At 36.8% G+C, this 72,089-nt stretch overlaps 1 protein-coding gene across 1 annotated transcript; it reads right to left on the bottom strand.

Moving 5' to 3' along the window:
• Window positions 1–36,480: 36,480 nt before the first annotated feature.
• On the bottom strand, window positions 36,481–42,614 carry LOC122147318 (G patch domain-containing protein 8-like). The gene is made up of 6 exons (XM_042769624.1): window positions 42,578–42,614; window positions 42,415–42,470; window positions 40,944–41,017; window positions 39,202–39,313; window positions 37,279–39,031; window positions 36,481–36,673 (listed from the first exon to the last, which is right to left on the bottom strand). Exons 1-6 carry the CDS (start codon window positions 42,612–42,614, stop codon window positions 36,627–36,629), a joined length of 2,079 nt encoding a protein of 692 aa, XP_042625558.1. The 3' UTR covers window positions 36,481–36,626.
• Window positions 42,615–72,089: the final 29,475 nt, after the last annotated feature.

The raw sequence follows: 72,089 nt of genomic DNA, 5'->3' as shown, positions 1-72,089 counted from the left end.
GATATATATTGATCAGTTCCAGCCATTTTATATATATATATATATATATATATGCATATATATATATATATATATATATATATATAATATATCTATTGTTATAATATATATATACTATCTATATATAATTTTTTTTTTTTTTTTTTTATAAATATTTCTTTTATATAATATATATATTATTTTTTTATTTATGTTATAATATATTCTGTTTTTTTTTTTACTAGTAGATCGATACGAGCAGCAAAATTAATTCATGGACACAATTCAAAAATAAACAATTTGCTGTTTATTTTTTTTATAAGGGTTTACTTATCAGTGCGTTTGCTAAGGTAGTTTTAGTTGCTACATACTTTGTGCCAGGAGTAAAAAAAAAAAAAAAAAAAAAAAAAAAAAAAAAAAAAACATCCAAAGCATCCAAAAAATGAAAAAATTGTTTAAAATTGATCACCCTCTGATCATTCCAGGTGTAGACTGGTTTTGGTTCTTCACTGGAGCAGAGTTTGGAGGAAATTTAGGCTTCACATCAACATATCTTAACCAATAGATCCACTGAAGTGAATGGGTTTTCCAATCAGAATGAGAGTCCAAAACAGATGATAAAAAACATCACAATAATCCACATGACTACAGTCCATCAAATTTAAATTTACTGAAGCCAAGCTGTGTGTTTGTAATAAACTGTTGCTTCTGTCTAAATATTCCTCTATCCATAATATTGCTTTCTCCAGTGAAAAAATTGTCTCATCGGAAACAGAAGAGGAATATGCACAGACCAGCAAAAACAGTCCAAAACAGTTCTAAAACAAATATTTTGGTGGATTTTGATTTGAGAAAAACAGAGGATGGGACTTTCTCACTGGTGGAACGTGTTGTTATGGATTATGAAAATTATGAAATTTTTGGCCAGAAAATGATAGTTTAAAGTTTTTTTTTTAAACATCTTAAAGATGGATTTGTTTCTTACAAACAGGCAGCTTTTCACTCACAAGACATTAACTAATGGACTGGATTATTTTTGATGTTTTTTATTTGCTGTTTGAACTCTCATTAAAGTCTTCCATGAAACGGAAGTTAAGATTGTCCATTTTTTCTCTATTGTGACATATATCCAAGTGAAACGGCCTAATTGAAATGAGGAAAAAATGCAGGGCGGGGCTTGATTTTGTCCTTCGGGAATTGAATGGATCGTTGGAAGTTGGGCGTTTTGGCTAACAAAATGAAGGCAGAAACGAGAGAGACCCCGATAGCCCCGCCCTCACGCAGAAGCGGGAAGGGCCGAGAAGTCTTTTTGAGGGGGGGGAGGGAAGGTTTACGTATTTGATTAAAGATTATGAGGGGACATGCATTTAAAAAAAAAATAATGAAAGTGCACAGAAAAAATCATTTATAATAAACACTACAATATTACATATGATTTCATGGCAACTTTAAGGACAGCTATTCAATGCAGAGGATCCAGTGGTGAGGAAGTGATGTAATGTTAAATTTCTCCATATCTGCTCTGATGACGAAACAAACTCATCTACATCTTGGATGGCCCTGATGGTGACCACATAGAAAGCAAACCACATACAAAAACACCACTCACATGTTCTTTCTTCAGGAAAAGAGTAAGAAATATATTTTCTATCACCTGCCATGTCAACTGATGAAGTTTAATTAGGAACATTCACTCTCTCATCGGTCATCACATTTGATCTCTTCATGACAATCATAACACTCTTCTCTGTCTAAGCAGCATGGAGAATAACAGGCACAAGCCAGCTTTGATCACCGTGAGCAGCCCGATTGGATTACTTTCGCTCATCCACCGGGTGAAGCAAGAGGTTAAATCAAAGGCGTTTACCTGCTGAGAGGCCATCGCCATCTCATCATGCTGTAAAAACATTTGCTGCATTCACACCTGCTTTAGAAATACCTGGCTAATAGCCCTAGCCAGGCGTAATCAGAGACTATTAGAGGCGCCACAAGTTCATACTGAGTCTAGAGGCATTTCACTTCAGTCATACGCTAGAAGTCATTAAATGTGGGTCAGACAGTGAGAAAAAGCCCATCGAAAAGGAAAGCTTCCTGTCTTGGAGACAAACACTCAGGTATCTGACCAAGAAAACACAGAAATATGACTTCCCAGAAAATACCGTTGGATGTTTATTCCCAGAACTGGCCCAGATGGGACCCAGTAAATAATGCATAAATGTGGCTGAACATCCTTTGAGAAAATTCCCAGAGATCCAGGAGCACCAGCTGTTGTCTGGCTGTGTCTTCTAACTGGATGTGATGGGTAAATGTCGAATGCTATGTGGGGGTTGAGGCGGAGGTCTGTGTGTGTCCCTCCGTGTTGAGGTTTTGTTGCCTGTGTGTGTTCTGTCACCCTGGGTGGCTGAATTATATATCTCTCCCGTGACACTCTAAGTGTGGGCCCATACATTAACAGAGCAACGACACACAAATCAGAGCAGGCTAGAGACGTTTGGCCCCAATTTAGGTGCTGTATACTGTCATATGGACTAAATCTCACTCTCTTACACTCTTAAAAATAAAGCTTCTTTATTGTTATTCATTGTTCCATTTTACAAAAGTGAAAAAAGGTTGTTTACTTAATAAAAATGGTTCTTTTTAAGAATTTTTCACTGAAAGGTTCTTTGGGAAACCAAAAACTTCTTCTGCTGCCAAACAAGCATTACTTTTAGGAGTGCATGAAAGTTATAGGCTGACACCCAGATAAGAAATATAAAAAAAATAAAAAAAATTAACTAATAATAATAATAAAATTCTGACTATGTACATTAGCATGCTAATTTCTCATCATGTTTGACATAAAGAAAAACCAAAAAAATAATAAATAATATAAATAAATAAACTGCTGACATACCTTTTTCACTGCAATTTAGTCAGGAACGGCACTTCAGGAACAGCACTGCAAATGAAAAAACAAGATGAATGTTTCATGTATATATAAAATCCCATTCCCAGCCGTGATAGGTAAATATTTAGCATCTTAGAATTTATGGTCATGAAAATTTCAATCTGTTTCAGGTACCATTATACTGCAACGTGACATGCTAAAATCATTAAAACTATATTTTATACTATATTATACTGTATAATTTTTTAGAATGTGCAGTTTTTAAACCTCAAAAAATGTATATATGTAGAAAATGTGCTTCTGGGACTAAATACGTTTTAAAAGAATTTGTCATTTGGGTTTAATTTTAAAAAAAAAAAAAAAAAAAAAAAAAAACCTAACAAAGTTTATTCATCCACGAATTTACTCATTTCCACAGGCGAGGCTGTGGTGTTTGTAGCTGTCGTGAAAAGCTCTCTTGATCCCGAGGAACGCTCATGACACGCTGCTGTCCGTGATTACCATACCACAGCAGTGCCATTGTAGATCTTTACTGCAATTTGCATTCCTTTCTGATAAAGGGATGATCACTGGACAGAGAGAAGCTGGCCTCAAAGGAAGTGACCTCAGGGCCTGATGGCATCTCCTGATTAGAGGGAAACTTGCTGCATAATGTTTTAATTCACATCTGTGTGCCCTCTCTTTACACTGCCAATTTCTCTCTTCCTGTTCTCTCGCTCTCTGCATCCTTCCCTCAAGTATCTCCTCAATCCTCCACTTATTCTCTCTCACTGTCCCTCTGTCTACATACTTCAAGCCCCCTTTTCTAATCGTTCCTCATCCCTCCCTTGCTCTATTTCTTTATCTCTCGCACTCTTTCTCTCTTGACTCACTTTGTAGTGCTCCTGGCACCCTTATCATGAATCGATCATGTCTTTGTGATGAAAGGGACTGCCTTCATTTCCACAGGAATGCGTCCCTCTCAGTGTCCATATGGGAAACACTTGCCAGACAGATTGGTTCAGTTTTTTGCTCTTCCCTAGAGCATCAGACATGTCCAGAATAGAGCATTATTGAGCATCATTACGATCAGAAAAGAGGGGAAAACGATTGAAACAAAGTAACATAAAATAACAGTACACACCCCTGCTGAAGAAACATCTTAAACCAGACTAAGCTGGTGTGCTGGTTTGATCTGGTTTTCCAGCCTGGACATTTTTTCAGAGGGGTTTTAATAAAAATAGAAATACATTTTATCCATGCTTTTCAAGAGATAAAAAAAGACATCAGAAAATATAACCAAACAATAATTTGGGGTACTTATAAATACAAGTGAAAATACTTTTCTGCTGACATGTAACTTCTGACATTTATCTTCTGACCATAATTCAGTCAGGTACAAGACTTGAATGAAGATAAAAATCAAGATGAAAGTTTAATGTTTACATAAACTCTCAGCAGTGCTTTCAAGCCACGGCAATATTTAAACATTTTTCATCTTAGTAATTATGAACATGAATTTTCAAGCTGCTTTCAGCTTGGGAGTAAGGCACTGGAATGATGACCAAATCATAACTTGAACAATAATGTCACCCTTCAAAAATAGTTTACATGATTTTACTCAAAAGGATCAACTGCAACTGAAGCCAAAAATCATCTATAAGGTGGCAAGGCACTGTCAAAAGATAAAGTTGTGGACAGGCACAAGTCAGGAGATGGATACAAAAACATTTCAAAGGCTTTATCAATGCCTAGAAGCACAGTAAAGTCTGTTATTAGAGTGGGAAGGTATTTGGTACCAGCCAACACAGGACCCTCCCTGGATCAGGGACGTCACTCCAAACTGGTTGAAAGAGCCAGCAATATCACAGCAATATCACAAATTCTCAACAAATGTGGCTTTTATGGGAGGGTTGCAAGAAAAAATCCACCCTCAAGAAAGGCCACATGTAGTCACGACTTTGCCAAAACTCAACTTGAAGTCTCTGAGGCAGATGAGATGAAATTTGAATTATTTGGCCTCAACACTAAACCATATATCTGTCAGAAAATCTAGTACAACTCACCATCAAATAACACCATTCCTAGTAAAGCATGGAGGTAGTGATATTTCCAGGTTATGGGGGGTGTTTCTCTGCAGCAGGGACTGGAGACCACTTGTCAGGATAGAAGGAAAAATGGATTGGGCAAAATGGCCATCATTATTCTAGAGGAAAATCTGCTGCCAGAAAGTTGTCAATAGGAAGAATTTTTACCTTCCAACATGAACAATGACCCAAAGCACAGAGCAAAACTGACACAGTGGTTGAAGGAGAAAAATGTCCTTGCATGGCCTAGTCAGAGCCCAGTAAAATATCAGGAAATGTTTATTCTGGAAGTGAACTAAGCCTTTTAAACACCATTGAAAATCTGTGTAATAATTTGAATACTGAAGTCCAACAATTAATGCAGTGCGAAACTAATCCACTGAAAATAAATAAACTTTAATAACTTGGTAAACTTTCAAATCAAAAATAAAAAGAAAAAAAAAGAAAAATCTTAAAATCCCATGATCTGAATATATCAGTTTGATGATTTGGGCAGAAGTCTACGGAGCCCCGCACATGACATGCAAGAAAAAATAAATAAATTGTGTGCACAATTTACTAATTCTTTCTCTCAATTTATCAGTCGTGTGCACGCTTTAGCAAATCAAGGGGGAACAAATTAGTAAATCGTGCACACAATTTATAAATCGAGGGAACGAAATAGTATATCGTGGCACACGATTTAGCCTACCAATTTTTTCTGCATGCCATGTGTGGGGCTCCGTTAGAAGTCTAATATACAGCTGGATAAAACAAAAACTATGGGCTTCTTAATCTCTCCCCGCTGACCATTTGCTTGTGAGCGCAACAAAAAAGGCCAGAGAGGATTGGTGCTAAAAATAAAATGGCCTCTGTTCAATATTTCAATTAAGTTGGAAATGTGTGAACAATACTGACAACTTCCTGTTCATGGCAGACTTTAAAGAATAGTTCACAATCACATGATGTACTTAATCTTATGCACACTCTTCTTCATATCAGTTGACCCGGACCACCAAAACCAATCATAAGGGTCCATAGGTTTGAAATTGAGATTTATGACATTTTTCTGAAAGCTGAATAAATAAGGCTGATGTATGGTTTGTTAGGATAGGACAATATTTGGATGACAAACTATTTGAAACTATTGCAACTATTTTAAAAATCTGGAATCTGAGGGTACAAATTTTTTTTTGTTGTTGAGAAAAAGTTGTCTTAAAAAGTCCTTGCCAATGCCTTTTATCTAGTTTAATGGATACTACGTTTTTGATATATATTACAGTAGGAAGATTAATTAAACAAATCATTCGACATGTAACATTATCTTTACTTTCTATCCTAATTATTTGTGGCATTTAAAAAATAAAAAATAAAGTAAAAATTGATAATTTTGACCCATACAAACTGTATGTTTTGGCTATTGCTACAAATATGCCTGTGCTACTTATGACCCAGGGTCATATAAACAGACGGTAAAGGGGGCCTGTCAAGCTCTAAAATGGAAAAAAAAAAGGCTTCACAAAAGGTTAATATGACACAAGCAAGCCTAATAAAGCCATTTGATAGATTTGTGTTTAGAACAGGCAGACATTTACAGTGAAAACTTCTCTGTTATAGTTCACAAATCAAATAAGGCTCCAATAGAGCATAGAGGCACACAAGAACCAAGGCTTTTGGTGTCACTGTGCTGGACACATCTTGACTTTTGTGATCAGTTTGTAGAGGGAGAAGAAAATCAGTTAAATATGACTAAGCTATTGCATGGCTTCAGAGGACTACAAAGTGCATTTGTATGTTGTTTATATGTAATTTTGTATATTATTGTATATTATATACCTTCGGCAATAGGGCAGTGACTACTTTACATACTGTACACTAAAAATCACCTTTGACCGATCTAGTTAAAGGTGCAGTAAGCGATTTCTGAGAAACACTATTGATATTTGAAATGACCATAACAAACGGCCACAAAGGATCACACCTGTGTGATATCTCTGCCCCCCAAAGTCACGTTCACTGCTGTGCAACACAGGAAGAGTTTCCTGTATCTGGTCAAACAGATCAAGGATTACTAGAAACTAGAATTTACTAGAAAGTTACAGGCAGGTGAGTTTGATCAAGACTGGAGCTAAAACTGCAGGAAAATGGACCTTGACAGCCAGAAAAATAAAGTAAAAACTGTAATATTCTGAAATATTACAATTTAAACTGAATTTTCAAATTAGTTTTTGTGTGTCACGTATATTTTAAAATGTCATATATTTCTGTCATGCAAAGCTGAATTTTCAGCATCATTGCTTCAGTCTTCATGTCACATGATCCTTCAGAAATCATTCTAATATGCTGATATTTGCTTTTCAAGAAACATTTTCTTAATATTATTAATGTTGAAAACGTTCGGCTGCTTAATATTTTTGTGGGAAACAACCATGTTTTTCTTGGATGAATAAAATGTTCTAAAAGAACATCTATTTAATATAGAAACCTTTTGATCAATTTAGTCACTTTTTGACCAATATAAACCTTGCTAAGCTAATAAATAATTTCTTTCAAAAAAAAAAAAAAAAGGATAGTGTATACACTAATATAAATTTAAGAAGTAGCCTAAGTATTTATGGGGCCACTGTGAAGCCACATAAAGTTTTTCACATACACTGAAATGGACAGAATATTCTCCAAGTTCAGAGGTGTGAAAGTTGTGGTTTTCTCCTATAATCGTCCAACAACTGAGCGAACAGAATTCTAATGTGTGGTACCCCGTGTCGTACCCGTTCTGTTGGAGAGTAATTACGAAATATGCCACTGATGGTAGGGGGATGTCCCACTGCTGCCAGTAACTCTGTCTGTCTGGTAGAAATGTTGGATTTGTTTTGCTCTGCTGAGTGGTTTTCAGCTTCTTACTTGAGCACCACAAGCTCCTGGACATTTTAATGGAAACCATATAATTGAGAACGTATAGCTCATTTTTGGGGGGTTTATGAATAATAATGCTGCTCTATTGAGCTAGCAATGGATTCAGAGGGCGACTTATCAACAAGGTATGGCTGGTATCGGGCATATTAAGATTTGCATTCACAAATCTCATAATATGAAGCATGTAAACTATGGAAATAATGCATGAAGTATCAAAAAAACAACAACAACAACAACATGACTTTGTAGTCATCGTCTATTTACAGGTGTCACATGTTCACAACAAACATGTTTACACACCCTTTAACCTTTCCAAGAGCACGCAAAACATTTCTCCTGCAGTCCTGTTTTGGGATCCATCCAGACCACTACAGCTGCCTTAGTTCAACACTAATTGTTTGGGTCTTAATCCCAGGGCAGTATTTTTTTTACTGAACACTTAGTTGTTAGTTATCCAAGAAAGCCACAGAGCAGCTTTCTAAAATGATGGTGAATGCCAGCGCTCCGGCATTGTGTTTCTTTTTCTCTTAATGTGATTTACAGTCGAGTTTATGCATTTAAAATTTGTTACCTCGACCCCTTGCGGTGCTTGTGCTGTGTAAAATTACATTATGAAAACTGCTAAGTCAATGTTTTCACTCTGGGCTTCGAATCAGCATTTCTGGAAATCAGAATGTGACCTGCTCCTCACTCGTTTTCTCCCCTCTCATTTTCACACACCAATAACCAGGATCATTTCGAGCATACCAGTGTGATGTGGACCTTTCCAGAACCGACACTTTGGGAACGCATTTACAAATGTGGTAACAGGGCAAAGCATTTATCTGACATACTCTGTATTTATACTTCACAGTGTGATGCTGAGCAGAAGAAGAAATTAACAGAAACTTTGTGATGAATTGAATAGGGCTCTACGAAAATTTTCCAGTTTCATAGGATATATGTATACAGGAAAAAATTATTTTGCAAGCTTTAAACATGAATTAGACAAAAAAAAAAGTGAGTGGCAGTAAATAACCACCTCAAGCCAAATTATTAATATATTACACACACACACACACACACAAAATTCTTCAAGCGTCTTGGATATTTTGCCACAGTTATTCTGGATTTAGTCGGTTCACATTGGTTTAGTTGGTACAAAGTTGGTACAGTGGTGTGTGTTTATAAATGATACAGAAATACTAGAAAAATATTTTGTAGTGATGAAGATAAAGTGGATGTATTTGTCATTCCTGTCTTTTTCTCTGTTTTTGAATGAGGCAGCAGAAATACACTTACACTGTGACGCTCAGTGTATTTTATCTGAGAAATAATGCTGTTAGTAAAAAAGGCCCTTTTGTTTGTCTCCTTATCAGAGGATATGAAACAGCAGTGAGTTGCATAATTTAGAAAAATAGCTTCCTTAACTGGGAATTGGAGTGCGTGTATGAGAGAGGGAGCGAGAGCCTGACAGTCCTGATAGCCAGTGAAGCATGCCACTTTCAATCTGAACAAACAAACAGAACTTCCACGCAACCAGGATGAGAATATAATTAAATATGTGTGCAAGTACAAATATTAAGACTGAGGGCAACCTGGTCCTGATGCCCCCCCCCCACCCCCCAACTCTTGCTGCACTGTTGGAACCTCTTTTTACCTCCAATTTGCCACCTGGAACTGATTTTAAGAAGCATTTGTATCTTTATGAGGAAATTTTTAGCATTCTGACAACATAAAAACACACCATGTCTATTTAATTGAAACGGTTCAGTGGAATCAATTACCGCTGATACACATTCCAAATTGGAACAATTACGGCTGATAATTATGAAATCAAATCTAAAAAAACCATGGTGATGCACAAGATGTTGTAACACAAAAACTCTGCTATAATACCCTCTAAATAAATGGCCCTGACACCATGTAACATTATACAGTGCGCTATGGGGGGAATTTTTTACACCACGTTTTACATATTTTGGGCATTTTTGTCAATTTCAGCATGCCCATTTCTGCCCCAAGCCCATGACTAATTTCTGCCCATCTTGCTGTCAAGCAACAGGACAGCACAGATAAAGGATTGACCAAACCCAAATAAATCAAAGATTTGACATAATGAACTTCCCACATCATAAATAGTTGAGTTAAAACCCATACCGACGACAGCTAAAGCAATCTTGCATCTCAACAAACCCCATGCTGAGAGAATAACCACCGCCACTGTGCTAGAAAACTGAACACATGAGTCACTCGTGCTAAAGTGAAGTGGGTCTGGATGGCTCTGCGGGGCGACCGCAGTGCTGCGAAAACATGCGAGAGACTTTGGCTCAAATGCTTCTTTTGGCTCAGGCATTCTTCTTTAATCCACTGCCCGTTATGTCTCAGAGCAGCACTTAAGGCTCCCGCCGTGCTCTATTCCAACTACTCTATTTGTTCTCAACTGGCGGGTTGTGACCCAAAAATGTGTCCCAGATCCATTCTGACAGGGTTGTGGACGGCCGCGAATAATAAAATGCTACTAACCATTTAATCATGCATAGTTATGCAAACAAAACAAAACAAAAAAAGCCTTATGAGCTTTTACAAGAGATGAGAGAACATTTCTCTTGTTACAGTAGTTTTTTGACATTAAAGGTATGTGTCTAATGATATTTTTTAACACAAAATCATCGTCACTTGATAATATAGTTAATACTAATACATTAACCAAAAGCTATATGCATATTATGTAACCATATTTGATATGTTTGCCATATATACATATATACATTTTTGTAATGTGTACCTTACCAGAAAAGGATGGGCTGACTCATGGTTCCTCTCAAGGCTTTTCAACAGGGTTTTTTCTTCTGACAATCCTCTTTGGCTGGATCAATGTGGGCATTAAGGCATTATCTTCTAAGCTGCTTTGAAAACAATATACATTGTGAAACACTTTACACAATGAAACTTGACTTACTCAAGTTTAAACATTTCAGGGAAACAAATCTTACCTAGGTTTATCTCCGCATATAATTATGAAAAAGGAAAATGTATTTTAAAGTAATAAAAAAATACTATTTTACAATTGCTGTTTAAAAAAACAGATTTACATTTAATTTTAAACAATAATTGAGTCATTAAAAAATAATCAAAAAAACGAATTATAGAATAAAATTATCATAGAAATTTCAAAGATTTTCTATTGTAAACAAAAAGACTTAAAAGTTTCAGTATTAGTAGTGCAGTAGCACTGCTTATAATAATAATAATAATAATATTAATAATAATAATAATTCAAATCATTGATTGTAAGGTGTTAGAAATCAAACACCAATTCCAAAGGTTGGAATGAATTCATTTGTTTCTCAGTTCCTTGTAAGTCTGATTCATTCCCGTGAATCAGTTCTTCTGGACAGTTAATTTCTATGAATCATTAAAAAAAGACTTCAACATTAAAAATAAAGGCATATGTGTGGCTGCATACTGCTGATTATTGAGGTTTGATGACACGTTTCGTTCTGTGATTTTGTCGAATGGCAACAACAAATACTGATTAGCCTATGTCTTGGACAAGATTGCATTAAGGTTTGCACCTAAAACACATAATACAGACACTGATGCACAAACGTGGATTTGCTTTAGGTGTCTTTCTAAAAGCATATAAAAACAGTAGTCTTGTAGACTCCATGATTTAACTTAAAGAGTGAAACTGGCTTGTTCTATTATCCACAATAAGGTTTTGAGCGCTGCTCCTGACTACATGAGGAGAAACCAGATGCTGATAATTAATGAATACTGAGAAAGTTTAAAAGGAGGTAAGTCTTCCTTCAGTTTTTTTTTTTTTTTTTTTTTTAAATTAAGAGTAATGAATTGATTCCAGAACCAGGAATTGGATTTGGTTTCTAAAATTTCAGAAATGAGCAGTCCTAATCAAGAAAAAAAAATGTTTTGAAGAGGGTAGAAAAATGCTAAAATGTTCAGTTTTGGAGAAACACACTTACACGGACACAGGATGACTTCCATGTTTCTCTGGAGGATGCGATTGTTAGCACGACATCATTCTTCTGGCGCAGTGTAATTACACAAGTTCTATTAAAAGACCAGTGCGGTCTCCTCTGAGGCAGAGGCACATGGAGGAGATGCAGTCATTACTGTGGCTCAGGCCCCGCTCGCACATAATACTTTGTAATGACAGAGCCTGGGCAGTTATTTAAAGTTTTCATTTAAATCTTGCCCTTTTGACCCTGCAGGAACACACATGCTCCAGTCAGCCAGCGGAACTGACAGCCCGAGGGAAGTAGCCGAAGCAGACCCCGTCCCATCATGCTTTTCTGCCAACCTAATCAACAACAATGACTGGTCCGCTGATCCAGATTCAGTCAAAATGGCTCATTTACACCAATTGACTTGTGGACAGATCTATCAGCAGATTGCCCTTAGGAAAGAGTTGTCACTTGTTTCTCTTTAGACAGCATGAGATTACATGGAGAAATTTAGGAGTGACATCTGAGACTAGTAAAATAGTAAACTAAAAACCATCAAAACAATTTAAGAGCAATATATAATACACACTTTTATGTAACCTGCTGCACCCACCACATCAACAGCATGTGGTTCTCATTTTAATCATCAGCACCCTTTCCAGTTAACACATCATTAAAAAAAAAAAAAAAAAAAAAAAAAAAAAAACACATTTACACTTTATAGAGAATTTGAGAACAGCTCATTATGCTTGAGTGCCATTTACAAGACAATAGCTTTTACATCAGTGGATTACATATTACCGGAGAACAATGCTGCATTCACAACACATAGGGGGAAAACACAGCCGATCTTTATCGTAACCTGTTCACAAACCGCAATCACATCAACAACACCATTATTCACTTGAACCCAAGGGAATGTTTTATTGCTTAGAAGTTGCTCTTTCAGTTGTGCTTGCATTCACATTTATGTATTTGGCAGACCGCTTAAATCCATAGCCACTTATATTACATTAAAGATATACATTTTATTAGTTCATTCAAGTCTCACGTTTCTCCTGAAATTCATTGGGAGACAAAAAAACAGACATAAGAAAATGTGATTGTGATTCGCGCAAACAGATTTTGCATCAAGTTCAACCAAATTTGCTATATTAACCAACAGAAAGCTGCTTGGTTTAAAAGTAACTTCTGTGTGAGTGGTGCTTCATTCATCACTTTTACTTGAACATGGACAATAGACATTTTTGCTTTCAAAAATTTCACAAAAAAATTCCAAATTGTTGCTTTTAAAAAAAAAAAAAAAAAAATCTTGCCTTGGATATTAGAGAGGCTTTCCCACAAATCTGCCTCAAACTGGTCACTAGACATAACACTTATCATGAAAAGTGCTTCCACAAGGAAGGATCACCTGCACCCATATGAGCGTCCATCCCTTTCATCTCTGTGTAGTGTGGCTCTAACTTTCTCTTTGAAAAGTCTATGATCATTTCCTGTCACGCACTCGTCCCCTCACCAGCGTGTGTTGATGCTTAACTCTGCACACAATGCAGCATCAGTGTTGTCTGTGGTGTGTCGAGTGACCAGAACAACCTGATCTTTGTCCTAAATATTCAGCAGGAGCTCTGAGCATTCTCAGCATGCCTGAATTATATTAGTGGTGCTTGCTAACGTCAATATAACTTTTGCTCATACTTCGAAGTTGGGATCTGAAGAAACCACTTACCTTAAGTGCTAAATTTTGGCATGTGACTCAGACATGAACGACAGCTCAAATCATGCGTCTTGTTTAGGAGAAAGTGTGCTGTTAATTTTTTAACCTTCCAGAATTATGATTTTCACTTTATAGACAACAATATGAACTAAAAACCCAAAGGACACCGAAGGAAAGACCAAGTAGTCATTTGTACAGACAAATACTAATGCCAGTAAGCAAAAATCAATCACCCAAAACAACCCTAGCAAACCAGCTTCTCAGCTTGCACTAATATTTATTTATTATTTTTTTTTTTTAAATATCTAATCATGGCCAATTTTCAGCTGTGTTATGTGTGAGTCATTTTCAGATGAAGCAGAACTGTCGATTAAAGCTCTAAGATGTGTTTTAATTAGCCACTATATGCAATTCACAAGATAATACAATACAAACTGTTTCATTGATCCCTGAAGAGAAATTCAATGAAAGCAGAAGGATTTGAGGAAACCTCACAATTAGGGAAGAGAAAAAAAGAAGGGGAAAGAAACTGAGAAGGAAGGCAGCATGAGTGATTTGGGATCTGGAAAGTTGAAAGACGTTTCATCATAGCAATAATGGAAGAGAGAGCAGCCAGGACTCCTCACAGGACAAACCACAGAGAGCTCATGATAATGAATTTCACATGCCTCACTCTCTCTTTGTGTTAAGCTGCCTGCAGCTAATTTGTCGTCATTTTAGCAGCCTTGTGTAATTGAGACCAATGGCAGGGAATCATTAATTGTGGCAAAGAAGTCAATATTCAAAAAAAAAAAAAAAACAAAAAAAAAAATACAGAATATAAAATGTACAATTGATAGTTTAAGTACTAATAAAAGGCAGTGGCTTATGGGATTTACACTAGACATCTTAACACTATTGTAGTGCAAAGAAACTAGAAAAATAGGTTATATACACAAAATAGCCTACAGGTTACATAATACACAGTATACTGTATCCTGCATACTATTTTATAATAATATGTGAAAGGTGCACATTATGAAATGATAAATGTTTCGAACAGTAGTAAGCCACACTGTTTTCAAATGACCTCACCTGCATTAACTTGCATGTTAATTAATGTCATTCATGATGAATTAGCTTATGTTAACTTGCTACAAACTATTATATTCTACAAAAAAATCAAAGTCTTTTAAATTAACAAAATTAAGCTAATTTGAAAATACAGCCTTTTCTTGTAGGAAAATGAATTAAAGGGGTCATATGATGTTGCTAAAAAGAACATTATTTTGTGTATTTAATGTAATGAAATGTGTTTATGTGGTTTAAGTAAAAAAAAAAAAAAAAAAAAAAAAAAAAAAAAAAAAAACATTATTTTCCACATACTGTACATTATTGTGTTTCTCCTCTATGCCCAGCCTTTCTGAAACAATTAGTTTTTTACAAAGCCAGTCGGTCTAAAAAGCGAGGTGTTCTCTGATTGGCCAGCTATCCAGTGCATTGTAATTGGCCGAATGCGAAAGCGTGTGACGGAAATGTTACGCCCCTTGCCATACTGTGATGCGTGTCCCAGTAAAAAAAACACCGGCGCGACAAGAGAAAAACTACTCTACACTGCTCAAAACTCACGCTTGAATCATCAGTGGCAAATTCTTTAAATATGTAAACGTACTTACAGACTGTGAGTCAGAACAGCCAGCATTGTAGTCTACTCTCTCAGGACCAGGAAACAGTCCTCCATAAAATTTGCTGCACACCTCTGAATATTTTGGGTTGAACTGTTCTGGAAACAGTGTTGTAAATACAACTTAACCACTTTTGGAAAGCCAAAACAAAGTACTTCCGATTTCACAACAAAAACACACAGCATTTCCACAACATGGTGGCGGCAGCAACAGTGAGAATTAAAGTTACGCCTTCTTTCTTTGCGTGAACATTTGGGCGGCATTATGCAAATCTTCCCACACAGTGATGTAGACATGAGGGGGCATGTTTAAACAAGGCATTTTAGGAGGGCGTGGACGAGTCTTAACTTTTATTAAGAATATCTCTTTGGGTTTGAGACTTTAGTCTTTGCATCTTAGGGATCTTATCTATTCACGAACAGCTTGTAACACTCCAAAGAGAAAGGAAAACTTGAAATCGCATCATCACATCATTTTTGTCCAATCAATTGCTCTCTATAAAAATGTAAAACAACTGATGCATGCAATGACAGGCACTCAAAAATGCTATGTTCAATAGCGCCAGCCATTCCCCAGACATCTTCATAAAGCTATTTTTACTGGCTGAGAGATCATTTAGTAGACATTTAACTGTAGTCGTAAAGACAAGAGCAGTGGCGGCTTTCCTACAGATTCAGAGCACAAACGCCACAGCGGAACCTCTCCCCTCTGTCTGTGTGGCATCACAAGGCCTGCAGACAGACCCTCCGGCACCATCCGCATCAGAGAAACGGAAAGACAGAGAGAGAGGGAGGAATATGAAGGAAGACTGTAAAGAAATAGAGATGAAAGTGACAGAGGGGGATGGAGACGCACACACACACGCACAGGGTGCAAATTATGGGGAGTTTGGGGGAGTCTGACTGACCAGTTAAGATTCAACCCCTGTAAAGGCAGTCAAAAGTATGCATTCTTTTAAATATACTGCAAGTACAGTGTCGTCAAAACTCTGAGAGCACTTTTGAAGGTGCTTCTATTTTGTATGTTTGTTTTGTTTGTTTGTTTGTTTGTTTTTTTAGAAAATACAAGTTCATGTGAAAAGCTTAAATTGAAAAATTAATAGGAATATGAAACTGTCCTGGTTTGTCTCTCTATTGCAGCACTCAAACTTACAGTACATAAACAAAACCTGATTATTTGAGAATGATCCAAAGAGCCTCTTGGTCTTTAATGGAAGTAAGAACATCTGATTGTCCGAAGAAAACAAGGGGTTAAAAGACAGTTAATATGTAAGGAATAATTGACGATGGGCCGTTGAATTAAAAATAATGCACACCCGAGGTGGTGATGCGGCCACGACGTGCAATCGCTTCGAAAAATCGTCTGTCGTGTTGTTGTTTTTGTTAGTACTGTAATTTCCGTTATTACAGTTTTACTATGCGATGTGATATGGAACTGTAATGCGGTCAAGAGAGCTGCCTGGAACTACGTTCACCACATGTTTCCCAGTTATTAGAAAAATAATGCACACCTCAGAATGTTCGTCAGCCAATCAGATTCAAGCATTCAACGGCCAATTATTAGAAAAATAATGCACACCTCAGAATGTTCGCATCAAAAGAGAACAAAATTAAAACTGAACTTAGCTGGATAATGACACAAACTTTGCAACATCAACACTGTTACTGAGCTAAACTGAATCAACACTGAACTAACTTAAAGTGATACTCCACCCCAAAATGAAAATGTTGTCATTAATTACTTACCCCCATGTCATACCAAAACCTGTAAAAGCTTTGTTCGTCTTCGGAACACAATTTAAGATATTTTCGATGAAACCAGTAGGCTTGTGACGGTCCCATAGACTGCCAAGTAAAATGCTCTTCTGTGTCAGCCGTGCCACAAGGATACGCCGTTTTCTTTCAAATCAAAGTGTAAATATACGTAGAAAACGTATCAAAGACGTATGAACCTTTTACAGGTTTGGAACGACATGGGGGTAAGTGATTAATGACAACATTTTCAATTGGGGTGGAGTATCCCTTTAAGATGACAACATTTTCATTTGTCTTCTGTAGAGCTGCTTGAGAGCTGAAATTGAAGTCATTTAAAAAAATTAATGATTTTTACATTATAAAAGGGATATTTTACCCCAAAAATGAAAATTCTGACAAAAAAAAAAAATATATGTTTGTAATCAATAAGTTGCTTGTAGCCATTGACGTCCAAAGTGTGGAGAAAAAAAACAAAAAAAAACAACACAATTGTCATTTTAAACCATTCAAACTCCTATAAATGTGGTCATTTTCAGTGTTGAAATTAGATTTAGAATCCCAGAATTTCAATGTGCACTCAAAGTATACAGTATTTCTCTATCTATCTATCATGTTTCAATTGCATTTTTTTTTTTTTTTTTATACATTTTAGTAACCACAAAATGTACGAGTTAGTCAGAGTACACTTAACAGACACTCATGAAGAGAAGTTTGTTCACTTGAGGTAACAATAGGAACAGTAGTCCGGTCGATCACTTTCTGTTAAAATAAGCATCAAACGGTACTGGAACAAAATGCACTTTTTAAATCATTGTTTACTTTTATTATGATTTACATGCCATGAATGTAATCACAGCAAATGTTTAGTGTCTTGGTTATCCCACTGTTCCGAAACACATGATTGTGTAAGAAGAAGCTTTTCAGATTGTGGCAAGAAAATTACTCTCAGAAATACAGAGATGTCACACCCTTGTGGATGACGGGCTGATCAACAGCAAGACAGTAACACAGACCCTTTCTCCACATTAATATTCCCTTCACTCTGTAATTTCCTGAGCTCTCCCCTTTCTCAGATGTCTGAAATATTTAGGTGACTCAGAGGAAGTCAGGAGCATTAACGTCTGAGCTATGTGTGGAATCCATGAGCGTGTTACTCAACATGTACAAAACACACTGTCTGATTTAAATATTATTAAACACTCTTTAAGAGTCGACCATAATATTGTATGACTGGAAGTCATATGACATAATCAGGAAACTCGTTTATGGTACAGAAACAGGTGACCTCATCTCGCTGTGATAATGGAGCCACGGAAATTAACAGTCTGCTGTTTGTTTGTGACTTGCGTGGATGTCTGAAATTGGGCTGAGGTCATCGGCGGGCCTTGTTGTGTGGTGCTTAGAGGTCAGGATAAAGGTCACGTCAGAGAGGATGGATCTAAAAGATGATGGCTGTCAAAGGATTTTTTTGTTGTCTCAAAGTGTGCTCAAATCTGCCAAAATATTGAAGCATGCAATCAAACGTTTCCCATCTGAAATGTTACAGTTTTACTAAATTAATTTTTGCTCTCAAGGGTGTACACATTTTTTTGTCCAATCAAATGCTCTCTGTCTATTTATAAAATAGATATGCCCCACCTCAACTTCCTTTACAATAGGAAATACACTGGCGCAGGAAAGAAAACTGGAGTCTTCTGAGCGATAAACGAGCAAAACTCTTGAGTGCTAACATTTTTCCCCGGGGCACTTTTGTTTCTCGCCGTCTAACACATATTGTCTGCACTATGCCCTACAAAACAGAGTAATTGCACACCATTTTACATCTTATAGGTGGTATGGAGCAGACAGACAGAAACAACGTGAATAAAAACAACTGCAGGTAATGACAAAACATCAAAGCCATGAGAAATGAGAAAACAGAAAGAGCAGGAAAGATATGGATAGAGCAAAGAACTACAACGGTTTACAGGTCACGCCACAGAGGACATCAAAGACTCATGTCTGCAGAGGAAGAAGGAGCTGGAAAGAATGACAGGAAGAAGAGAAGAGACAGATAAATGAACAGAACCAGAGACGACTGCAGTCTACACAGGTAATGCTACACAAAGCACATCAAAGACTGTGAAATTACAGCTTCATTCCCTGTGACGCCACAGAGCGGCCGCAGCCAGAGACTCCTCGCAGCGCTGCAGAACAACATGCAGGGGCAAACACACACACACACACACACACACACACACACACACACTATTTGTTCTGAAAATGATACGTAGATTCACCTAAATGCACTTCTAAATACTTAGCTGCAGTCCTTTAATTTGACATTCGTTGCTGTTAAACAGCATGTGTCATGACTTGGGTGAACAAGAATGTGGCGCAACCTAGGTGTGGTAAAAAAGTGTAACCGCAACAAAAAAAAAAAAAAAAAGAGAGAGAGAGAAAAATAAAACACACAAAAAGAGTTTAAGTGGGACATAATAAAGAGCTGTCCATTTGATATATATATATATATATATATATATATATATATATATATATGATATAAATCATGTATAATATTGAATATATACACACACATGTGAACACACACATACACACACACACATATATATATATATATATATATATATATATATATATATATATGTGTGTGTGTGTGTGTGTGTGTGTATTGTGTATTGTGTGCGTGTGTGATGAAAATGAGAGAGAAATCCACAACAATTCCTGTCCTGGAGGAATCTCTATGGAGAGCTATCTTTGGTTTATCTGTGCTGAGAGCCGCATTTGTCCGATTTGAACTTTATGAATGCTGACTCACAGTCTCGCTCGGAGTGCTGACGGAAACTTCAGCTCGTCTTAACAAAAGTCTGTGTTTGAAGATCTTAAATATTGTTTTTAAATCAGTTATACATAAATACTTTTGTTCATGAAAAAAACAATTTAAAGAACACAAACCTAAAAAAAGCATTACAGTGTCCAAGAAGACCACCCCCTTTCCCTGATGCCCTGTGATAATAAGACCTGTCGAGTCTACAACTCTATAAAAAACGGCTCCAGTTTTCACCCACCACAAATTGGCCTCACACTGCGTGGAGATTTAGCGGCTCTGTTTAAATAATCAAAACCAGATCTTTCCTTCTCAGCCACTCGCTCTGCGAGTTGTGGAAAGTGTCAGTATGGAAAATAGCCATAGTCATAGCATCATAAATAAGTAACCATTTAATAATGATTCAATTAATTAGTGGGCATGGGTTCAGTTTTTGAAAGTTTCCATGTAAATCTGGTAAGAAAACTGTAACTGCCGTGTGCTCTCATGGCAGAATAACCCATTATGGTGGACTGAAAAACAAAAACAATTGAGTAATGCTCTTGTGAACAGAGACAAAATGGCCCTAGTCCGCCTTATCAATCATCAGTGATAATCATTTATACAAGTATGTTTCATATATTATATCATTAAAATATTAACCATTCAGTGATGCTCTTTAAGAATTAATCACTAATATAAAGCCCCTCCCACAATAAGTGATGTCATGCACTAAGTATTGATGTCATGGTTGTTTTTTGGATTCATATACGGTACTTACTTGATTTCTTGCTTCAGTTTTTTTCACACGTACAGTGGGTTCTCATGGGCTGTATCACCTATACGACAAGTGGATAAGAGAGGTAAACCTGATGACTCTGGTAATCGAAAGCAGTATTTTGTGTTGTAGTGAGCTATTCTTAACAGTCTTTTAGTCAGAGGTCAGTTCTCCAGAAGATACAATCATTTCCACAGACCAGACGTTGCCATCATGTAAGTAGCATTTGAAGGCTGCTGGTAGATCTGTTCATTCCTTTAAATTTCAAGATTTGAAGGCAGTCAATGGGATTTTTTTTTTTACTATATACGAGATGCCAATGATATGATTTTTCTTGGTACAAAACAAAGAACTCTCTGTAATCGATACAGAAAAAATTCTGTTTTTGCATACTTCTGTATGCTAAAGATGACCAGTTTTTTGTAATCTTTAATCTTAAAAATGAATAAACAATTTCCTTTTTGGATGATGTCACCAAATTACTTTTCAACGACACAAAAAACCTTCCAACATAGAAAAAATACATAAAAAACGTAATAAAAAAAGCAACAACAAAATGACAAACTTAAACTAAAATGGAAATCTTGAAAATCTAAAAATAAAAGCAAAGCCAATTCAAAATATTGATTAATACTGTAATAGTACATAAAAAATACTGAAATAACACTGTATCTGTAATATGTCAGATTTAAAAAATAAAATGGCTTGCGACCAACATTGATGTTACCAATGCCAGGGCTTGAGGATTGTAATCGAAAGCTGTTGTGTTGATTTACGAAGTGTAACCGCACAACAGAGTCACTGGAAAGTTCAAAAGGAAGATACGGCTGTTAGACACAGAGAAAAAACATTCCAGCATCACTGAAGAATTCCAGCTATCAGAGACAATGCTTTAGATAAAACACGACACTCGTCCCACACCCAGACATGACCCACATGGTTCTGAGCCGGAACACGGCAGGGAGAGACAGACAGCTGCACGCACAGAGACAGACGGAGGAGCGTACAGCCATGCTGAAAAGACTGACAGGGTCATGAACCTCTATGAGATATTAGCAGAGAAAGAGATTGAGAGATGCTGACAGGATGGGAGTCTCAAATGAAGCCATTTTGTCATTGTATCATGTGGACGGCAGCTGTGTAATAATTATTACACATACTTACAGCACACACATCCTGTACATGAATCACTGGACACAATCTGACTGAAAAGACAGAGAGCAGGAAGACTTCTGTTGCTTTCCATCCTTTTATGTCTCAACTACCTCCACGGAGACAACAGTACGGCTTAAGTACGCTTTTAATCAACAACAAACTCATATTACATGGGATATCCTTTAAAATTACCATTAATATTATAAAAATGTCCTTTATTATGATATCAGAGGTACTGTGGGGAGAAAAACCAAACTCAATAAGCAGCCTCCCTGGTGACTGTTTTGTGGGCAATCAAAGAAATACTTTTAATTTATTTATAAATCAAATCCACATGGGATATTTAACAAGTGATGTCATTTGTGTTTTTGTGTGATGGAATTTATTTACACAAACTGACAATTTACACTTGACAACCTTTTCTTTGCTTAAAAGAAACGGACTAAATCATGAGATTAATCACGATTTGTTAACCTATTGAAAGATAGCCCTAAAACTTCAGAATATTGTTTGTTTACTTATAATTATCACCATGCCAGCTACCATGGCTATCCATGGCAAGAAACAATAAATAAATAAATAAATTAATTAATTAATTAAAATAAATGCATGCATGCATACATAAGCTATATAAACAATTTTTTAAAAAGTGTATAATAGGATTTTACAATTCATCTAAAACTCCTGATATAAAATCCATACAATAGATTTTACAGTCAACTACACATTCACAAGGAAAGAAAATGAGAATGAGATCAGTTTAAATTGAATCTACACTTTCATTCAAAAGCTTGGTGTCAGGTTTGCAAAGGCACATTGTTGATCAAAATATGTGACAGTAGAGACATTTATAATGTTACAAAAGGTTTTTTTTTTTTTTTTCAAATAAACTTTATATTCATCAAAGAATCCTGAAAAAGATTCATGGTTTCCACAAAAATAACAAGCAGCACAACTGTTTTAGCATTGATAATAATAAGATATGTTTCTTGAGCAACAAATCAGCATATTAAAATTATTTCTGAAGGATCGCGTGAAGACTGAGTAATGTCTGCTAAAAATTCAGCTTTGTGTCACAGTAATAAATTAGATTTTAATACAAAAGTAAACAGTTATTATAAATTATAATAATATTTTACAATATTACTGGTTTTACTTTTTGTTCAAATAAATGCAGACTTGATGAGAACTTCTTTCAAAAAAACTCTTACCAACCCAAAAACTTTGAACAGCAGTGTACAACATTTTTTTCTGCATTCTCCTGCCTGGCAAACTGTATTTTCCTCCTAAGACCCCAGTATCTCTCAAGCATCTCCTACAGCTTCACAGCATCCTCTGAGAAATAACTAACTTTAAAAGACTCTTAAGTTGATCATCAATGATGATACAAGCAGACTTTGCAATCCAATTTGTAATTTCCATATTTCAGGCAGCGCACACATGGTGATAAAATTGCAAGGTTTTGTGTGTGCACATCTTTATTTTCTCATTATTTCCCAAAAGCAGTTTGAGATACTCTGATCCACAAAAGCATCTGTTTTCTACAATTCTTAATCTTTACACACACACACACACTACACTGCTGGCAGCAAATTACTGCAATTTTGCCATTGTGTTACTGTAGTAAATAAAGTTTGGTAAACATTGCCCATAAGCACTAAAGGCCCTTTCCCCCCTCTAGTGGCCAAAAAGGGGCAGTACATGATCTATATATGCGCTGGTCTATAGGTCTGCTGTTGGGTTAAGAGTTTTGTAACTCCTGACCATCTCAGCTTCAGGTTTTAAGGGGTCAAAAAGAAAAAGCTCCCAAATAGGCCAAGAGAGAGAGAGAGAAAAAGATAAAGGTAAAATTAATTCTCTTTTAGATATTAAGATCTAAAACAGGTATAAACGAAATTGAAAAGGAATGTAATTCATTGCTAATATTTTCATTCATTTTTACTCAATGGCAAAAAAAAAAAAAGTTTTTTTTTTTTTAGCACTATAAAATCACCAACATGTAAAATACAGTACATGTATTTTTAGACCTGGATTTCTGGCATGTACAAATTTCACTAGTTGACATGCAAAAAACATCCCTCAATCACAGGCAGCTGCATATGATGGGCACTTTCTAAATATAAGGTTATGTGAGAAAAAAAAAAAAAAAAAAACTGTGCAGTTTGGTAAATGAAGTAGGTGGCACAAGATGACGTTATCCATTGTTTTAAGCCATAAATATGACTGAAATCTATTTAAATGTATGCAAATGGAAGAACAGAATGACAGGCCTCAGTCATCACTGTTCTTCTGCCTCAACTAATGAGGGTTTTTAATGTTTGTCATATTTAGCATGTCATTATACTGTTCACAATAATCATCATCCACTTGAGACTAATTAAACACGCTGACGACTCAAAAGTCAGTAAACAGCAGCAGGTGGACTGTTTCATTATTCATCTGTTCATTACCTCACTGCACAAACAAACAAACGACCCCCCCCCACCCAAACACACATACATCACACTGAAAACTACTGAAGCTATGTCTCCGAAAGCTCTTGTGCATATTAACATTCATGTACATATATAAAACATATGTAAATAACAGAGTGTGTGAACGACATGTCAGTATAGTTGCCTTCTGACTTTTCTATCTTGACTCGACAGGCTCAAGAAACATCAAATCAATGATGTGTAATAGAGCAGCAAACGCACATTGCATTAAAATGGCAGGTTTTATAAAAGCAGCAGTTATATCTGCCGCTCTCACTGTGTGGGCTTCCTCCACGGCAATTAAACATTGACTTGGAGAAAAACAAGTTTATCCCACACAACATACATTATTGGCCAACACTGGTTAACAAAGTGCAAACCACTTACCCTCTGACAAATATATGCTTAGACATCATATCTGAAGGAGGACGTTTGTTCACTCGAACAACATCACATCAAAGTTGTGCAGTAACTGTGAGTCAGCGTTGGAAAATGTTTTAAACAGAGATGGCCTGAATAGAAATCAAGCCATAATGAAGTTTGAACAAAGCTATAAAATGGATTTCCTGCTAACATTTTTAATACTTACTGGGTCTCAGTATATTATGCACAACAGGTAAAAGCTGAGAGTGACATTTTCAGAGCAGAAAAAAAAAAACCTTTGTTTTAGGAAAATTATTATGAAACATATTAGCTCTTAACTCTCTGTAAGCTGTAGTCTTGTTAAAGGAACAAATTATCCCAAAATGTAAATTCTCTCATCATTTATTCACCCACATCAATCTGAACACGTACGATGTCATTTCTTCTGTGGAACACAAAGGTCATAGCAAAATTTCCAAGCTGCTCCATGCAATGAAATAGATGCTAAAACATCATAAAAGCAGTCAATACAACTTGTGCATTATATTTGTAATGTGTCATGTACTAGTCCAAAAAAATTCATTCATTCATCTCATATGTGTGTATTCAAAACAAAACATCACAAGAGGTATTAGAACCAATAATGCTTAATATCACTGGCATCAAACGTGCAACCATGTTTGAATAAGATTTGAGAGATATTGAGATTTTCAATAAATAACAAAACACAAAAATACTGTATAGCTTCAGAAGACTTATGGACAACTATTATTGGATTTTACTAGATCAAGAACCAAAAATGCTTGACTGTTGTTGTCAAACCTGCAGCTGTGTGTGAATGTGATTTGAGAGCAATGGCAGAGATTTCAATATATTACAAAACACATATTTTATCAACTTACTTACTAAATTTTTGGTGCTATTTTGTACTATTTTAGAGTTTAAAAGCCTCAAACCTAAGTAATCTCCTTTTGGCTTCCTTAAAGGGAAGAAAAAAGTCATATGGGTTTGGAATGACACAAGGGTGAATAAATGAGCAAAGTTTTCATTTCTCAGAAGGTTGAACTATTTCTTCAACCTTCAGGCAGAGAAGCAAAGTAAAATAGACATGAAACGTGTGTTTGTACTGATCTGTGGTTGGTTTCCCTGCCTCTCTCTTCTCTATAACTCCATCTCTGGTCTTTCTCTAGTGCTTGGCTGAAATAGTGGCAGCTATTTGGAAAATGTTAGTCTGGAAATCATTCCCTCATTTTTTCTCTCCACCGGAATAACTGTAGATTGAGCGAACAGTAGTGTTAAAGATTGCTATTTCTTTGAAACTTTCCTCTGACTGTGACTGTCTTTTAATAATGTGTAATGCTTTATGTGCTAGTGTGACCCTCCCTCTCCTCTTGGGACCACACAGGCATCGAACCACATCAGAGCAGTCGAGTCAATGTGCAAACTCACACACAGAGAGTGTAAAGTGAGCAGCAACAGAACCCGTCTGGCTTTCTGAGAGACAAACACACATCGGCCTGAAATAGCACTTGCACACACAAATCATCGTGGACCTTTTGACAGATGCCAGCCGCTGCCACACTCCATCCAGACACACACATGCACCAGTGACATGCTGACATTAAAAACTCTGTAAACACCCAAAATCAGTTGGGTTACTCTTGTTATACAGTATTTTCATCTCCCCATCACTTAGGTCTTAATATGCTAAATAAAATATTGAACTCTAAATTGTTAAAGAAGCAAATAAAATTTGATTTTTCACAATATTAAATAATTTCACTACTTTGGTTTGATTGGATATTGCCATTTTCACCATATTCTGGGTGCTGCACCTTAAAACATGACAAATTGCCAATTTATCAAGAAAATACATTGCATGCATTTTGTATTTTTATTCTTTTATCTAAGTATTTCAATCGTGTTTTCTTGGGAAAACTGCTTTTATTGGTAATTAATATGTTTTATAGGTTCCAGTGCACTCAACTTTTCCACCTGTTAGTTTTTTGGAAAATCTCTTTAACTAAAAGTCAGTGTCGTAAGGACATTATCCAGGAATTGTCATTGTTCTGAAGGGAAGATGACTGCAAAAATATCAAGTATTAGCAATGCATTTGATAAATTCTGTGATGTTTTGTGGTATAAGTCAATAAAACAGGTTTTCTGCAGGTTTTATGAAGGCAAATTTAAGACATTTTCAAGACTAATTAAAGTAAATTTAAGCAATTAATAAAAGAGACACAATACATCAATGCTTTGTAAAGGTAAAATGTTTAGGGAGCAGAAAATAAGCAACACTTCAGAGTTTGAAATTGTAACATCCAAAAGATCTCCATAACTTTTTAATTCATTACAAATAAATACATTATTTTACTGTAAATTCTGTTCACACTGTAAAAAGTTATGTTTTTTTGGTCTTATTTACCAGTGCAAATGCCTTAAATCAAGATACATTTGCTTAAAGCAAAATGACATAGGATAATAAGTCTTGTTTTCTGAGAAAGTTATCAAAATAAGGTGAATTAAAGATAAAAACAAGAACAAATATCTGTTAATGGGCTCAACTAATTCAGAGGGAATACAAGTTTTCATACCTCATTGACAGTCATTTGTTCTTGTTTTAAACACAAACACTTTATTTTGTTTAATTTCTTAGAAAATATGACTTCTTCAACTATCTTCATTTTGCATGTCATTCATTCATTTTGCATGTCATTCATTCATTCATTCATTACATGTAATGACGCTATGCATTTAAGACTTTCTGCTCCGATTTAAGACCTTAATTTGTGGAAGGGTAATTCACTTTTTAAGACCTGCAGAAACCATGACTCTCATATCACTCTCATTTAAGCTAACTCTCAATCTCTCACTGAGCAATGACTAGGCTAACTTTTTTATTATCATCCTGCTGCCAACGCGCAAATATAAAAGTATAATACAGTGAAAAGAGTTTGTTTTTATGGCAATACATCTTCAAATTCACATCAAAGCGCATGCATTTTGTAGAAGTTGTACTTGAAATTGCACTCCGTAACAGCAATGACCGTGCATGTCTGCTGGGGAGGAAAACACTGAACAAGTGTCTGTAATATTTCAATCCAGGTCATAGCAGCCAAGCGCAGACAAATGCAGCATGAAAGCATCAAAGCAGGACAGACAGTGTCGTCTCATAGTTTTGTGGTATAGCTGAGAGCCGTTCGTACACAAATACACACAGCAGAAACCTGAGAGCGCAGCACCTACTCATTAAAAGTGCTAGACTGTGAACTATCTATTTTTCAACACACCCAGCATTTCAGAAATAATAAAACATTTCGGGGGGGATGCAAACCATGAATAGCTCCTGCACATTATTGTGAGTCTTTCTGCGTGTGTCTGTGAGTGAGATTGTCTGTCAGTTTAAATGTAATTTGGGCACTAGTACATCTCAAAAATAACTATGTACAAAACAGAAATTATAAGTGCCCAAAACCAACAATATATACTTAGGGCTGCCAAAAATGGTTTCTTAAAATTGCCTTGAAAAATAAAAACATCAAATGGTGCATAAAAATAAACCCAGAGGACATTAGAGGTACACAGATGTCAAAACAAACACATGAAGTCTTCAGAAACTATGGTCTTAAACTATTGAATGGCAAGATGTCCAGCATGGAAGTTTTACATGCTTTCTCCTGCTGAAAACTCTCTCCATTGATTGATGGGTCTAAGAGTAGACACAAAAGGAAAAGTTTTGAGCTAGTACTGAGAGCAGTGTTCATGGTTGGTTGGGGCAGTGACTGGTCAGCAGAGGGCAGCAGATCAGTCATGACCATTCCTTTCCTACATAAACTGGTTAAATGAGTGCTTTAAGCTGTAATAATATGGGGGCTCCATATTATTTGCCAATGACCTAAATAGGTAATTCCAATACAAATAATTGACCACAGCAACACAAAATTAAACCAAATTATTCAATGTTATTTTAAATAACAATGGCAATATCATGACTTTCTGGACATGCGCAATAGTGGCCTAATACCATATATTGTTTTTTAAAGTACACATTGGCCATGGTATATAAATATGGTAATATGGTATAGGCCTATACAAACAATATTACACTTATGCTTCAGATAAGACAGCTATTGTGCTCACCTACTGTGTTCATTGAAATACCATGGTAAATGAACATATTCATATAAACTGTATATGTACAGAAAGCAACATCTCACTTACGTTTCAGATATGAACAGTTATTGTGTTCATTTTCGCTCTCCCAAAGAACTGTTTCCAAACAGATGCCAAAACAATGATACATTTTGAATGTTTACACAGTTGGCCTAAACAACAACAAAAATTGAAGCAATAAAAAATAGTGACGTTCCCTTAAGGCTTAAGCTAATGTACAAACTACAAACCAATAGCAACTTTGGCCAATCAATACCGGACTGTTTAATTAACAGTTGACGCAACCAATCTCGTGAGATTGTGGGCGGGATTACATGTTTGAGCGACCAATAACAGACAGACAGTGCTCAGGGAAACCTGTTTTTAAATCACCTAGCGGTTATGCGCAACAGACTTCCGTAATCTGTTAATCGGGTCTTGTCGCTTCTGGTTCAAGCATTTTTACTCAAGATGCCTTCAAGGTAGATACCAATGATGATCATAACAATGTCCATCATATATGCGGACTGATATCTAAAAGTTTTTTTTTTCTTCTTCACTAACATTATATATATATATATATATATATATATATATATATATATATATATATATATATATATATATATATATATATATATATATATATATATATATATATATATAATTTATAAAATGTCAACAATAAAATAGAGGAAGCGATGAGAAGTTTGGTCAGGTGACATTCAACATAATCCTGCAATACTGAAGGCTGCCGTTTCAGGACCGCATTTCTAGGATCTAGGATTTTATTTTTTATTTTTTTGTATTTTGTTTATTGTATGTATGTATACACTGTATTAGCGGTTTATACTGTTTTATAGCACTTGCTATTCAATTTGTATTTGTATTATTATTTTTAATCAATACCACGACTGAGGTGCCCTTGAGCAAGGCACCGAACCCCCAACTGCTCCCAGGGCGCCGCAGCATAAATGGCTGCCCACTGCTCCAGGTGTGTGTTCACGGTGTGTGTGTGTGTTCACTGCTGTGTGTGTGCACTTTGGATGGGTTAAACGCAGAGCACGAATTCCGAGTATGGGTCACCGTACTTGGCTGTATGTCACGTCACGTTCATTTTCACTTTAAGGAGGCCTGATTCAAACATCAAATGAACAGATGCAAAGACAAGATCCATGGAAACTATTAATAGGGCTTGGGCGCCGCGTTGCATTCTGGGACGTGGCGGCCATGTTGATGGCGTCGTGAATGTAAACATACAGCAAGTCGAACGAGAAGAAACAGAGTTGGGAGAAAGAAAAAATATGTTAAAATCGCGAAAAGGTTGTGGGATTTAGAGGGATATGCTAAGTAGGGATGCCAGGGATCGGTATGTGGACAAAATCGGCACTATTAACGGTTTGTATCAATATGAAAAATCTCAACAAAGAGTGGAGCACCGACGACGAGTTGCTGCCGCACTTTTGCATTACAGATATCTTCGGCTACCTTGTTTGTTTTGTGAGCGCCTACATTTCAGAACAGTTCCGAAGCTACAAGTCATTGGAGTCTCATGTGCAGTTCACAAATGGATGGGTTAAGGAGCTGCAGATCATAAAGCCGGCAAACAGTATACAGTAATCCGGACAAAGGTAAACTGCACTCCGCCTAGTTGCAAGTTTAGTAACCGTTAGTGCTAACAACCATTCACATGTACTTTTAACTAACTTATGTGTTTCAAAAGTTTAGCTAGTAGCTGTCAACCCTCCCGTTTTTTTCCGGGGTTCTCATGTATTTGAGCTCTTTTCCCGCTGTCTTCCCGTTGTAGTATTTTCCTGTAAAATATCCCGTTAGCCCTTCCATCGGACCTGTCAGTCTCTGTGCTGTTGTCCTGTTGCTACACAGTTGCCCTTCCAGCAAAACAGATATTTTCAAACCATCGTTTTGCTTAACGTTACTTGAAAGCAACCTTAGCGTGATATTGGCCTTTTTAAGATAACAGCGTGGTTGTTGTGAGAGCAGGATTTCACACCAATGTAAGCAAAGTCACGTTAGATATAGCTTCACAATCTCACTTAGTAAATGCAGCAGTTTTGTAGTACGAATTTTTGCTGTCAGCAGAGGGACAGCAACAGAAAGATGAATGTAGAAATTTTCCGGTTTTTTTGGATGAGTAGCCCAGGAAATTTCCCTTATTTTCAGTGTTTACTTAAGCTATATAAATTAATATTCAGATATTATACCTCACTTGGTCTCCGTGGTCGCGCCTCCAAGCAGGAAAGCAGTGGCAAGTTAATCCATTTTTTTTCAAAGGGCGATTATGTGTTGCGCTATTACACCCCACAATACAGCAACGGTTTACCATGGTTGAAATAGATTTTTAATTAATCAAATTAAGACACACGGCTGAGAGGGAGTATGTCTAAACACTGCGCAGTAGTCCGAGTAGCAGTAAAGGAGGCCATCAGCATGGCGGCCACGCCAAGTAATGACGTCACGACGCCCAAGCCCTATTTTTTATCTTTCCGTCTTAAAGGGGTCATATGATGTATGGTGAGGGGCATAACATTTCCGTCACACGCTTGAGGCATTCAGCCAATCACAACGCACTGAATAGCTGGCCAATCAGAGCACAACTCGCTTTTCAGACCGAAGAGCTTTGTAAAAAATGACGCCTTTCAGAAAGGCGGGGCATAGAGGAGAAACAACAATGTACATTATGTGGAAAATAATGTTTTTTTTTTTTTTTTTTTTTTTACCTTAAACCGCATAAACACATTTCATTACACCAAATACACAACATAATGTTCTTTTTAGTAACATCATATGACCCCTTTAAGCCCCATTCACACTACAAGAGACATGCAACGACAAAAAACTGCACAATCCCATTCTTTATTACTTTTTTTTTTTCTCTCAATAAGGGAACAGTGTAGAGATCTCTAGATCCCATTAATTTCAATTGAGAGCTGGCGATTTCCAGCGTCACGAGCGACAGCGATAGCTGGCGACCAGATGGGGCGTGTCCAGCGACGTTCTATTCTCCTCTGTTGGAATAGAATTGGCTAGGTGGCATTGTCACAAAAAATAGGGTCCTAGAAAAGTGGTCCTAGAATACCTCTGGTATTGCAGGAATAAAGTATTGGCTGAATTTAGAATAGTATGCTATCGTTCTTATATTTTTTTTTTTTTTTTTGTATGACAGAAATAGTAAGCGTAGTAGCATATAGCAGGCTATCCCAAATTCTGCGGAATTCAGCCATAACAATTATATTTGGTATTAGCACTTGATAGCATCATGGTGTTACTTAACACACAATGTTTCATTCATTCATTCATTCATTATTTTTAATAGGGGAACACTGTGGATGTCTCTAGATCATATTAGACTACTTGTTCATACATTTGCAAATATCTTGAAAATACTGGATTTATAAATATAATTTTGCATATTTACAGTGCAAAAGTCTGTAACCTCAGTCTGAAAGTAGAAAAACTACTTGAGATATGAACAAAACAGGACACAGGAGAATCAAAGGCTACTGACAGCTCCTGTCTGTCCCGGGGCTACAGGGCTTCTGTCTGATGCTCAAACAGTTGCTTCTTTTCAGCAGTGTGGTTTTTCTCTTGTGAAAATTCATTTGCAGCATCAAAACCACACAATTACCCCTCAACCACCTCACAAGCAGCAGTTCAGCCCTGTCATGGGCCTTTACCAAAAGACGATCATTTCTCCTAAAGCACACGCAACCTCGCACTCTTTCATAAACACCTGTGTGTGCATTTCACCCCTGCAGGATGCAGACTTTGACTAGCTAATTATATAATCTGGGTAATCAGAATCATAAGTCAGAACTGTAATAGCAGCTCTGAAACATTCAATAGAGGCTCATCTGAGAGGAGAGAGATAACAGCCTCGGCCTTGTACTACAGCACCTGAGCGCAAACCTCACACATAGCGCTGGCTGCGAACGCACACGCTTCCTGGAAGCCTATTATCACATGTGCCTGTGAGCTCTGCAGCCCGGCTCTCTGTATGCATGTTTGTCACACAGAAAATATGTTTTATTGGAATGTTTTGATCAAGAGATCACAGTATGTGTGTGAGAGAGAGATGATGTTGGAATGGACTTTCTTATTTCCAACATGATAATGAGCTTTCTTATTGAATAAAGCAAAATAGACACTACTATTTTATATATAGAAATTACTGAGAGGCCTACTATTTTACTATTAAAAATATAAGTAAAATTGTAGTCTTTCCAAAAAATGGAATGCTAGCTTACTACTTCAGCATAGTATGTATTGTATATTGCATATTAATATATTTTTTTATTTTTTATTTTTAAATAATAATCAAGAAAGGCTGTGTCCCACTTGATGTGCATTTGAAGGCTGCGTTCCATTCTGAAGGCCTCATCCCTCTGCCCTGAGCCCTTCAAAGGGTTTAGCTTCGAAAGGAAGAGGGGAAAAAACTGTTCCATGGAACACACTTCGGTCATCTTGCATAATCTGTGCCTCAAATTAAACCTGAGAAAAGAATCACAGGAGTGAAAAGTGTCCATCAGTTGTACCCATGCACACTACCTAGTGGACCATTTGTTTTTGAGCGCACAAATCAGTTTCATACGCGTTCATACTCTACAGAGACAGTAAGAGCAGTATGTCAGTATGTGATTCCGAACATATCAATCCGTGCCAACACCAGGTGGTGATCTTCAGCCTCTGTGCAATGTGATGTTTAACCTTCCTGCATGACAAACACAAGCCGGTCACGCATGTGCACACACTCTCACTCCTCATGCATGCTTACAACCTACATCTGCCCACACACACGCTGAAGCATCAATAGCTGAGCCAGATCCAGAGGAGAGGAGGCAGCTCACAGTCAGAGCCCATTTGACTCAAATGCAGCTCACTGCAGCACATGTGCAGGAGGGAAATAATAGGACAGGTGGGTCGACATATTCCACTATACAGTACCTGACTATAATCAGACAGCCGATATTGCATAATCAAAACATTCAAGACAAGTTTAAGATACTTAAGTGTTTAAATGTGAACAGGATGTATAAATGAATACAGTGAGACTTACATATCTCAGCATACACCATATAAAATTGTGTTGCAGTAATGACATTACATTTGCAGTGTGAAGAAGAGATGAGGTTTTTAAAATTGATTTTTCAAAAGTGGACTTTTTTTTTTCAAAATAATAACTAAACAGGTAATCAGGTCATGTGACAACAACATAGCATATTGTTATGAAATTCACATACTTAAAATAAATAAATAAATAAAATAAAATAAAGTTTATACTGCACTGTATTCAATAAAAAGTAAGCCAGAATTCAATTCTGAACACAGCCAAAGTTTTAAACCCACAGCAGTCTCACATTTTTACATATCCTTCAGGAATTTGACATATTGACATGTCTCTGCACAGAATACATAATTTTAACATTAAAAATAAATTCAAAATCTCAGTTCACCCTAAAGAACCTCAATGAGAGTGAAGTTCCTCTTAAGGTATTCAAAGTATGATTTCAATTCAGAAAGCAAAACAAACTTCAAACTTCAAACATCAGGAGGCGTCATTTTCCTCCAGTTGAAATATATATTCTGTATGGTACATCACATACAAGGTCTTCTGTGATTCAGATTGTTAAGACTAGTAAGTAATGACCATCAGAGCTCTGAGAAGAGAGAATGTGTAAATAGTGTGTCTCCCTCTGCTGGTGAATGTAAAACTGTGCAGTTAACAGTCAGTCACTTCACAGCTACCTGTATGTGCATGAGGTTACACAAACATGTACAATGTATAAAAAACATTATGCAAATAATCAAAAATCAAGTGTGAAAAATTGTGGAAAATGCTGCCACATGGCAAGTAAATTAAAAAAGCTTTAACCAAACAAGCAGGCTGTAATCATTTGAAAATTGATGTCTTCTTTACTTGAGAAAACAAGAAGTAAACAAAAAGTCAAATGTAACAGTTTAACCAGTTAAGTAATCACAAACAGATGTTTCCGGTACTCTGCAGTCAGAAAATAATAGCGTTTTAAAAATGAAAAGAACATCAAAACAATGGTTAGCCAGGCAAATTAGAAGACCGGGGGCCGGCTGCATAAAAGGTTAAGACTAGTCTTAAAAGTTAGTCAGCTAATTTTTATTTTATTTTATTTTTTTAATACTGGTCATAATTTTTTCAATTCAGTAACATAAAAATGTAGATTAGTCTGAGTTGAATCCAAAAATAAGACTGATCGCCCTTTGGCTAACTGCTAGTTGGTCAGACTAGTTCTTAAGTCACTGTCTTAACATAGAGGCTAAGTTTACGCAACTGGCCCCAGAAGTGACCGTTGTATAGCTGTGAGTATAGTTAACTCTTGTAAAGATATCGTCACGTAATAGGTATCAATAAACATTCTAAGACTCTCAGTCCTCAAAGACAGTTTCCTCTTTTGCCCAGGCAGCTGTAATAAACTGGATGGACAATTATTCATATCTGACAGAGCAGTCAGCCTTTGATGGACAGAAGAAAGATTGTTGGGAAAAATACTCATATTCAGCTTGTGCTCAGTGATTCATCTGAGAAAGCCTCTGTTATACTTCTATATCTGACCTGGAAAACACAGCAGGTCAGTATATACAAATATAAAACACACTGTATGGACACATTTACTGGAGTGACATTCCATTGTATGAACACTGATTAACATGAAAAATATTATAATTAATTATAAATCAAAGCTTCAAACTATCTGACCAATTTAAAAAACAAAACTCAAAAGTGAAGGAATCCCAAGATAAATTAGATTTTGATAAAAAAGGAATGACAAAAATAATCGTTGAAGTTATCAAAATACATAGACTGTATATATTACACTTAGGTATACGTTTATAGATCTATGTAAATAATCTTTTCAAAACATTAGGGCCATTACAACCATATATATTCTCAATGTAAAAAATACATCCATTAAAAAACAAGAATAATAATTGAGTGTAGCAGCCATCACTGGTTCTACTGATTTTAAGGGATATTTTGAACAGTTTGTGTACTCATTTATAAAAAAATACTCTTCAATCAAAGCTGTAATGCACACACTTTATAAACTGTTTGAATCGGCTATTTTTTTTTTGTATTGTCTGTTGGTGAAATCAAATCTGATAACTAATAACTTCAATTATACAGTTTATACATTTTGGAAACGGTTAAATTGAGGCAAATCATTTTGTACAGAATAGCCCTGTCTTCCACAACAATTTATCTGACACTACAGTAAGAAGTGAAATAGCCATCTGCATGAAAAAAAAATACTAATAAAAATTATAAGAAAATCACATTTCTTTGTCGGTGTCTGATGTGTGTACAACAGAATTGAGATAAACTCTTTATAGAACCCAAATAAAACATAGAAAAGACCAGAAAGGAAACTAAATAGAAACAGTACCATCATCATTAGCAAAACTAGAAATCAGAGTTTTGTCATTGGTATGTGTAAGTTGTTCCAGGGACCCATCCAGAGCTCCTCTTCATCAGACAGTGTTTGCTCACATGGAGACTCTACTGACTCTTTAATCTTCCCATTGTCCACTGAGGACTCCTGCTCAAAGCACCCCTTATCCTGCTCCAAACGGGCTTTATCGATGTTGGATTTGGGCCCTATGCTGTTAGGGCCCATTACACTGCACTCTTTGGAGTTAAGGTTGTGATCAGTAACATAGGAATGGGCAGTGGTGGTGCTGATAGTAGGCCCATTGTCTTCTGTTATATTTAAAGGTAAATGCTCTTCATGTGTGACACCTAGCTTATCCAGTTTTTTAAATTGCTTGCCTAACCGTGTTGGTGAGCCCAGTTTTAAGTTGTTGGGGTAAGGGGGCCTTCGTGTTCGGATTATGGTACCATTTTGGGCAAGGTATACCGATCCGTTGATGTTACTGTGGCTGCTGATGTTGGGTATGCGATTGCGCTGGACGTCCGGTCCACTGTCTTCTCCTGTTGAAGTCGTGTCATGCTCTCGGTCCAACACTAGTTTGATTCGCTTCTTTTTGCCAGCCTGGAGATCAGAGAGAAGAATTATTAACACAAATCATCCATCAAAGAAAAAAATCCTCCACTAATTGGGAATGGTAGAGACCAGGGGCCATATTCACAAACAATTTTATCTTATCACCAGGAGTCCTAGCGATGAGTTTCTTAACATTTATTAGCCTTAGCTTTTTGCTTTTTATGAATATGACCACAGTCGTGTGAAATTGCAATCATAATCAAACTGAAGGTTGCGTGCACCCCTAGTAGAGAGAGAAGCAAACTGACAGCACTCACATTAGGGATACTGTTTTTGGAAACAGAAACATGAGATTAATACAAATAAATGTTTTGAAGACACAGTTTACAGTTGGTAATGTAGGTTCACTCAAGAGAAGAAATTTGAGAAGCACACCAGAATAAAAAAAAAGAATATAAATTTACGCCATGCCATTTTCAGCACTTCCATGCAGTTGGATTTGTTCCAAAACACACCAGTATAAGAGAAAAGACAAGTATTAAGTGGGAATCACTTCACTCCATGGCAGAAGTTAGTTAGGTCTTACTTGGTCCCTGTTTAGAAAGCTGTGGAATCTCCTGAGACAGAATCTGCATCTGTTACTTCTGTGGTACCTTCGGTTCCCGACTGCTGTGAGCGACGCCTAGAGCCGCTCTCAGATCCTGAGCCACCGCCAGAGGTTAAGGCATCCTCATCCACCTCTGTGATTGGCGAGAGGCCTCCAAACGTCTCATCTGAACTCTGAACGCTGCTCTCTGCGGCGTATGGTGTGCCTCCACTTTCCGCTGCTGAGATCACACTTGACCTCCGTGATATTGATCCCTCACTCATCTCACTAGCTGACTCTCTGCTCTCTGCCGTTTCATCTTCCTCCTCGTCCTCTTCTTCTTCAGACGCCTCTTCTTCCTCTTCACTTTCCTCATCAATGGTGTCCTGGGAGGATCGGGTAATGATGCTTTTGCGAGAGCGGCGGCTTCCTCCTGCTGATCTGGAGCTTGTGGAGCTTCTCTCACTGCCGGTCACTGAAACGGCATCTGATTCAGTGTCATCTGATGCAGCAGATCCGCTAATTTCTGTCCCGGATGCCTCTTCAGAGCCACTCGCTGATCCTATCTCACCACTGCTTTCCTCACCAGACACTGATGCTTGTGATGAACTTACTGAAGACCCCTTAGAGCTGCCACCTGATTCGCTGCCACTCGGAGGACCACTTGCACTTCCAGAAACACTCCCACTTCTGCTGCTCCGTGTTCCTGCACTCGAACGCTCCGAGGAACCCTTAGTACGGGATGATTTCATTGAAGAGCGAGCAGAAGATGGCTCTGATCCTGACTCTTCCGTCCCTTCAGACCCTTTATCTTCTTCAGATTCTTCCTCGGACTCCTTTTCTGTGGCAGAACTCTTCTCAGCACTGGACTCTTCCTCAGTTCCTGATTTTTCAGTCCCAGAGATTTCTGTTCCTGAGGTCTTTCCAGACCCTGACTCTTCCTGTGAGCCAGATTCCTCCTCTGAACCTGACTCTTTCTCGGTTTCGGATTCTTTCTCAGTTGCTGACTCTGCCTCGGAATCCTTTTCGGTTCCTGACTTCTCAGTCTCCGATTTGGATTTACTCTCTTCATCAGATTCGTCTGGTTCTTCTGGCTCTGATTCAGAATCAACTGTGCTCTCATTGGCATCATCTCTATCCAGATCCACTTTCAAATAATCCTTATCATCAGTGGAGCCTGCTACACTGCTCCTCTCAGATGATTCCTCCTCATCCGAGGCTTTCTTTCGGCTCTCTGCCTCTGATCCACTCCCGCTGGCCTCTGGCTCACTGACACTGATGGACACTTTTGATTTCTTCTCTTCTCTCTCTGACTCGGCTGCAGACTCATCCTTTTCACTTGCAGAACTACGACTGATGGTGCTCTGTGATTTTCTTCTAAGTTGCAGCTTGTTTGCCAGATTAATGCGTTTCAGGACTTTCCCAAGTCGACTCCTGGCAGAGGATGTGCCATCAATGGATGCGACTGGGCTCGCCCCACCCGTCAAGCTCTCTTGACTATCAATACGACGTGCAGATGTCAGCTTGGCATAATCTTTGTCTTTCTTCCCTTTCCCAAACATCATCGGGAAGATCTTGGCCTTCTTCCATGGGGAGGTAGGTTCAGTTTTCTTCCCAGCAGCAAGAAACTTGCTGAGCTTCATGACGGACTTCAACCTCTTTGCAGCTTTGGATTCTTCAGCTTCAGCCTCTGCTGGCTCCTCAGAAGGAACATCTGGCTCTGCCTGTTTAATCTCATCCTCTGGTGGGAAATCCTGGAATCCCACATGCTTTCCACGCCCACGACCTCTCCCTCGCCCACCTCGCCCTCTTCCCCGACCCTGTTGTGACATTATTTCCTTTAAAACTATAATGAAATGGTCAAACCTGATATTAAATGATACATGACACAAAAATAATTTTCTATTGGTGAGGACAAATTTATGAACAAAAAGAATAAATGACTGCACCATTTCCTTCAAGCAGCCTGTGAATGAATGTGTAGGATTACCTCTGGTCCACCATAGTAATATCCTTCATCTTCCATGATGGCCTCTCCATACTCATCATACATGGGTGTAATCAGCCTCCTGCGGCTGCCGTAGGGTGGATAGGGATCATACCTGGCGGTAGGAATGGAAATATTACAACATGTGAACATACCTTAAAACCTATTGTGTGCTAGGTAAAGCTAGGTTTTGAAAAAGTTTGTCTTGACAAATGTTGCTTTTCTCTTTTATTTTTAAATGAAGCCATACAAGTTTATTTGAACTTAAATTGATTTTAATTCTGCTTCCCAACATTCAAATTAGAATAGCAATTCTGCATCTTTTGTGATACCTCAATTCAAATCAAATGCACCTGGAGTTCTGAGCATTTTTGGGGTAAGTCTTCCAACAGGTTTGAAAATAGGTGAGCTTATTGAAGATGGGAAAGCTAAAACAGATGCCTCATAACACTTGCAATCACCATCAGCCCATGTGTAGCTCCACCCACGCAGGACATACAGCCCCTGTGATCCAGGGATTAAAGGCTAAACCCCCATTTAAAGATTCCTAAGCTCTCTAAATAGCCCTGGATCTTCAGCAGGCCGGGTCTCTCTGATAGCAGGTGCAGTTCAGCCTGACAGAAGTGCAACATTTATCTTCCCCACTCTCTCCCTTGATGTCTGTGGAATCAAAGCCACCCTTATTTCTCAAAGGCCTTGACTATGGACAAAGAAACCTTGACATTCAAAAGAATCAGATAAAAATTGGAAGGAATTCTCAAAAAAAAAAAAATTATAAATAATAATTATAAATATTATTGACATAATTTAATCTATCTATGGAGCAAATCCTTTATATATCATCCTTCTAAAAGATACATTCCCTGAGATGTAAACGTACATAGTGCAAAGATGAATAGCTAGATGAACAGGTTTCTTGCATCATATCTTTTTTTTTATATTATGTACTTTAGCATGACTGGAATTCTGAATTGACGATGTGCATCCATTTTAAAATGTTAAATAAGACCTTAAGAAGTCTATCATCAGAGATCTTGTTGTTAAAGCACATCATCTGTTCTGTGGTGCTCACAGCTGACATTCTGAGAACTACGGAGGCCTTTAAGACCATCTGCTGCTCCTCTTGCTACAAAAATTGAATGACTACCGAACATACAGTAATAGAGCATGCCATTACACTTGAGTCTGATCTCTCAAAGTCCTACTAGCAAACATGCAGTTCACGTCTAAATGAATCCACTGAGCTTAGCTAAAGATGGCTATGTGGCAGTGAGGGCACATTAATCTCATCAAAGCTTCCAGCATCTCCTCAGATGGGCTGACGTTAAACCATGCAGTTCAACATTTGCAAGAGCATCTGTCCCGATAGTAAAGCTGTTCAGATGGTACATTATGTGTTAATTTGAGAGTGTTTACACCTCTTTCTCTCGCTTCTGCTGTCTCCTTCTGTTTGCACACAAAAGGTGCTCAAATAGTGCATTGTACTCACTGTTTAGTGGCTCAGGTGTCTTGGCATCATTAATATGATTGTGAAAATTGGAATGGACAATGTAGAGAAATACTGAAGAAGTGACCAAGGATAAGATGATTGAAATTCAAAGGACATGGAAGACAGACAGAAAAAGAGAGCTAAGAGGGCAGAAATAACATACTTCACCTTCAAGAGAGGATGTAAAAACATCTGAAATTCACAAACTCAGTCTGAAACAAAGACACGCTACCCTTGTATATGCTCTGAAACTCACCCTTGATCATAGCTATAGTAGTCTTGGTTATAGTAATCCTGTCCAGGGTCGATACCCGATTCCATGGAGAGAGCCTAAAATGCAAACGTAAAGATGTCAGACTTCATCTTCACACAGGCTACTATAAATAGTCAGGGTTTGGTGCACAATTGATACACTCAATAAAATTTCCAGCACACTGTGTGGTTGTTCACCCATTACTGTAAATTAATTTAAACTGGAAATACAAATGAACATCTAGACTTCCATTCAAAAGTTTGTCATTGGTAAGTGTTTTTTTTTTTGTTTGTTTTTTTGTGGTCTCTTATTCTCACCAAAGATCATTTTATTTGATAAAAAATTACAATTAAGAAATAATATTTGTAATTATGATCCTTTCTAAAGGATCATGTGACTCCAGTATTCAGAGTCACATGATCCTTTAGAAATTCTTTTAATATGCTGATTCGATGCTCAAGAAACATTATTACTGTTGATGTTGCTGTTGTTGTTGTTATTATTATCAATGTTGAAAATTATGTTTTTGTTGTGCTGTTTAATATTTTTGTGGAAACCATGATTTTTTTTTTTTTCAAGATACTTTGATTAATATAAAGTTCAAAAGAACAAAGTTACAGTATCACTGACTGAGTGGACATGAGTGTGAATAAATGATGAAATGTTTTTTGGGTGAACTGTCCCTTTAGAATTATTATTTAGCGATTAAAGCCCCCATGAATTTGCCTGACGAGTGCAGTTTTGTCTCGTTTGACGTATATCCCATTGAAAATTTTGTGTGACCTTAAAGTTAATGTACATCAACTTAAACCACCAAAACTTAAATGTTTGTCATGGGATCTTTAAAAAGAGATATAAAAAACCTTCAGTAACATTAGAAAGATTTGTCAATACACAAGAAGGAAAACTAAGGAAAGGCATGCAGAAAAACAGAGATGCTACCTCAGGCCGGAGCAGAGAGGGTCTTAACAGCTGCTGCTGCTGCTGGCAGAGTCACAAAGAGAAGACGGAGAGGAGAAAAAAGATTTGACACCAAGAGAGAATACATGAGAGGCAGCACAGAATAAAAGGCAAAGACAAAGAGAATAGCAAGAAAAGATGTCGCTGCATACATTTAAAATGAATTATCAGAACATGACAGCAAAAAGATGTGCATTAAAAACAGGAAAGAGGGGGAGAAAAAAACAAGCTCCTGGTGAGGAAGATAATGACAGAGATGCAGATGAGGGAAAATGTTCCATCTAAAGAAGCAGACCCAACTTTAAGAGCTAAAGTGCTTGAAAGGTCAGAAAAGGTCGTGTTTTACAGCATGCATATGCAACCTATATGCATTAACTTTGCAACTTAGACACTGGGGTGACATGTTCTCGCTGCAAAATTATGTGTGCGGGCTGAACTGAGAAAAGACACGACTCTTCAATTTACACTCCTTAATGGGGTGCAAATGTAAGTTTAATGGCAGAGTTTCTTTTACTCCTTTCATCTCATTGAGATTCCAGTGTAAGCCTCTCACAAGGCACCACTGGCAGCCTGAAGTGACAAGGGAACAAGGCAGTCTTACCTTCAACTTATTAAAGGCCTATATATTAAAGGGATAGTTTTACCCAAAAATGAAAATGATGTCATTAATTACTCACCCTCATGTCGTTCCACACCTGTAAGTCCATCATTCATCTTTGGAACACAAATTAAGATTAATTTTTTGATTAAATCCAAGAGCATTTTCTTGAATGTGGTAGTTGTGTTGCTCCTAATGGGTGGAGAAAATGCTCTCGGATTTAACCAAAAATATCTTCATTTGTGTTCTGAAGATGAACATATGACTAACAGGTGTGGAACAACATGAGGGTCAGTAATTAACGAACAAAATAAAAAAGTAATTAAAAAACAAAAATTTTCATTTTTGGGTGAACTACCCCTTTAAACCAACTACATAGAACTGGATATTTAGTCACCATCCAGCTCTAAAAGTCACCATCATGATGCCATAAGGTATTATTCATATCCATGCAGTTTCACAGGTAGTGTATGAGTGACAGAAATAGCGATCAGATCAAAGGAAATGTAAAAAAAAAACTCACCTCTCTGCCAAATCCACGCCTGCTAAGAGACAGAAAAAAAGATGGTAAAGAACGACATGTAGCTGAAAATGTGACATCTGTTGACTAGCTAAGTGATTTTAGACTTGTTCTTGTAGAGTCTGACTCACTTTTATCATACAGAAAGCATTTCAACACTTCGTGTCATCTCTTATCATTGGACCAGAATGAAAACACCATATTTAAATGGGAAAGCACTTGAAAGATAAAAATGCACTTGGGGAAATGGCACAGATAGTCCTGACACAAGCAGTTTTACCTACAACAATGACTTCAAAATCATGTTAATCTGCTTTTTCCAAATAAGTAATTTTCTGATGAATGGTAAACCAACATATGCACACATACTCACACTCATGCACAACCTATTTTTAATGCAGTAGCTTTAAAATCATACACTAACAACATTTCCAGGAAAGTTACATATGAGAGGTCTCTCAAGTGCCAAGAATGAAACCCACTTAATGCACTGTGACAAATGAGCAGCATGTTGTTCCAAGTGTATGTGTGTGAGTACCTGGTATTCTCTACATTATGGGAAGCAAATGTCCCCACAAGTATAGTAATACCAGTAAATTTTTGGGGGGGAATTTTTTATTTTATTTTTTTTTATATATATTTTTTTCCTCCATGAGGGAACAAGCTTATAAATCATACAGAATGATTTTTTTGGAAAATCTAAATCTAAAAATGAAAATGTAAAACTGCATAAAGTTTTTTTTGTGAGGGGTAGGTTTAGGGGTAGTGTTAGGGTAAGGGGATAGCAAATACAATTTGTACAGTATAAAAACCATTACACACATGGAATTACCCCATAAAGCATGGAAATCAGTGTGTGTGTGTGTTTACCTGGCTATAGTTTGCAACAAAATTTCCCCACAAAGTGAATTACATCTGAAAAAGCATTCTCAAAATTATTCATAGGGTGAATCTTACATTATATATATATATATATATATATATATATATATATATATATATATATATATATATATATATATATATATATATATATATATATATATATATATACACATTATATATTTAGATATATTTAAAATAGCAGGCCACTGGATATGTTCTTAACATGTTTAATGAAATTCACCCCATAAATAAAGATGCACAGAATGGCATTAGAGAGTGTATGTTGTTTCACATAATTAAGTTATGAAATACCCCTGTCAAACACACATAAACACATCTCTCTCACACATAATGAATGAGAATGGCAGATGAGTGATGTGGGATATGTGTGTGTGTGTGTGTGTAGGAGGAAAGTGACGACTCTCTTGGTGTCCTTCGGAAACAGAAAGACTGGTTCTCAGTTTTATGAATGCAAAAGATGGACTTGTAGTCTCGTGGTGACTATTATGTGAGACTACCTTGAATGAACAATGTCAGAAGGACAGGAGGGCACATAACACATCTCCTTTCATATTACCTGCTTCACCACACAAAATAAAACTTATCCCTCCTGCTCTATAGAAAACGAAAGTACTTCATCTCAGCACTTTATCTTTTAAAACGGATCTTACTATGGTTTTTTTGTGTGTGTGTGTGTTTGTTTTTTGACATTTTAATAGCAAATCAATAGTTAATTTAATACTTCATAATTTTTTTTTTTTTTTTTTGATCTGCGTTTCACAGATCACAGCACATTTAAATTTTTGTAAATATGCATCTGTCCTCCTGTCCTTCCGAGACCATTAATTCAAGACATTACGGTCTTCACAAGAAAGCAAGTCTGTCTGTATATTTATGTTTATATCTCACAAATTAATTCTGTCTTTTTTCTCAGAATTGCAAGCAACAAAGTGAGAACTGTGAGATAAAAAGTTGCAATTACCTTTGCAATATATTGTTTTATTGATGGCAGAAACATGTCTTCCATAAATAACTGTAATTTCATTTCATTTCTATGTAATCTTTTAATTCATTGATTTATTTGTGCGTGTTTGTGTGTTTTAAAAGTGCACTAACACTTCAGAACTGAAGATGAGACATTAGCAAATCAGTGTGCATTTGCTTACGGGATGATGGCAGATTTCAAACAGATTTTTCGATATGGATGAGGGAGATGCCATCTGCACACCCCTGCTGAGATATTGTAGGAGTGGTTTGTCTGAATGGAGAGACATTGACTGCGCGCCTGATGGGGTGAATTCAGGGGGGAACGGCACAGAAGACGTCCCCCTGCCATGTGCCACATAAACGATTAGCTGTATTGTTTAATCTCTATGTGATTCTTGTCTGCTTGAGTTTCTGAAAGGGCAAAAACATCTGCAGGACCTAACCAAGACAAGAGAGCTTCAGGAGGTCTGGCACTCTAGACAGCTTTTAAAAAGGCTTAGTGAGTCTGAAAGAACAGGGAAGAGAGATAGAAAAAGATACAGTGAATAAATGAGAAAGATATATAAAGAATGACCTGTTTTTAACCTTCAATGCATGTTCCTTATTGTGAATGATTCACCAGTGCTCATTATTATAAATAAAAATGTATTTTCCGAACCTTTAATCAAAATGCAATACCCTGCTCTTCCTCTGAAATGACCTTCCTTTTCCATTGACATTACTTAGGCTGTGCAAGCTACTGGATAATATGATTCAATTCATCCTTTTTTTTCTGATTATATTAAATTGATTAAACAAAATATGATCTTTATAAGGCCCATCCTCATCAAACTTGATGATAATCTCTGTCACCACAGTCACGTGACCATGACAACAGCTCTTCACACCAACATCCGTCTGCTACGTAGGAGAGGTGTGTCACCAGTTAAACACTAAATATTCATAAACAGTGACGGTCAGTTCAAATATTGTTTTTGATTTATCTAATAAAAAAGTATTTTTATTTTATCTCACATATTCCACTGGTAAAACATTATTCAACATACTCAATGTTTTTCTTAAAAAAATTAAATCTGACAGTGATAAAATTACATCTAAATTCAAGCATGCTATACATATTGTGCAAAAAACTATATAAATGTTAAATATAAATATACAATATAAATATAAGTAGAAAAATATACACTACTGTTCAAAAGTTGTAGGTCAGTAAGATGTTCTTATTTTAACCAAGGCTGCATTTATTTGAACAGAAATATAGTAAAAACAGTAATATTATGAAATATTATTACAATTTAAAGCATCGGTTTCTATTTTAATATATTTAATACAGAACTGTATATATATATATATATATATATAGTTCAAAAGAATAGCATTTATTTGAAATAGAATGTTTTTGTAACATGAGTGTAACTTTAGTTTAGTCTTTACTGTAACTTTTTGCTGAATAAAAACATACATTTATCTTAAAAACCTTACTGACCACAAACTTTTGAACAGCAGTGTTGAACTGTATGTAGCTTTTCATATTACAAAAAATAGCAAAAAAACTAACCAAACCAAAACAGACGAAAAAAAAAATTGCAATCTCGCAATTTGAAATTAGCAGACCAGTTTACATCACCAAACTGAAAATAATAAAGAAGAACTGTTTAGAGTGGTCTACATGAACACACACGTTCCTCTGTTTATATTAACATTACTGCAAATTCCTGCAGTCTGCAAATTCTGTGAGGTACTTGAGGTTTAAGCACAACTCACTTATAACATAAAAACAGCAAAACACCTCTCAGTCACATTGAAGCCAGCCACATGAAACACTACGCGTTTGACCTTCTTTGAAATGTAATATAAAGTGCTCTCAAAGTAAAGTGCCCTCGAAATAATAGATGAAAAAGTAAATAATGAAACAGAGGAGGTGTAGCAAAAAAAAAAAAAAAAAAAAAAAGAATTAAAAGAGTTCCAGAGTTTGTTCAGAAATTAAGGGCTGGGGTGGGGGAATCTCTCATTCCACTGAGATTGGTTGGTTTGAGGGCTGAGCAGAAGAGTCTGATTCTGATTGTCTGCCGTCTGTTTCGCCTGGTTTAGACCCTGGCTCTTTTAGCACAACAGTCATGGAGTCTTTACTTCCTCCTTTGCAACGGCTGTCATCTTTCACATCAAGGCTGTCAGCAGATCTGGGTGTGCTCTTGAGGATCCCTCTTAGCTTAGGTGTAGGAGTTGGAGACTGAATGGGGGGTTCAGGAGACTGAACAGGAGTTGGGGTTGGTGGTGGGGTGAAGTCCTGTTGTAGAGGTGGAGGAGAAAGAAAAGAGCGGGATGGGACAGGATGAGTTGGTGGTGGACTTTCCGGAGAGTCCGATTTGAATTCCAATGTGATCTCACAAGGCTCCACCGTCACGTAATTGGATATACTGGAGCTGAACTTCCTCAGGACGGGTGGAGTTGGCCGCTGAGCCATGGGTGGGGGAGGAGTCTCGCCGTCACCCCCGGTGATGATAATGCAGGGCGGGATGTCCTTGCCAACAGAAATTGGACTGGATGAGAACATGAAGGCGCTTAGCAGTGGGTCGTCCGGATCCAGAGATGCGTAAGAGTCCCGGCTCTGTCTGGGCATCCGCGGCTAAAGCTTTCTGGGCATCCGTTCGGCTAAAGCTTGCTGCTCAAACTGTCTGCTCTGTCCGACCACTTTCTTTTTTTTTTTTTTTTCTGTAAAAATCTACTTCAGCATCAAGCTTTTCCCTGCTGTCCTTAAGCCCCACCTTCAGCTCTTGCTCCTCCCATTCAGCAGGGTCCCAGAGTGCCTGCCGGCGCAGAGCATCGTAAAGCCCTCGTCCTCGAATACGGGACGGCAATGACCAAGAAGTCATCTGGCTGATGGGGCTCGTCGGAGATGGGATGTCACAGTCTAGAAACTCACCGACCCTTTGCGCCTCAGAGTTGGGCTCCGGACTACTGGACGCTCCATCCTGGTAAAGTGGATTTTGTGTGGTAAGCGGCCGTTCATCCGAGAGGAAGGTGATGTTGCTTTCTGACTTGGGCAACTTGTCAAGCAACTTTCCATTTACGCCACATAGTTTGTGAGCGGCAATAGCACGAGATGCGGAGGCTCTTATGAGACTCTGTCTATCTGCCTCCTCGATTACAGACTTTCGGCGCCTTCTGCAGCCACGAAAGAAATGAAAGGAAAGAAGAGAAGACTGAAGCATTTGTGGAAAGAGACAGAAAGAAATTGAGGGACGAGAACAGCCATGGGAGGACAGAGCACTAACGACCCACTACAAAAAAATCCTTCACTTTAATGGACTTTGAAAGAGCTCGGCCAAACAATTTGCTCACAATTTAAGATTTAGCTTTAAAGACGCTAAAGCATTCAGGACTCTGTGACAAATAGTCTTAAAATAGTCTTACTACTACTTGTGTGTGTAATACAGTAATTACACAGTTTTAATCATAAACATTCGCTTGGAAGCCAATATGAAGAAACTATTCAAGAAAAAGATGTTTAAAACACAAGTAATAAGCTTTTTTTATTGATAATCATAGGCTTTTTTTGTTGATGTTTATAGGGTCATTTTGTTCTGTACCACATCTGCGTTTTTTAATAACTAAAGAATATGTAAAATTATGGTACTTTTCATTAGTTGACATGACATGGGTAGATTCAAATGGTAATTATATTTTTTTTCATTGAGTGTCTATCTAAGAGATAATCACCTTATTTAAAATTAAACCATTTTTAAAAGTGTAATTAATAATAAAATGTACATCATATTATTGTGGGATCTGATTCAAGCACTGCATGAAGCTCTCTGATTCTTTTAACATTTAATTTTAATTTATTTTTAAAATAAACATTTTAACAACAATGCATTTATTGAATAAAGGTCCATTAAATCAAAATAATCTAAATGTGGTACAAACATTGCTGAAGTAATTGTGTTGAACAAATACTAAAACTCCTCACCACCTCATACATTTATATGATTTTTAAAAAAACAAAATACGTTTATGATGCTTTTTCCACAAAATGTGCTGCTCTATCAATGTTCAATAAAAATATTTTTTTCTGCACTTACAGTATACAAATTTCCTTAAGATGTGCCTATAGCCCCACTGTAGCCTACCCGCAAAGCAAAGGCTAGCACTTCCATGTTACTTTATATACTGTACTGATATCTGAGCCTTCAAATAATGTGAACAGTGTGAAATATTAAGTAGGAATACCCTACATTCAACTGTGCATGAATGGCAGCAAATAATACAATGAATGCAAGCAGGCATCAAAAATTGTGTAAAAAATTGTGTATTTTCTGCTGTGAAGCACAAAGATCATACACTAGCACTCAAAAATCAGTCTGAAATCCCTATCTGTTCAGTTAATCTTTGTTCAAACATCAATCAAGATGATCTCTGACAACGGCGAGTCTCAAAGTGAAGGATGTGAGAAGCGTGTTTGTTTGCTTTGAGGAGAGAACTGCGAGGAACTAAAGCCGGGAGGTGAGGGCTTTATATAGTGAAAAACTACTAAAGTTTGAATCCGCTACAGAGCTACAGTACACACATGTATCTGTGAATTTTATGTGCATTTTTTAAGTAAATAGTATCAAAATGTTCCTTTAAATATGCAATTCGACAGAAAACATGGCATAAAAATAGAGTAAATGGTAAAGAAAACCAGCAGAGCAGTTACACAGGGACTAGAAACTACAAACCACAAATGTAAGCCAAGAAGGATTTTAAAATACATTGATAGAAGCGTGTAAGAAAGAGCACTGCAGGGAAATGCATTTTTTCTAGTTTTTATCTGTTACATGTTATGTTTCCAAGCCTGGAAAATGCAGAGAAGATGAATGAAACATGAGAGGAAAAATAACATGCAGATAGAGGACATGATGACCAATTTAACCAACAGACAGGCCCTGTTCACATTTGGCAATTAACAATGCATTTTTCAGTGGACAGAGTCAAAAACAGAAACCTTTGACCACAATAAAAGCCAGATGTAAATGCACACAAAACCATCTTTTTAATCACATAAAGTACAACTAAGCAAGTAATTTATAATGGCGGGTTGCGTGGATGAGAGCGATCAGATACTCCTATTCAAATCGCAATGGAAAAGCACTGGAGTGGAAGGAATAAATGCAGTCCAGCTAAATAATATCCAGATACTCTCTGAATATGAAATGCATATTAATATCAGATGTAAAGGGGCCTGAGAGACACATGTAAAAGGTAAATAGAGAGGAAAAGTAACCACTCATCTGTTCAATCATTCATTACACACGTGAAAGAAATGTGCATTGTGATACATGCAACAAAAAACTGCATGAATGTAATGAAACTATTTTCGGGTCATATTTCACCCCAAAATCAACTGAAAAATGAAGAAAATAAATGTTAGGGTCATTAAGTGTTATTTGCACCTTTGCACTACAATTGCCGTATTAACCAGTTTTCTTGAAATAACTAAACAAATATATATATTAAAAATGTGAAATTATTTTCAGCTTCGTTGTGAACATTTGACTCATTTTAATTCTAAAGTTAACCTACTTGTACTAAAAAATAACTGGTAAATCATAATAATAATAAATAAAAACTTTTGTTTGTAAAAAAAAATAGAATATATAATATATATATAGATATATATATATATATATATATATATATAATATATATATATTGATATATATTTTTTTTTTTTTTTTTTTTTTGTTTCTATATAAATTTATTACGTTGTTATTTTTGGGGTGATGAAAATTCTGTTAATTAAATGTTAAAAAACAAATGAAACCGATAAATCAATCAATCAATCTGAGGGGTCACTGAGAGGACTCCTTAAACACTAATTTTTTAAGGTTTGCTGACCAGACTACTGTTATTATTAATATCCAATAAAAGAACACAATGTTTGCCCAAACACACGAGCAAACAAATCCTGATGTTCGTTTCTGCTGATGGTATTAAACTACTGTTCACGGCCCATCAATCTCCCCCGTCAGCCTCTATTCTAATGGATTCAATAAAAAAGACAACGTCTTTTCCACTGTCTTTTTGGTGTTTAGCAGCTGCATTTGTTTTGATGGCATTACATATATCAAAAGCACTTTAAAAGGATTTACTGAGGGACACAGATGCTGTGCTGTGGCATTATAATCTTTTTAATCTATTAACATTTTCATTTCCACTTACAACAGCCTTTAGGCTTGGCAATGGACTCCTGCTGCACCAAAACCCACATGGTCCCAGTGAGCACATCTCTGTGGATGGGACTTAGTAAGCCAAAAAACATCAGCTAATTTACCACAGAAACAATTACCTTTGGGATGTCAAAAAGGAACAGTTTCTCACTTAAGAGAATGGCAAGACTTTATACGGAAAAACTTTTCCTTTTAGTTTTTCAAATGAATATCCAGGGTTAGGGGCCATTAAAGATGTAGTTCACCTAAAAATTAATATTCCCTGTCATTCTATTATTTAATACTCACATGGACATTCCAAAAATGAAAGACTTTCTTTCTCCTCCATGATGAGTCATGACATAAGATATTTAGCGGAATGTTATTTTTATGTTGCTTTGTCCCATACGAATGATAGTGAGTGGCAAAAAATCATACACTTTGCAGCAGTTTTTTTGTTATTAAATTTTACAGAAATGGTATAAATGAATTTTGAAAAAAAGTAGACTGAAATACAAATTTCTTATAAAAATACTTAATACTTAATACTTAATAATCTTAAAATCTTTGTTTTATTTACAACTTAAAAATATATATATATATTTTACAACGTACTATGGAACTGCTTTTATGGTGCTGTTTTGGGTCCTTGATTTTTTGGTCTATAATATTTTTGGTGGTGGTCAAGAAAGAAGGTCACACAGGTTTTTTTTGAATGACGCCCTGAAATTTCTGAGATAAATTTATGGCAGGAATTTTTAATTTGTTGGGTGATCTATCTTGATTTACCCTGCAGATAACACACAACACAAAATCTTGTTAATGTATCTTCTCCTGCTGTCTCTGCTTGAAGGTTGTAAGGTATTATTTAGGACAAGGTAACTTACATGCCGCGGTCTCCCAGCTTCCCGTAGTGATTGGTCGGAGCCCGCCACCTAAAGGATCTGATTTTGGCCGGCAGGAAGAGCCATCTGGAGTAACGGGCAGTTTTGTTTGGGCCACACACTGACTCGGCCCGCCTGTCTCCTGTAAGCAACTCCCATTAGACTGAAGTTTCCTTACTTTTTACAAAGGCTCAAATTCAGCTCCCCTAAATTATTGGAGGATATTATGTCCCGGTCTGGAGCTCCAGCAACTCTCATTGATCTGTTCCAAGCACTTTTTATTTCATGCAATGCAAAATATCCATGGGTTATTCAGCACCCTTTCACACTGAGATGATGTTGTTTGTTTTATTAGGAGGGAGCTCAACTCGGCTCTCCACTTTGTTGTACTCTATGAGGTCATGAAAGTGCCAGTAATTTCTGTTCATTTTCAAAAGGCATCACTACTGTGTGGAATCAGAGAGGGCTGGCAATGGTTATTGCCTTTGCTTCTTCATTCTCAATTCATGCATTCTAATCATATGTTTCCTGGTTTAAAGGATACTGAAATGAATAAGAGAGGGAACGAGGGCACACAAGTCTTTGACAAACACATAAGTCATCAAACAAAGATGTTGGAACTTACTCTTTGAATATGAGCGCAGGTCCCACATGCCGCCGACAGGAAAGAGCAGAGACAGCGGCCAGAGAGGAAAAGACAGTTGTTATATAATTAGAGCACCGGAAGAATGAAAAAAAACACAATTAAAAGATTTAGTTATCAAGAAAGTGTCAATTTAAAATTGTCTAGTATTACTAGTATATAAACATTTCCCCCCAGACCCCACAGAGAGGCAAGTGGTTTAGACAAAATGGATTAGTATACTATATTGGCTAATAATAAACAAATTATGGATAATGATAATATACTGAGTATGAAACTATAAGAAAATTTGTTCATATAAGAATACCTAAGGGTCGAAAATAAAAAAATACTTATCAACAAAATTGTTAAACTGTTGTTTACCATTTATTAATTATATCCCTTTACACATCTATGTAAATTACCTTACTAAGGGAATTTCTTCTCTAACCACAGAGTTTTCCTCACAAAGTATCACTATTGTAGTGATGAATGCCATTTGCGGATTGTGGTTAATGTCATTAAGGTAGGGAGGTGATTTTGGAGAGGCTAGCAATGGCAAGCTAGCTTTTAAAAGCATAAGATCCCACCCTCCCTGCAAATCACTCTCCTAAGCTACGTCTCCTCCAAAACACATGAACGCGCACAGGCACACCAGACGCTAACGACCTCTTGTCTCATTCACCGGTGAGAAAATATTACAGTACAAAGCACATAATATTACAAAATAAGTTACCTCTCAATCGGTCTGCATTAGCATAATGGAAATTATGCGAGAGAGTATCCGTCTGTGTGAACAGGGTTGTGCCTAGGTAGCAAATCTATACGTGGACGAGTAGGACAGCCTAACATAGTCCTCGGGCAGAAGCATTATGATTGACAAACATTTACTGGTCCTAAGCCTATCCACAGACAATATAAATACATATAAATACATTTAGACCATTTTAACTTTGTGATTGCTATCAGGATGTGAAAAGACTTTCAACCAGCATAACAAAAAATGTTTCTGAACCAAATGACTCTACCCTGCCTTTAACTTTGGTTAATCAGCACATTTTGTAATAGATCATGATCTTAATTCATATTTTTAATCGACTGGCAGATCAAATTCTAATTTCACAGGCCAGAAAATGCTAGCAGTGTTGAACCATGCAGCCCATTTTGTTTGCAGCTACTGCTGCAGATGTGTGCGCATAATTCATACTGTAAAATGTGATAAGAGCACAGGATAACCCCGGTTTATCCCACATCTCCTCAGCTGAGAAACAATACAGCTCTCAGCAGTAACCCCTCTCTGTCTCTCTGTCTCTCCAGCTCTCCATTCTCCTTCTCCTCTTTGCATTTCATCCACACACTCTCTCGTCCTGACCCTAGGCTTCCTTGAGGCTATCAAAGACGTGATCCTCTCAATATTATTTATTTAACCAGAATGCAATTACTCAAAAGACAGTGTGAGCTCTTATGTTGTGATATATAAGCTAGCACTTGTGTCTCCTGTTATGCATCTTTGTAAACAACCAAATGAAATTACATAAAAATGTCACTTCACCTATAATACGAGAGTCCAATCGCAAAATTACAAAACTCTTTAATATGTGTGTGAAAACATCTAAATGCAGTCATGCATATGAATGTGTGTGTGTGCGAGAGCAAGCTTCACACACATACTGTAGGTGTGTGTGTTTAGCTGTTTGTGTTCAGTCTATGATTACCCATCTGTTATGTGTTTACACAATAGCTGATGACGAACTCATTGGTGTGTGCATAAGGTCAGGACCACACTCACGTCTCAAGAGAGAGCTGCTGTGTGTGGAGAGCAGGCCCATATGCTGGGCTTTCATGAGATGTGACGGATGGATCGAATGCCTGGGATATGTCACAAATGCTTATAATTAATCTGCTTTCACACAGAGCTGGCTGGGAGATTAGCCTGTTAGCATGGCTAATTACTGAAAAAAAAGCCATTTTAATACCTGGCATCCAGTACTCATCTCCCTCACCTACTGTGCATGTTTTTTCAGCCTGTCCTTAACACTCTCAGAACCGTAGAGGTTACAGATAAAGACGTACAACTGCAGAGTAAAGTGTCTTCATGTATGTACAATAGTAGCTCTGAGAACATATAAATACTTTGTATTTATTTGTTAAATTTATATATATATACATTTTAACTTCTAGCTAAATGTCTACTAGTCTAAGTAATCATAGTTATCTTTTAACTGTTAACAAAATTCACGTTTGCTGGCCAAGAAGTCTTATACACACTTAAGCCCGTTCACACTACAAGCGACAACAAGCAACATAATCCCATTCATTTCAATGGAGAGCTGGCGATTTCCGACAAGTCGCGACAGCAGCCGTTAGTAAAAAACGGATGGGGCCGTGTCAAGCGACGCGAACAAAATTCAGAATCCTTCAACTTTATGCAAATGATGAGAGACTTTTGGGAGGCGACAGCTAATAGGAAAAGAAGATGGCAGAGCTCATGTGATCATTCTCCTCTCAGCCGTAGATAAACATATGCAGCGGAAAAAAAGTAGGCTCTGTTTTCTCGTTCATTTTGTTTGTATGTATGGATTGCATTCATATTTATATTATATTTAGTCTTTTGCCTCCAAAATGTTTGTATTTAGTGGCCGCAGAAACCTGATTAAGCTGTCAAGGCAACCAATAGTGAGAACACCCACTAGCAAAACTCATCGCCAGCCCCTGGAGACATGCAGCAACAAAGTCACTATAATGTGAGCGCAGCATTAGAAAGGCAGCTGTTGAAGCGAGATGTAAAATAACTTGAAAACTATTAGCCGTTTTTTATGCTGACATTTTTCTCATTTATGAATATAAAAGATGTACAGTAATACTGGGCTGTAACAGCATCCCATTTTACCTAGTCACGAAGGAACCCCCCCCCTAAGGGAAAATTTAGATAAAAATAACAGAAAAAAAAAATGGCTACATTTTTTGTGTGCTTTTTTCTACCTTGGAAAAACTAAAATAAATTCTAGAAAAGATTATTTATATTATACTATTCAGGATATCTGCAGGATTTCTAAAATACGATTTAGATTAAGACTTTAAATTAATACCACATGTCTTAATGGTTAGAATTTTAAAACGGTAAAATGATCTGTAAAAAAGATGATTTACAGTTCAGTTACAGGTTTTCACAAAAAACAAAAAAGTTTTAATAAAATGCTTTTTAAAATTCACACTTCAGCCCTGTTAAACCCATTTTTAAGGAAAAGCGATTCAAAAGTAGTCAAGAGTATCAATTTATTATATTAAATAAAAAAAATCTTATCAATCAATTAGTATATTATATTAAATCACATATAAAACTATGTTTTACTGTAATTGTTTATTCTTGTATAATGACTGTTATATTCTTATTGATTCACCACTTAACGTTACCACTCTGTGTGTGTGCAGCGTCAGGCTTGAAGGGGGCCGTACGCACCGGTACGCAGAGTTACCGGCACTTCAATATTTGTCTTTAGCACAGCTGGCTTTTTCGTGTGTGAAATGGCATTAGTATAGTAATTAAGTCGAAATCGCAAATAATAGGCGCTAATGCAGTAGTAAAACACATGTATGTGATTTCATCAGAGATGGGCAGAGAGAATAACTGACATCGTATCTAGATGTAGTCAGGTTTAAAATAATTATCTGTTTCAGACGTTGTATTGGGGTCTAAAAGCCTATGAGTGCTGTTAAGAATTGCCGGCTTAGAGGTGTTTTAGATTATGCGGAATGGGTCAGGTGGGTTTAAGGTTATTTCATGAATAATAATTACTGTCGACTGATGCCGGACCTTCAATCTTTTTTTTCGCAGCTTCAAGCGCGCTGTGCAAGCGTTTAAACCATGGGTTGATTTTAGTAGTTATGGGTCGCACCAAAACACACGCCCAGCAGAAGGCATTTGATAAAAGCACATTCTTTTTCTGCCAGGGGCAGGTGGGCGCTTTTTGGTAATCGAGAAAAAGAAAATATAGCGTTTTCCGCTAGTAAGGCAGCAGTGCAACAAAGCAGAGGGGTCATGGCACCTGACTTCTGACTTCATGCAGCGTGCATGTTTATTTAATGTAAATGCCGCTCTTTTGAATTTTAAACACATCGTCACATTAAGCCATACTGGCAATTCTTAGGTCTTTGGCCATTCACATAGTTAATTAACATCTTGAAGTGTCATAATTAGGGCAAATTTACCATTTAAGACTTTTTATGGCCTTAAATGCTGATACAACTAAATTTTTACTGAAGAGCTTTTAAGTGACCGGCCTGGAACCCTATTTAATTGAGTCTTTAGATAAGGCTGAAATATGCAACTTATTATGGCTGATTTATCAATTGGGGAACTGACATGTATATATATGGCAAAATCCCTAGTGGTCTTATCATCAACTGTAAGAAAATCGACTCACTGTTTGTATGTCACCGATGACTATGAGAATAGCTCGGGATGCGGCACAGATGATGAATGATGGCCCGTGTCGCAGTCAGTGCCCCCTCTTGTGTAGCCCATCCGCCTGGCGCAGGATGCTAACTTCATGTCTTCACCACTCAGGGGCCACGAATGTCAGGATAACGGAGGTACTCTCAGAATGCGTCGCACCGCCCTCGGGGCGCCAGGTCTGGCTGGAACTCTTTATTTGATGTCCAGAATGCTTGGTGCCATCGGCAGATAACTGTCAAACACACATTTAGGGCAGAGGGCATCAGAAAATAATTTGCAATAAATTTTTTGCGCTTACAGTCGGCGAGACAGTCTGGTTTCCTTACATGGTAAGTGTTCCTTATCAGTAAACACATCTAATCAGCTAAAGACTCGTATCATTTCCTGCTCACGTTTATACTTTAGGCATGAAAGTTAGCTTTTACAGCCTTGAGATGAGTGATCAGTTAGCATGTATGATAACATTTGCAGTGTCAACTCATAAAGCATCTTCAGGCAAGGACCAAAGGCCAGAATCTTGCTAATTAGGGGCAGCATGCTATTCAGCTGTATTTAGGGCCCGCCTGTTCCATTTCACATAGGATTTACTAGGCACATGATATGGAAATCCGGCAACTCTCCTGCATCCTTATGTGTAAATGGCTAGACTGTGGTTAATATCAAGTGATTATTATTTAACCATCTTGATATAGAGTTGGATTACTCAGTGCCACTCCCAAAGCAGAGCAAAGCGTAGGGCTTTTCTCTGCCCGACTCTGTGGCTTTTGTTGTGACAATTTGTTGATCAATAATGTTTACAATAGAACAGGCATGTTTGAAGGCAACTTCAATAAATTCCTTTCACAGGCTAGACCAAATTAGTCTCTGGGCTAGGGCAAGCATGAACAACTCTCAACATAAGGACCTATAAACAGGACTAGTTCAAACATCAATCGATAATTAAACCCCAAGTAAAGGACGGCTGAAGAAGACTGTCGTTGTATTTGACCTACGTGGTCAAATAAGACCAAGTATATGTGCTTCGAGAAACAGGCTGTCACGAGTTTCCTTTCAGGTGCTTAAAGGAAAATGAGGATGATTTAGTTTTGATTTTCAAGGTGAAATGACACCGAGTAGTAGTAGAGTAACTCCATGGCTATTGTGAATGTACACCTACGACTTTACCTCCGGTATTTTTTACTTCTCCACGATTCCAATCAGATCCAAGCCAGTTGTTAAACCTGTATGCCTCTGTGGAAAACACAGAAGAGCTGAATAAATGACCGAATCTTCAAAAAACAAAAAAAAAAAATCGCTTTATTGTGCCTTATTTGATGACTCGTGTTGTTGGTGATCCTCCATAGGTCTGGCAACCCCTTTTCACCTTCTGGTTCTGTTGTGAAGAAGAGAATAAAGTAGGTGAATAAAAATAAATGTTTACACATTTTTATTTTTTCAGGGTCAGTCAGCCACATTCATGCAATCAGTTTTTTGTTTTTTTATTCTTATCTAGCAACTAAATAAAAAAAGATCAAAGATGAGTACTAGACGCACACTATAAAAAAAAAAATATTAATAGAAGGAAACTACCAATGTCCGTCAAAGTATCTGCAGTTTCCACTAAATGGCAAAAAAACGGAATGGATCAAACGCGTTAGCTGGAATGAAATCGGCACGGGGAACCGAGAAAGGAGTGATGGAAACAAAAATGCCAATATTTTGGTCTTTCTACAATCAAAGACGATCGGAAACATGTTTGTCAGACATTAGACGTCCCGGGTGTTGTTAAAGGGTTTTAGTTCAACAAAGTTTAAAATTATGTCATTATAGGACTCACCCTCATGTCGTTTCCAAAAACACGTGAGACCTCAGGTAATCTTCGGACACAAGTTTAAGATATTTTAGATTTAGTCCGAGAGCTTTCAGTCCCCTCCATTGAGAATGTATGCTACGGTATACCGTCCACGCCCAAAAGGGTAATGAAACTACATCTTCAAAGTAGGCCATGATGACATCAGGAGGGTCCGGTCGAATGTTTTGAAGTATAGACAATACATTTTGGTCCAAAAATAATCAAAACTACGACTTTATTCAGCATTGACTTCTCTCCCGGGTCTGTTATGAGCGCTGTTCACCTTCACATCCGGTTCGCGAACGAATCACTCGATGTAACCGGATCTTCTTGAACCAGTTCACCAAATCAACTGAATCAGTTTGAAACGGTTCACAACAATAAGCATTAATCCACCAATGAAGCCAGATAACGAATCGGTAAACATTGACTCGCTTCGAAGTCAAGAACCGTTGCATCGGTTTTCGGATCACCGGTAGTGATGGGAAGTTCTGTTCTTCTCCTCGCGAAACCGGTTCTTTTTCGACAGTTTGATTCAATAAACCGCTTGCCGAAAACGGTTCACCAGTTCTTTGGCGCCGACGTAATGACTTCATTGGCGATGATTGCCCTTGATTGAAGCCTTCGGTTACCCGCTACCATAACATTAGCACAGAATCGGTTCAGAATCAATCACCAAAAGAACCAGTTCAGTTCAGACGCCAAGCTGTGTGTCAGTCTGAATCACCCATGCGCAGTATCATCAGCTCCTCGGTTCTCGAATCGGACGCCAGCCCGACAGAAACGGTTCTGACTCGAGAACGAAGTCAATGTTTCGCTCGCTATCTGGCTCGGTTTCAGTCAGTGTACTGTTTGAGTAAATGAATTACCCGATATTGGTTTATTTGAACTCAGAGGAAGTGTCAGCCATGTTAAAAAAGTTAACAGCTTAAGTCATTTGTGGATTAATGCTTATTGTTGACGCCAACCGTTTCAAACGATTCAGTTCGATTTGGTGAACTGGTTCAAGAAGATCCGGTACATCGAAAGTGATTCGCTGAAAGGGGCACCCATCGACCTGTTAAAGCTCTGAGTAAAGCCGAGATTTTGAGTTTTATGAACAGAGAAATGAAAAACAAAAAAAGTAAAAAAAACAAACCCGGTCTCCCCAGCCGAAGAACATATGAAATGAGAAGAGTGGAAAAGAAAACTCCGCAAGTATGAGGAAGATCCTGTACATCCACACACAACAAACAACCAAAACACATGTCTGAAGAATGCAGCATTAAGCCGATGAGTGATTATATCCTTCAGGCTCAAGTAATGCGAAAATAAAAATCGTCATTTTAAGGAAAATGTTTTAGTTTGACCCTTAACGTAATGCGCAATTCGCCCTATTTCATATTTACTAGCTTGTCCTAATGTGTTGACAACATGTTTTTAATGTGTAACACTTCTGGACAAGAACAGATAAGAAATCTTGAATCTGTAATATACTCAGCGATCCTAAACCAAAAAACAAAAAAAGGCGTATCACATCACCAGTTATGGCCTTCAATAACAATTGACAGTAGTAAACAACAAAAAGTTATCCCAGCGCCCGCCACAGTTTAAGAGAACCTTATATGTGAAATGGACAGTAAAACAAGTGCAGTAAAATTACTGTGGTTTAGCATCAATTCGGTGTTACATTCACAAGGTCATTTGTAGGGAAAATGAACTTCCCCCAGCATAGCGATTGATTTCAAAGCAACTTTGTGAACCCCTACAGTAAATGTAGATGTAAATGAGTAATCCCTGTTAATCCTGGTAAATTACTAGTAATATTTTTTGTTACAGTGTATTATAATAATTTTAAAACCCCAGGGGGTGTATGTGGGGGGATGATTCACAGTGGTCTACGATTTATTTATATAAAATATAGAGTTAGCTGACTAATACTATGTAAATTTTTGACGAAATTGCCTATTGGAGGCCAATTCAGTGCAAAAGGAACCAAACGGCCAGAGCTCTGAAGATACAGGCATTTAAAGTTATAAAACGTTTAAAAGTATAAAGTAATGAAACTTGAACTCAGCCAAACAAACTATTCGTCTGGAACAACATAATATGCTAATGACACCAAAGATGACCGTTTAGATTGACCCCTAAAACAAATATTTTGGTTTTTAATGTTTTAACCAATCCGATACCTACTAGCAGAAGAGAATCAGAGCCATGTGGAAAAAAAAAATTCCAGAAGAACGGATCCTCTGAGGTTAAGGTTGCTACTCGGCGGGGTAAAGACGCATTTTCAATATGAGCTCAAACCTTTATCATCCAAAATCCTTCGTAATTCACCTCTCACTGTGCAGTATGTCAACGACTGTTTCATTTTATGTCTTTATTTCTCTGAAGAAATGTTACAAGTAACCTCTAAGGCATAAAAATTTCATCGTGGGGGGGTGCTGATCTGCTTTGGTAGTGATACAAACACGAGCAGAACACATCAAACAGTGAACAAAATAACAATCATGTATAAGAGTAAGAAGTTGTTGTCTAGAAAGGCAGAATAAGGCAGGGTGGTCTGATAATCTCCTGTGCTTGTGAAATATGAATGACGTGTGTATTGACTCAGAAAACACATGTTTGAACCAGAGATCCTGATGACTTGTATTTAGATCCCAGTGACAGACGCGTCTCCTCTGAGGTACGGGGCACAGCAGCGTTGAAAAACATTCATTGCTGTGTGTCTGGACTTCAGGGGGCTTTTCTCCTCTTGACTGAGGAGGACAGGTGCTTCCTGTAGAACAGCTGGTCACAAAGACAGTTCATTTCCCCTTTTTTATTTTTTTTGCCACTACTATGTAGACTAGAACCATGTCATGATGGCCAAAGAGTTTTAGTTTTTTTTTCGCTCTAATAACTTATTAATAAAAAATAATATTATATATATTTAAAAAAATTGTTACATTTTCATAACTTCACTCAACCATTTAAAAGTTGGGGGTCAAATTTTCAAATGTCTGATGTTTTTTTTTTTTTAATGTTTTTTATTGAAATTCATATTTTTATTTTTTTTTTTTTTTATTTACGCAAAGGGATACATTAAATTGACTAGAAAATGACCAAAGCCAATGTCATAATGTTATGTGACAAAAAAAAAAAAATCTATTTTAAATAATAAATGCTGTTCTTTTGAACTTTTCAAGTAATAAAAGAATCCTGAAAAAAAATGAAAAAACAAACAACTGTTGTTCAACACTGTAATGTTTCTTGAGCGCAAAATCAGCATATTACAGCCAATTTCTTAAGCATTGTGGGACACAAAGAATGGACGTAATGCTTGGCCATCACGAAGAAATAAATTTTCCTTTTAAGTATATATTAAAATAGATAAAAAGTTATTTTAAACTGTAATACAAAAATTTCACATTGGGTTTGCTGTTTTTACTGTATTTTTGTTCAATTAATGCAGCCTTGGTGAGCATAAGGGACTTTTTTCAAACATTAAAAAATCGTACTGACCCCAAACTTTTAAACGGTAGTGGATAATCAGTCTTACTATTATATTTAATATTTTCAGCAGTGGTGGTGTATGTTAGGCTCTGTGTAGCAGGTATTTAAAAAAAAAAAAAAAAAAAAAAAAAATTAAATTACAAAGAAAGATTAGGCAGCTACTGAAATCGCTCTCACAGAGAAAATGGGTCAAATTGAGTAAAATAGCCAACGTACAAGTGATTTAACCTGACCAGTCGAATTAGCTGTTTTAGATGATCTTTGAACATATATTTGATTTTTTGCCAAAGAAGAACAAGAACAAGCCATTGATGGGGGGGAGAGAAGTGGAAGGAGATTCTCCAAATCTCACAGACCACTCACCACGTTGTCATGCTCGAGCACCATCCAACACAGAGGGACAGAGGTTCTGACTTTTTTCCAAATGTTGGCAACAAACTTTGTTTAAAGGTGTCTGGAGCGGCTGTGTATTTGGCTTTATTTGTAAGAGCTCCTTTGTCTGAGACATTTGGCTCTGTTGGTGAGAGGGTCGATGGCATACACCGGGAGGTCTGATTTGGAGTAGGTCCTCAAGTTCATAACCTTATCCGTGTCGCCTGGGGGACCCGATCGATTCCACTATCACTTTAGACACAAGGGATCTAGTTCTTGCAACATAGCGCTCCAAAATACTGACAAAACAAAAAAACAAAGCATAGCAACTGAACATTACTTTAGCTCCCTAAAACATCCAAAATGTAAATCTAATTTACGTAATTTCTAAGACTTCTAACCAAACACTGAAAATGAGCTATTTTTGCTAAAACCTGAAGGGTGAATCTTACAAAACATCCCAAAAATGAAAAGAAAAAGAAACATTCGGTGCATATTTAAGTTGTGTCAATTTCACTGATTATTTTACATTTATGACCATGAGATTGGTCCTGTCGTATAACAGTTATTATACACTTAATAAATGCGAAAATATTCAAATACTGTGACTTTTTGTCTTAGGGGTGATAGGACTGCTTTTGAAATATAACTGTGAGATTCTTTTTCTATAACTCATGCATAAAGCATGCAGAACAGATACTGCATAAATTATACTTAACTGTCTTCAGTTTGCAATATGTACACCTGACTAGTATGAAACCAAGCAATCATTTGGTTCTGTTATTAAGGATTATTCTGCAAGACTACTGAGTGAAGTGGTTTTATTTTGCTTATTGGAGTTTGCCATTTGAGCTCAATTCTGCGTTTTAAACAATTGAGATGGCCTTTTAAATCAAAGCAAGTGGAAAAACAAAGGCTGCTGACAGTGCAGGAAAACACTTAAATGCCACTTTCAAGGAAAGCAGCAGTGCAGAGAAACACACCGAGGGAGGAATTCTCACCTAATCAGCTGCTCTTTGTTTCTCCTCCACCTCACAGTGGGCGGCGCTAGAAACCACAACCTGCATGTCCAAGGCATTGACAAGCGGACACCTACAAGCAACCCACACAGAATCTGAAAAGACAGAGGATTTGATTCATGGCCAGGTTGTAGTTTATATGCACACAGGTGATACAGGCAGGAGCTGACAAGGCTAAAAATAATCAGATCATGATATTCTCCAGCATGATGATTATATATTTCTCAAATTTCTTAGAAGGGTATTTTTTATTTATTTTTTAAATCAGAGGAATTTCTATTTTACAAATAAATCCATTGCTCTTTTAACTTTTTGTCTTTCTTCATCTGGTATTTATAAACTTGTTTGAACAAAAATTACATTTGCCAGAATATGAAGTATCCAAGAGCTTGGATGTTTAAAAAAAGAAATTATTAATTTTATTCAGCAAGGATGCATAGACAGCAACTTTAAAAAGTTTTTATTTCAAATCCTATGATAATAAGAAAAAAGTATCCTGTTTTACTTATTAAGAGCACAACTGTTTTTATTTATGATAATAAAAATCAGCATATTATTTTCTAATTTAGACTAGAGTAATGATGCTGAAAGTTCAGTTTTTCCAACACAGAAATAAATTACATTTTTTAAATATACTGAAATAGAAAACAGTTATTTTTAATTATTTAAAAATTTCATAATATTATTTCATAATATTACAGTTTTTACTGCATTTTTCTCAAACATAATGTATTTACCAAAACCAAATTGACACTCTGGAGTAGATATTTTCCCCATAATACCAGTGCTGAGTGTTGTTATGCAACTTGTAGACTTTTTTTTTTTTTTTTAATTATTCAGTCAGTGATTTGACTTGAACCCCAAACATTCATTTGTGCATAACCAGAGGGATGAGAGAAAATGTAATTTCCCAAAGTGACATGTTTTGAGTGGTAACTTTCTGTTGTGTTCAAATCATCATTTTGCATGAGGTGCATGGAACAAACATACAGGTCAAAGGTCACGCACTCACTCACCACATCAGCCCTGCTGCTCAATCCCTGTCCGTAGTTGTCCTGTGGCGATGACCTGAAACTTTGAAGTAGGACCGGGCGCATGTTTCGAACATGATGGCGCCTCTTGATGACGCTCCAGTGTAGGGCTCAATGTGAAAACTGTCCTGCCCCTCGGCAGTGGGATGTATGATCAGTCTGTAGGCCATCTTACTGTAGTTTCCCGTGTCGACATCTGTAGCCTGATACACATGAAGTTACATGCAGAGCGTCCATGAAAACTAATATGATTTTGAGAAACTCCCATTATCTGGTTATTAAGTCTGTCAATTACAATTTTTAATCTAACTAATTACATGATGTCAAAATTAATTGCAATTGAATTACACATTAATTTTGGCTAAAAAAAAAATTATCCCCTAAAGTCATTATTGTGTTAGATGAGAAAAGCATTGAACAGGACATTACAAAATGTACTTTACAAAGAAATATTCTGATATTCTGATATTAAAAAACATGAAATTATGACATGATATGTTATATTTGAAACTTCAACCGGCTGCAAGTTACTGTCTTAATGAGTGAGTCATTCAGTCATTCATTTAACTGATTTGTTCAAACAGCTGATTCATTCAAGAGCGAAGAAAGTGACTTGCTTGCTTGCTGTGGCTTTGTTTGCAACATTATAACTTCTTGTCTTTTGAACTACTGGCATAAAATCAATATATGTCAATAAACATAAAGCTCAGGGCTGTAGGAGGGTGCAATAAATGCATTAATAACTTTAACACATTATTTTTCCATAATCAATCCCACCAAACTAATGCATTAAATAAACAGCACTAATAGTAATATAAAAGAACAAGGAACTAGAATATATTAAAGGCTTAAATAAAAAAAATAACATTTTGTCAAAACTATCCCTTCAAAAGCCTTGCTGGAAGAAATCTCTGCAGCCTCCACATCAGCAAAGACCTAGAAATGTAATAATCCCCATATATCATCAGATTGTATGCCTTAATGCTTTTTATAGATGTTAAATGTCTCAGTTTATGAGATGAACGGTCACCTTGTGGTAGCCTGACACACCAGATGCCGTTGGTATTTTTACAGGTGTCCTCACTTTTCTTCCACTTGTCGAATGAGAGGAACTGTCCGAAGTACAGTTCGAAGATGTTGGGGAAGCGATCAGATTTTGAACAGCGCGAGAGAGAATTTACTATTCTTGTGTTGAACAAGGTGTGTTCAAGAGGATAACACAATTCTTTCGCTGTAAAACTGAAATATTGTACTACTGCACCGACCAACACCTGCAGAACATTTCAAACCCCACACAATGATCACCTGCATCCCACGTATCTGCTAGTATTGTGCTTAACAACACTACCACTCTACATGTGAAACACAACAAGGCATTTATGTTAATATATGAATTCTGCATTTAATGCAATGGTAAAATTTATAGGAGATCAAAACTAATTTGAAAATATATAAGATTTACACTTTGAATCAGAGGAATTTATTATTGATTAATTTTTCTTGTAAAAAATATTTTAGTTATAACGGGGGGGGAGAAACTTAAAATATTAAATCAAATAAATGCTGTTCTTTTGTACTTCCTATTCAGCGAGACCTGAAAAAAGTATCACAGTCAATTCACAAAAGTATTCAGCAAGCCCAACTCAGGCAGGATAATGTGAGACTGAAGACTGGATTTTAAAATCAGCTAAAAATTCAAGCTTTGCTAAAACTACATTTTAAAATAATCTTACCACAAACAAAAAACAAAATTCATATCATATAATTGTTATAATATGTTTACAATATTGTTACTCTGTATGTACTTTATTTTTAATCAATAAATGCAGACTTGGTAACATAAAATTTATTTAAAAACATTATCAATGAATATTCAAATTAATTTTCTATAATTTTTTCATCCATAAATCATGAATTTCCCTTGTGCCTCCATCCTGCATATCTGAACTGGTGTGTGAACAAACAAGGAGTGCCTTGTGGTGTCAACCTGGACATTATTGGGGCTGAACTACAATTTCATATTACATTTCAGTGCGTACGAGTGAATAAAAATCTTTAAAGAACCTGGAATATAGCATATATGAACTACTTTAATGTGTGTTTTTTAACCTTTTTGGTCCCTAAGAACTGCCATTTGCAAAACATGTGAACTAGTCCCTTTCAGAATTTCTCTTTTTGTGCTCTCAGAATGGCTGACATTAGCATCACAAAAAAGATAAAAAGAGAATAATAACAATATATATGATATATATATATATAACCTCTAGCTATATCTATCTATAGATATATAATATTGCTTTGTCAGTGCAGTGCTCACTTGTCCTGCCTTCAACAAATCAGTTAGGAACTACTGAGTGGAGCGTTCTAATCAGCCTAAGGTTTATAATGTGCCCTCATGACATTCCAGATTGTTCCTACACTGCTGCCTAGGAATAAATACACCATAAACTACTCACCACAAACTTTCAGTACTGTGGGGGACCGGTCCCCCCCCCCCCCCCCCCCTTTTGTGTGTCCTTCAGTTACTCCTCCGATGTAAAGAGACATTGTGAAGACGGGAGGATGATCATTCTCATCCTGCACATCAATAAACAACCTTCGCCGTGTGTTTCGCTGTTTTATATTTAAACACACACAGAAGAAACAGACCTTAGTTAATGGAAATATAAGCCCTATTCGTCAACAGTTAGAATAAAAATCCTGTGTTAATGTAAACACACACAAGCTGCGTGCAATGCAACCCTCTCCACGCTGTGAGTAGACATGAGAAATATGCTCTGTCAGAAAACATTTGTCTTTTGCTGCACCAATATAAATAAGTCATCTGGTGTAGATCTAAGCACACACAGGGGAAAGCGCAGATGAAGAGCGGTATATCATAAGCTCAATAAGAGAGGAAAGAAAGAAACGAGAAAAGAAAAACAGTTGGGGAAGCGAGAGAGGAGAGAATGGGGGGGGGGGGGGGGGATGTTCCACTCCTGTTTATGCACAACAAAATGTACATCAAAGTTAAGCAAGACACATGGCAGGACAAATGCACACACATAGACTCTCTCGCTCCTCCAATGTTTGTGTGATTTGTACAGTTTTCCTATCAAGGCTTGTGAACGTGCGCAATGAACTTTAAATTTAACATGAAATGGAGTTTGCAACCCATTTTATTCTGTAATGTGGCTTTATTTCTCAAGTGAATATTCAATGAGAATCACATTGAACAGCAACAAAAAATGTAGAAACGGGACTTTTTTTCATCCATGGGATTTGATTGAATCTTGAAAAATTGGCCTGACTGTGAGTTTGCAATTGGTTGTGGAAGACTCCTATAAATCTCCTGAAACACCCACATTTTTAGGAGGCCTCTTTAATGGACCACATATCCCAATGGACATTAACACTTTCATTTTTGCAGGACCAGAAAACATTTTCTCCAACATTTTCTATTGCCAGTTTTTGGGTGGAATCTGCAGAATGGACAATCACTAAATGTGTTAGTCTGCAAATTTTCCAACCAACTTTGTATTTGAAACAACTTTCTAATGAAAAATTGCATTATTTTCCCATATTACCTGCATTCTCTTTCTCTCTCCTATTTTGGTCTAGTACTCATGTAGCAACAGATAAATTAAAAAAAAAAAAATCGCATTGACAGCTAACTTTTTATTAAACCCATCTTAGCATGCAGCAGGGAATTACCCCTTTAAACAGGACTAAGAATATTACACTTTTATAGACATCGAAAGCACAAAAATCAAGGGTTGAAATTAAAAGTCCACATTTGTCAATAATAAAAAAGTTGTTTTTAGACGTGGAGCAAGTTATTAGATTTTGATGGAACATGTCGTTTGAGGCATGCACTGACAAATCAATCTCCATGTAAGACCACAAATGTGTGTAAAACAAGCACATAGAGCCAATGTGGATTTTTATGATCCTATGCCACAAAAAGCCCACTCATCTAAAATCATGCAATTCAATTAACATTGCTTTGTAATTCATCATGTGTGTATTTCTGTGTCCATCTTAAAGTGATCTGAGCGCTGTATTCTGCTCTCATCCTTCGCACACATCTCTTGCAGTTTTAATGAAGTACAACAGACTTCTGGAGGAAGATCAAAACCTCGGCACAGGAAAGGAGATGTTGCGCTGCTCTGCTCTAACCTATCCTGTCGATCTTTCCAACCTCAATAAACTGCATGATCTCTACACTTATGACATCTCAATACCTCCTGCTATAACTTGAGAATTCAGCAAACATTAAAGCACCAGAGAGAGGGTGGCGATCTACACTGCATTTCCATAATTTAAAGGTGTGGTTTATCATATTGCTGTTGTTATCTTTTAGAGAAAACTTATTTTTTTGGTGGGTTTTAATAAAATGGTGGCAAAAGTAATAAATAAAATAAATGAATAATAATAAAACATTAACCCGTTACAACAATAAAACAGATTTGCCAAATTACCATTTCTTAAGGCATTATTTTATGTATATATATATTTATGAAGCCTATTATCATGCCAACTGAACTCACTTTTTCCAAAATAATTACTTACGTTTTTTTTTAATATCATATTCTCATTACTTAAAATCATAACCATTCACTGTGATACAGAATATTAGAAATTTAGACTGCAATGCAATGATTTTTATTATAGAGCATATTATTAAATGTGGTGATAATTTTCATAATTTATATGTTTTAACTCATTACAGTAATTGGAAGGTTTTTGGGTTTTTTAGTGCATTATAGTAACATGCATATAGGGGGGGGAAATGTTGCTTAAAATTGTTATAAAATCTAAAAAAAACAAACAAACAAACAAAAAACATAAAATACAATGAACACTAGATATATATATATTATATATATACTATATCTATATATATATCTATATATATATATATATATATATATATATATATATATAATATATATACACCCCTGCTAAAGACAGTTTTATGAAGGTCACCCAAAAATATCTTAAATCCGAATTTCATTTGACAAATATGTGGTCATATATAGATCTGTATATAGATCAGTGGAATGTGGGGTTTTTTCTTCTGTTATTTATTTCAATCTTAAACTGTAAGATTCCCGGAGTAAAATCCTTGGAACAGATGAAGTGTGCTTCGGTGTGTTCTTAACTCTTGGATGGAACACGTAGGTTGGCGAGGGATGACAGCGAGCGGAATCAGCCTGCAGTGCCGCGCAGCACATAACGGTCACACTCTCGTAGTCCAGAAGTGATTATTTGTGTAGATGATCCCAGTGCGGGTGATTGACTGTGAAACTCACCTGCCCAAACCACAAACTGATCAGTGAACAGTTCACAGAACGCCTTTCAACACCAATGACGCCCGGTTCACTAGAAACAACACCACAGATTGCACCTTATTCACAAATCATCTGCAGTACAACTCAAACCAGGAAAACATGCGCTGGTTGGTTCCAGGTGATTTAGTGAATTCCCTCCAGAGTAAAAACTCACCTCCTTCACTTCCACTCACTAGGGAGTAAAAGGACAGTGGTGTTGACGGCTGCTAAGCGGCCAGAATCAGTCCCACAGGCGTCCTGACAGGAGCGTTCTCACTTACAGGACTAAACTGCAGAAATAACCAGAAAAAAATGACAACTTCAGTCCGGCATTAAACAACACACAGCCGAGTGCAGTGGAGATACTGTTGGGGGTGACATAAAATATCAGTTTCCTGTTGAATACTGTATAAACATAAGCGAAGTTCACTGGCCCTCCACCTCCACAAACAGACCTACAGAAAGTGCAGAAAGAACAGAAGGACTTTGCTTTAAGAGTTTAATTAATGTATTCAAAAGCAGCACACATCAATCACGGTCTAAAGAAAAATCGATTTTTAAGCTATTGTCTACCACATGAGCTGACCTCTGAGTCCTAGCAAGTCTCAACTGAAGGGTCAAAGTCTATTCTTATGAAAACAAATGCTAATGCAAATACTAAAATGCTAAAAAACTAGTTTGGCTATGAAAAAAAACTACACGTTAAAATCAACTTTTAAAGGGGATGAAAAACACTTTCTATATCTTTTGTTGTTAAAGATCAAAGCTGGGACCATAAAATCTGTCAATTGATGCACATTAATGGGTTTAATTTGTTAAAAGATATTTAATTACTGAACAAAAAACAGATAGGTCTATCTGAATTAACTGTCACAGTTCTTGTACTTCCTTTTACAGATGTTGTGAAAGCCTCTGTTCGTTTCTCTCGAACAGGAGAAGACCACCCGCCAGCCATCAGAAGTGGGTTGGGCATGACACTATTGTCTCTATTGTCCAACAGTCAAAATACAGCCATCATCGTGAGATCTCGCGAAAGAGCTACTGACTGCCGGATTTTTCTCTGCGCCATTAAATGGGGGTGAAGTGCTTTGCTCTGTCCTCTGAGACAATAGGGCACTGCCGCAGTCAACGGCGTACATTGACATGAGGAGCTGATGTCACGCTGAAATCTCAGCGATGCTCAGCTTCACTATCGGTTACCATGGGAATCACAGAGGACAGAACTAGCCAGAAGCTCAGTGAGGATTGAGGGAACACAAAAAAATGGAGCATCTTTTTAATGGAAAGAGTTGCTGCCACACTCCCACACAATAACTCATGACTAGCTTCATCAGCACATCTGTAATCTTCTCATTGTCATACACTCACTGCATTTGCACAGGCCATGTAATCACACAGTCCCATTAGCTCTATGCTGCATATGTTTGTAGCGTTACATGTTTATGTTAATGCATGATAACTTGAATGTTACCAGTGGAAGTGAGTTCAGAACTGAAAAAAGAAAAAGAATTTATTATATATATATATATAGATATAATATATATATACTGACATCGTGCTGTGTTTTAAGCGGTTTAGACAGTTTTCCATTTCCACCCACAATTGATAAGTTTAATTTTATGCAAATGAGCAATGACACCACATGAATTGACATGAAAAAAATGATGCATAGAAAAACAGTGATGGAACCTGTCGCATTCCAGTGAATATAGATTCTATAATAGATTCTGTGTCAAATTAGAAACCTCATGTTATTGTTACTGGCAAAACAAACCATCTGGGTTGTGATCAAATCAAAAGCAATGTGTTTATTAATAGAATGCACAACTACTCATTTGCTTTTAGATGGATCACAACACAAATGAGATCAGATTATGCCACACAATAACACTAAGGCAACCACCAGTAGAAACACCCACAAACAACCACTTTTTCAACCTCTAGTGATAAAAAAAAATCATCATGTGTGTGTGAACAGTTCATCAGCGCTCATTAACAGTGAATTAA

This window comes from Cyprinus carpio, chromosome A13, assembly GCF_018340385.1.
Source record: "Cyprinus carpio isolate SPL01 chromosome A13, ASM1834038v1, whole genome shotgun sequence".
Lineage (NCBI taxonomy): Eukaryota > Metazoa > Chordata > Actinopteri > Cypriniformes > Cyprinidae > Cyprinus > Cyprinus carpio.
This window is presented reverse-complemented; position numbering and strand designations above follow the sequence as displayed.

Coding starts and splice junctions, on each gene's coding strand:
- LOC122147318 (XM_042769624.1), bottom strand. CDS start 42,614: ATGAATGATGGACTTACAGGTGTGGAACGACATGAGG. Junction 42,471..42,577: donor AGGTGTGGAACGACATGAGG/GTGAGTAATTAA, acceptor TTGTCACTTCAG/GCTGCCAGTGGTGCCTTGTG. Junction 41,018..42,414: donor ATCTCAATGAGATGAAAGGA/GTAAAAGAAACT, acceptor TTTGCATTTTAG/GCTCTCTCCATGGAATCGGG.